Genomic DNA, 72,089 nt, shown 5'->3' on the forward strand with positions numbered 1-72,089 from the left:
AACATATAAGCCTACTCCGAAGCGAACTCAGGGCAAAACATTGCCCTCTCAGTGAACATTCTGGTGATCTCAGTCAGCGACTCCGAACCCTGCTTCAGCTCAAGGAACTCCTGAGCCAATCTCTCTCTCTGAACTCGCGGAACATAACGAGTGTTGAACATCTCTCTGAACTGATCCCATGAAACCGCAGCCCTCTACGCATCCAAAAATGACCCCGTGGTCAATCTCCACCAATCCTTCGCCCCGAGCCTCAATAGGTTCAGAGCACACCTCACCCTCTGATCAGCAGGGCATGAACACGTGAAGAAACACCCCTCCACGTACGATAACCATCTCATAGCAATAATCGGGTCCTGAACTCCATCAAAGGTGGGAGGCTTCGTATTATCGAAGTCCCGATACTGAAAACCCCGACTAGCTCCTCCCCTTGTCGCTGCTACAGCCGTTGTAGCCGTCGTGGCAGCCGTCTCTTTGAGAGCTGCATAGCGCTCATCAAAATACTCAACCATGGCGGTCTTGATCGACCCAAACAGTTCCGGCAACTCAGCCCGGAACAACGCAGCAACCTCATCATGCAGGATCTCACGAATCCTCGCATCCAACTCGCACGTGCTCATCTGACCAAAAGCCTCGGGCGGTACTGACTCGCCCGGAACTCCCTCTCCTGCTCCCGATCCTGACCCAGATCCACTCCCAGCATGCCTCGGAATCTCCATACTGAAAAACACCACAAAATCTTGAACACTTCCCACTAACCCGGGGACCAACTCTCAACCCAACCCTAGAGGTCATGGTTTCCCTGATACGCGTATGGGTCCTGTGCTTTCAGTAGTACGCGCCCATACTACCTTCCACACCTACCCATATTTGTATGAAGTACTACCACAACACCCTAGTGAAAACATGCATAACAAACGCTCAACCCTCACTACTAGAGGAACACTGGAAATCTCCCACAAGGAAACCCTAGGCTAACAGGCATCAAAAATCAGGCAACATTATCATGAAATCCTGAAGATCCCTAGCCTAGCACTAGCATGTTGTTCTATCAAAGCTCAAAAACAAATATCATGTATGGTATTTTGGGGTTACTTACTGGCTCCGGCTGATCGTACCTCCGCGTCCTCCTTTACTCATTTTGAAAACCATTTTAAATTCTCTTTTGAAAACTCTCCTCGATTTGAGACTTGAGTCACACGAGTGTTCCTCCAATTCACTCAAACCAAGGCTCTGATACCAACTTGTAACGACCGAAAAATTCCAACCAATTTAAACTTTTCAAAACAACCCGATTTCATTAAATTATTACAAAAAGGTTTTCAATACAATTCATTTAGAGTATTCCCAGAATCACATCACAACATAAACATGAGGAGCGGTACGATCACGCCTTTGCCTTGCCACGGTCTCCTGAAGAACCTGAAAAACATAAAACCACAACTATAAGCCCGGAAGCTTAGTGAGATATCCCCAAAATACCAACCACACATACGCCCTTCCAGGCTACGACCTTCCGGTCGAAATCATAATGCCTTCCGGCCCATATCATACATAACATAACAGAACACAGAACATCCATGCACTTCGGGTCTACTGTGAAACTGGTCCGCCGCACCGGCCAACAGTCCACCTGGTCCACTCTCCGAGCCTCGGCACGTCTGGTCCGCCCTTTTGGGGCCTACAGCCTATCCAGACTGCTCGCTGGGCCTTCGGGACAACCGGTCTGCCCTGGGTATCTTGGCCTACTCCGAAGCGAACTCAGGGCAAACCCCGACCAGCTCCTCCCCTTGTCGCTGCTACAGCCATTGTAGCCGCCGCGACAGCCGTCTCTGTGAGAGCTGCATAGCGCTCATCAAAAGACTCAACCATGGCGGTCTTGATCGACCCAACCAGTTCCGGCAACTCAGCCTGGAACAACGCAGCAACCTCATCATGCAGGATCTCACGAATCCTCGCACGTGCTCATCCGACCAAAAGCCTCGGGCGGTACTGACTCGCCCGGAACTCCCTCTCCTGCTCCCGATCCTGACCCGGATCCACTCCCAGCATGCCTCGGAATCTCCATACTAAAAAACACCACAAAATCTCGGACACTTCCCACTAACCCGGGAACCAACTCTCAACCCAACCCTAGAGGTCATGGTTTCCCTGATACGCGTATGGGTCCTGTGGTTTCAGTAGTACGTGCCCATACTACCTTCCACACCTACCCATATTTGTATGAAGTACTACCACAACACCCTAGTGAAAACATGCATAACAAACGCTCAACACTCACTACTAGAGGAACACTGGAAATCTCCCACAAGGAAACCCTAGGCTAACAGGCATCAAAAATCAGGCAACATTATCACGAAATCCTGAAGATCCCTAGCCTAGCACTAGCATGCTGTTCTATCAAAGCTCAAAAACAAATATCATGTATGGTATTTTGGGGTTACTTACTGGCTCCGGCTGATCGTACCTCCGCGTCCTCCTTTACTCATTTTGAAAACCATTTTAAATTCTCTTTTGAAAACTCTCCTCGATTTGAGACTGGAGTCACACGAGTGTTCCTCCAATTCACTCAAACCAAGGCTCTGATACCAACTTGTAACGACCGAAAAATTCCAACCAATTTAAACTTTTCAAAACAACCCGATTTCATTAAATTATTACAAAAAGGTTTTCAATACAATTCATTTAGAGTATTCCCAGAATCACATCACAACATAAACATGAGGAGCGGTACGATCACGCCTTTGCCTTGCCACGGTCTCCTGAAGAACCTGAAAAACATAAAACCACAACTATAAGCCCGAAAGCTTAGTGAGATATCCCCAAAATACCAACCACACATACGCCCTTCCAGGCTACGACCTTCCGGTCCAAATCATAATGCCTTCCGGATAATAACATAGTGCCTTCCGGCCCATATCATACATAACATAACAGAACACAGAACAGCCATGCACTTCGCCTCTACTATGAAACTGGTCCGCCTCACCGGCCAACAGTCCACCTGATCCACTCTCCGAGCCTCGGCACGTCTGGTCCGCCCTCTTGGGGCCTACAGCCTATCCAGACCGCTCGCTGGGCCTTCGGGACAACCGGTCTGCCCTGGGTATCTTGGCCTACAGCACAAAGTAGGACCAGCCTCAACCCAACTCCAGTCCAAACAACCATGTGCACATAAACATACAATCATATAAGAATTCACAGGCAACAAGCCGATCAAACAGATCACATAACATATCATCATCCTAACCAGGATACCGACCTAACCGGTCAATAGCATAGCATCACCCTACATATCAGGGAACCGACCTTAACCAGGTCTCTAACATATACCATCCTAGCTACCAGGATGCAAACATATCAACGCAATAACATAACAACAAATACCCGGATCTCAATCCGATAAAGGGTCGGCCTTGGTGCCTTAGACCCTGTCGATATAGTGAGCATAACTCACCTCGCACTGCCGAAACTCTGAACTGAAGAGCAGATTCTCGAATCACCAACTCACCGCAAATCTTGAACTAGCCATCGTAACAAAATAAACATTAGGCCAAGCATACATCCACTTATCGGGCCAAGGCCAAAGTCCAAATCTTATACAAAGTCCAATATTGGCCCAATTTACCAAATTGGGCCCACTCACCAAATGGACCTAGATCCAAGGTCCATAACAATAATTGGGCCCAAAACACTCTAACCATAATATCCAGCAGCCCAAATAACAGCCCAATCCCTAAGGCCCAAAATGAAAAGCCCAACAGAGGGAGTACGCTGGGCGTACCCTCCTTGGTACGCAGGGCGTACACAATAAAACGCAGCTGAGGATCAGGTCCCTGACCCTCTACGCGGGGCGTAACTTCGCTACTCATAAAGTCCTTATAACCTCTTAATGGCTTAAGCTCTTAAGCCCAAACTTCAGATCCTTAGGCTAAATACGCCTAAGATTCATAAAGTCTCAAACTTTATCACTTGGAACGTCCAAAAGCTCTTAATCTAAGGTCTTAATCCATTAAGACCTATATATCTCACACATGGAACAACTACAGCCTTTGGGACCTCATTTTTCTTACTCAAGACCTCTCCAAAGGTCTAAAAGGACAGATAATCTCAGCCAACACCAAGCATGAATCAAGATGAGAACTTTGGGACAAGAAAGATGCTAAAACTTCACAACACTTAGATCTATGCAAAATAAATGGCAAGCAAGAAGCTTTATACCTCAAATAAGCTCCAAAGGATGATATCTCTTCAGATCTACAAGCTCCAATCGCTCCTTTCCTTCCTTGACAACTTCTCCTTTCTTCTTCTAGTTTTTCTTTTGCCAAAAAGAGCTTTCCAAGGCCAAACATACCCAACAATGGAGGGAATACAAGTTTCTAGGGTTTCTGAGGTTAAGGGAGAGCTTATGGGGGCTAGGGTACGCACCAACATGATCCTTATATAGTGGTTGACCTTAAATTTAGGGTTTTTAGAACTCTGAGAGTACGTTGGGCGTACCTCTAGTACGTTGGGCGTACTCAGCCTTGCACCCGCATCCATATACGCCTTACGTTGGGCGTACTCGGCAAGTGCCCAAGTTTCATACTTGCCCCTCATTTTCCACTTTTCCCACAAGATGACCAAAATATCATTTCTCTTGAATCCCGGGGACTCACAATTAGGTACTCTTAGGAACGGGGCATTACAATTCTCCTCCACTTAAATTAGGCTTCGCCCTCGACGCCTTCGGCATCTCTACTCAAGAACTTCTCCCGCCACGCACCACCTGGCATTAATCCAACCAGGTTCCTCAAGACGCAACCATCGAAACCCGAAACTTACTTTCTCCTTTCTAGCGGTGTCCTGACTCCCGCCTCAAGCCGGCCACCGGCTTCACCCTCTGATAACCACACCTATCAAACTCCACACTTATCAACCGAGTGCTACTCCATGGCACTTCCTCGATCCTGATCACAACAATCACTTTGCTCTTACGAGCTAGATATAACCCTAAACCACCGGGTTCCCGATCCGGGTCCAACTCTAATCATCCCATGCTGACAAAACAACACATTCTTCAGCCTCAGAGCAACTCCCATGAGTTCTCTTCTTGCAATCGCATGCACATGCTGCACTAGCTCTAACACCCTCGGGTTAGGAAAACCCGTCACACTGACGACACCTCCAAACATCCCCCAGGATGAATCGCCACTACATACACAATTCTTTGATCAGAATCAAACTGGGAATCTAATACCCCATCCCTGCACCCCTTCCGAGCCTCTTGGCCCTACCCTCGCGGAAATCCTTCCACAACCTCAGCAGACATCCCATCCGGATGTGATTCCATACCCCTGCCGCAATCATGCGGCTCAAAGACCCTAATTGGATCACTCCAATCACAACTCTACGCTGTCGCTTTCACTTCCGTGAATTTAGACTCCCTCTCGGAACCATATTCCTCTCTCTTTCCTTACCATGGAAATCCACTTGGCTGCCTCGTCACTACGACAAGTGCCACGGTGCTCGCCCGATGCTACACCACTCCCTTATAGCATAACCGCTATCCATGCAACACACATGCTATGAATCTGCTCGCAAGGACTCTCGAGTCCATGCACCATCTCCACTAATCGAGATTAATACCCGGGGCCAAACCTTCCAATGCTAACATATCCCGACATACTCAATCCATTTCCTCGAACCGATCTATCAATACCTGCAGAATCTTCAGCATTACTGGACCGCCTTACTTGGCCTTCAGCCAATCTAGACAACTCTCAGAACCTTCAGCCAATCTGGGCCACCCTCCAGGGCCTTCAGCCTGGCTGGACCGTGTTGGATAAGGTGTCTAAGTCCATAACTTATTTGGTATATACTTGACCCGACCCGGCATGGTCCATTTGGGTTGCACTTCACCCGAACTATTTGTGGATAATTTTATGAGAGTTATACACATATGTTTATTAATATATTATAAGTTATAATATATTAATATGAAGTCATGTTATTTAATTAGCCTTAGTCTTAAATTAATTATGAATTAATTTAGAGATTAAAAGGAAGACTAATTAGATTGTGGGCTATTGGTTTTATATAGTGTGGGCTAACACTCATTTGTTAATGGGCTAGGCTTATATGGAAGTCCATGGATGACCCATGGAGCTTTTAACCCATGGATCCTTGGAAAGGAAAAGACATGGGTTATTAGGGTTTCACCCTAATCATGTACACTATATAAGCATGCTTATGTTGCATGAAATGGCCACTAGTGTGACTAATGTTACTAGAGTATGTGTGTTAGTGTGTGGCCGACTTTATAAGTGTGTGTATACACTCTCTCTAAAGTTTTCCAAGTGTTGGTGATTTGTGATTCCATTTGAGGCATTCACACTATTGGTGCTTGGCTCTCAAACTCCAAACAATCAACCATCATCAAAAGGTATGTATTTCTACTAGTACTTCTATGATTCATAATCCTTATGCTATGCTAGTTAGGAAGAAACCTTGGAAGTTATTATTTGCATGTATTTTATTAGGGTTGCATGCACACTTAGGAAGTGTTAGATTGCTCAAAACCCAACAGTGGTATCAGAGCCTAGGCTTGCTTGTTTGAATACTTGATGCAAGTTGCTGAAAATCGAAGATTTTATGCTGTCTGCACAGCTGACTCGCCGAGTCCATGAAGGGACTCGACGAGTCCAAGGCAAAACTCATGCAACTCGGCGAGTTGGTTCATGCACTCGACGAGTTGGACCCCCAGACAGCATATCTTCGAGTTTTGGTGCTGGAATTGGTCTAGAAGCATTACCTTAAACTATTTTGGATTCATAAAACCTGTTTTGATGTGGTAATGATGATGGTGGACAAATTTCAAAGTTATAATCAAAATTCCATGATTTTATGTGTTCATATAATTCTTGAAATTTTGATGATCATGTTCATGTTCTTATGAATTTAGAAGATGATAGGAATTATTTGCTGAATTGTTTAGAATTAATTCTTGATCATTTATGTGTTTTAGTGGAGTCCATAATTTGTCCTCAAGTTATGGATATCCAAAGGTCACTTTTCTTTAACACACACTTAAAACACATAAGTTACATGAAAATGAAGAGTCTTCATTTTTATGAACCTTTAATTCATAAGTTATGAAATGAAAAGTCTTGGATGGTTACAAAAGATGAAGAGTCTTGTCCTTAAGTTATGGAGGTTCAAGAGTCACTTCATTAATAAATATATAAATAAAGTGTAACCTTGATTGATTCCATAAGTTATAAAATACAGAAAACTAATTCTTTTATTAGTTTAAAGTCTTCCATAACTTGTCCTCACTTGAAGAGTTTTTGGATTAAAACTACTTTAAACACATAAATCATGGAATTAATTAGTTTTGAATAGTTTCAAAACTTGCCCTCAAGTTTTGGAATTTGGAAAAGTTTCACACACTTTAATAAACTTTAATTCCAACACTTAAAATTTTAAAAGTTAAAATTCAACACTTATACTATTTATAACATTAATGGTTAATTATATATATATATATATATATATATATATATATATATATATGTATGTATAAGAACAAGTCGTTTTACTATTAGTAGGCCTCATTCACGAAGCCGGTCTATAAGGTGGGTATAGGGTTGTTGCCTATAAAATGGCGACTTAATGGGTGTCCACTCTTACCCACCGCTTGCTTGATCGGTGGAGGGTCGTTAGCCGAACGGGTAGGACAATGACTTTAAATTCTCATTAAAAGGATGATGAATATTATAAAGTAACTAAATGTTTTATTTAATTCCCAATCTTAGTTACTTTAGGAAAAATGTGAATTTGGTGCTAGCCCATGGAGTTCACACTTTGTACCTTACCAAGTCGTTGGTTGAGCGTGTGTGGTTAACCGGCACACTAACTTGGACTAGTAAGGATCACGAAGGGTGACTTAATGTTTTTCATAGATCAATGGAGCGTGTGTGGTCAACCGGCTCATTGATTAGGTGATAATATTAAGGGTACCAAGTGAATTGGTATGGTTATTCACACCTTGTTTTGTGATCCTCGGCATCCCAGTCACAAAATTTGAGAGGGCACACTCGAGATTGAAACATGCCATTGAAAAGTTCAATGAATCTCAAAAGATCTAGGAATTTCAAATCCAATTAAAACCTAATAAATTATTTCGTTTTTCATGGTGGAAATTGGTGAATCGTCATTCGCCTACCTTCAAATATTTTATAGCTTGGATTACGGCATCCCTCTTCCAAATTATAAAATATTATGTTGGGTCCTAGCCTTAATATTTCATATTGGGTGTTATATTAAGGATTTTGAATCAACTAACTTGATTTTCTCCCATTATAGATGTCTGGTTCAGACAACTATGATCTTCCCAAATCTCTTGAAGATGGTGTCCCTCAACATCATGCTTCACTTCCTCCACCTCCTCCAATTATTCTCCCTCACCCACAAGTTCTTGAAAAGTTTAAAGTCACTCAATCCCTATTGGCAAGCATAGTCTATGTGTGCTCACATCTTTGAGATAAAGTCACATATTGACAAGCTGGGAGAGTTGGGTGTCAAAGTCCCGTGAAAGTTGGATGTTCAATCACTTTCTTAGTAACATAGTGAGTCTCTTTGGGACTACTATGAGACGGAATATGACATGACCCTTAATGATGTTATCTATTTGCTTGGTGTTGTCGAATCAGCAATGATTTGGAACACCAGTAAAGCAAATTTGATTAAAACAACAACTTCCCAAGTCTTAAATGGACATTGAAAATGGTAGCATTGGATATCTAGAAAAAGATTTCTCTTCCCAATGGAAAGGGATCGGCCATAGTCAACTCGGTTGACCAAATGGTAAAGAGAAAGGCTAAGTCTGAGATAGTCTCATGTGCCATTACCAAAGGGTCCATGTGTTTTGTTTCCAAAGGAAGGGGCATTGGTTGCGAAGCTGCCCTATTCACCTGAAAGGTCATAAGGTTGATCAAGTCAAGAGGTTTGACTCTACTTCAGGTAAAAGTCCACTGTCTAACTCTATTAAGTTCCTATTTGGAGATTCTTATTACATAATGTGAATGGGTTACATGCTGATGGTTTTAAGAATCAAAGAAAAGATAGGAAGCTTAAAGTAAGTATATGTTGATTCTGATTGCGAAGGTGGGTTTCAATCGCATGGTTCGGTAATCAGAATTTTGAGCTGTTGCTTAAATATATTGCTTATGAATAGATAACAACAAGGTTTTCATGTGGATTGTAAGGATAAGTTTTTTTGCAAAGTTTTAAAATAAAAGAAAAAAAGGGTTTTAATTTTATTTATTTTTAAAATATCCTTACAATGGCATCTGTGGAAAATTGTTGCTTATATGTTTCCAGTAATTGCAATATTGGAAAGTGGATTTGATTCTTTCATTTGTAGTAGTGTCTGAATTTACCAAATGAAGAAAGTTTTTCATCACCCAAGTTTCAATTGGATATAAACTTGGAATCATACAAGTTGTCTTGTATGATGAATGAGAATTTTCATCTTTGAAAATTAAGACTAATTCTTTGATCACATGTATATGTGAGTCAATTGAAGGACTAAGGAATTAGGTACACTGGGTGTGCGCTGGTCAAGGTCCACCACAGATATTGATTTGTCATGATTTACTAAATATTAGTAAATATGATTATACTTATAAGGTTAAGTATAATTCTGTAACATTGGAAAGGTTACAATGTATGATAAAAAAATGAGAAGAATCAAATTAGGCAGAAAGATAAAAGTTTCTCAAATCTGAAAGGACGGGAGAGTACTTTAGTATCGTATTTCATGATCATCTTAATGATAATGAAACCATATCACAAATTCATACTCTAAGGACGTCTTAGTGCATTGTTATGGCTAAGAAGAGAGGTCATGAATTGTTGGATTGGTTAAAATCAAGAAGATGAGTCATACTTCGTTCCAAAACAATTCTTAGAGTCATACTCCAAGATTGTAACTTTGAGTGACATAAAGGAAGATTTATTAACACTAGTCAAATGTATGAGTAAAATGTTTTCTGCCCTTGTACATTTGAGATTGGTAAGTTGTGATGTCTTGGATGAGACAAAGACCAACTAAGACCAATTGTGTGAAGTGTTAGTCTTGATAAGAATCCGCACTGTCCCTTGAATATTTGTTTTGTCAAGGAATGGTTCTTGACTGGGGAAACTTATATGTCAAGGGGACAGTGGGAGCCTTAAAGATCCTGAAAGAGTTTCAAGATTTAATCAAGAGTAAAACCTGTAATTATCACTAGCACACGACTTAAGGTTTGCAACCTATCGTGTTGACATAATTCTTATTTCTATACCTACTTCAAATAAGTTGAATTTGCATGTGAGTTATCAGAGTTCAACTTGGAAGCATTGGTGGGCCTTGTGCTACCAAAGTGACAAGAAACTAAGACTGAACAAGTTTAATCCATGTAAGGCTGAATTTGTCACTAACCTTATCTTGTGATTATGGTTTTGACAAATTCACATGGATAGGAACTCATACACTATAAAATCTAAGTGTCATAAGGTTTCTCTCCGATTCATGAAAATGATGGTGAGGAAACGCTTTCACTAAGTAGATTTTACGTAGATATCAATTGTGTTATTTGCATTTTCAAAAGTCGTTAGTGGAGCGCATGTGGTTAACCGGCACACTAACATGGACTTGTGAGAAATGGCAAATGCCTAAGCAATTGAGACTATGATTACAGCATCCCTTTTCATAGTCCTAAAAATTGTTTAGACACACATGTGAGCTATCTAAGAAAGGGTGTATGAATCTAAATTTCAGAAATCCAGCAGATTTCTGGAAATATGTCAGAGCTAGTGGGAGCATAAGTGTTATGCTGATAATCATCATGTTAGTGGGAGCATGACTATTACGTTTAGTGTTGCAAGTTAGCAATGTTAATTATAGAAAACAAAGTTTCAATTCGTGAAGTTGCAGGGGTTGAAAAGTTGTTTTGCTATAATTAAGGGAGAGGAAATTATACTTCATTTCAATTCTAAAGCTTAGATTGAGATTTTAATCATCTTTAGTCAAGAATATATATATATATATATATATATATATATATATATATATATATATATATATATATACTTATATATATGAATTTTATGTTGGAATGGTTCAACTTGAAAAAATTCTATATATATTGCGTTTTCAAAATTCGATTATGATTACGGCATCCTTCTTCATAGTTAAATTTTGAAAACATGGCAAATAAAAAATATTGTAGCAAAAGACTTGTCTAGTATCATGTCTTTATGTCAAACATCATGAATCGTGTCCCATATGCTTCGGATATAGGATCGATTGCATGTGCTATAATATTCATCTTTTCTAAATTTTCATAATGCTTAAGGCATTGAGAAGGGAAAAGTCTAGAACTGGATATGACTAAAGTGATTAAGCAATTGTCGAGGACAAATCTGAGGTTCGCCAAAGATTGGTTGCTCAGGGACAGTTGGAAGTATGATGTCGGAAAGGACCATATTGACATATTCTGAATAGAAGTAACTCTTGTTCGAAAGTGATAGTCAAAATGGGACTATGGAAATGTCTCTATAGGTGGAAGTTATTCAATCTATGTAAGATTAGAAAACCTTAATGCAAGAAGGATGTTCAAAGCAATGTACTTTGGATATGAGACTTCCGTTCCATAGAAGTTTACCTTCTTTGAAATACTCTGTAATGACTGGTGACAAGGTTTTGGTGACTTTGTGCATAATCATTACAAGAGGAACATTGCATAAAAGTTTAAAATCTAACAGATTTTTTTTTGGTAAATGATAGGAATCGGGGATTCTCACATTTACAATAAGGATTTGGGATTGTGAAATGAGTATCATTGGAATCATGTTCAATTGACCTACATCACAATGTAAGGATCATAGACAAACATAGTGTGCATACTTGGAGTATGGCATAACTATTGTTTAGAAAAACAAAGTGTACATGCTAGGAGCATGGGACGACTGTTGTTTTATTCAAGTCTTGAGTTGATTGTTTGAAACATTATACAATGAATAATGTGTAATAAATATGGTGATAAATAAAAGGTGGTTCTATTTATATTCAAAAGGGTTCCGAGACCATATTGGATTCGATTATTATTGTGTTTCACTTTGCATGTTTTGACTTCCAAAATAGCTAGGTTATTCTTTCCGAATGACTAAGTTATTTAAACACTCCACAGTCGTTCATATGTTGGAAGTAGGTATGAATCAAGACTGTCATGAATCGAGTTTGTAGATGGCTAAATGGGTTTAGTCATAGCAATGGTTGCTACAACATTCATGAGTGCTCATAAGTTATGAGTATTGGATTAAACCTATGCTCACTTGTATCACTTCATGGAATTTATCTCGAGTGATCATGAGATGGTAATATCATATAAATCTTCAAACCTAGAGATATGAGTTGTTACCTATGAGTTGGTTGTGCATTGATTGCACGTAAACACATCAGTAACTTGATGTTATAAAACGTGCCTTTGTGTACAATTCAACAAGTAGTAGAACAAGCATATGAGTCGAAGTTTATCTGTTCCTTCTAGAAATAGAAGCGATATCTGGGCCCCTCGATGATTTTGTCGTGACCTATGTATCGGCCGGTCAGAACTAAAATTGATGTGTTCGATTAAGTTCTTTTTCAAACAAATCGAAAATCGGGAAACAAACTATTGGACAATGAGTACGACGTTGTTCCATGTATTTGTCCGGCTGATATCATGAGAACAGAGGATTATATGATCACTTATCTAAAATGGCGCTTCATAGTTCAACAGAGTTTTCGAGAGCTACGATTGCTGGTTGGTTCCTGAAGTTATTTACACAAATATAGTTACTAGACTTATCCAAGCGGGAGACTGTTGGATATGGTGTCTAAGTCCATAACTTATTTGGTATATACTTGACCCGACCCGGCATGGTCCATTTGGGTTGCACTTCACCCGAACTATTTATGGATAATTTTATGAGAGTTATACACATATGTTTATTAATATATTATAAGTTATAATATATTAATATGAAGTCATGTTATTTAATTAATCTTAGTCTTAAATTAATTATGAATTAATTTAGAGATTAAAAGGAAGACTACTTAGATTGTGGGCTATTGGTTTTATATAGTGTGGGCTAACACTCATTTGTTAATGGGCTAGGCTTATATGGAAGTCCATGGATGACCCATGGAGCTTTTAACCCATGGATCCTTGGAAAGGAAAAGACATGGGTTATTAGGGTTTCACCCTAATCATGTACACTATATAAGCATGCTTATGTTGCATGAAATGGCCACTAGTGTGACTAGTGTTACTAGAGTATGTGTGTTAGTGTGTGGCTGACTTTATAAGTGTGTGTATACACTCTCTCTAAATTTTCCAAGTGTTTACGGTGATTTGTGATTCCATTTGAGGCATTCACACTATTGGTGCTTGGCTCTCAAACTCCAAACAATCAACCATCATCAAAAGGTATGTATTTCTACTAGTACTTTTATGATTCATAATCCATATGCTATGCTAGTTAGGAAGAAACCTTGGAAGTTATTACTTGCATGTATTTTAGAAGAAAACATAGATCCAAGGTTTATTAGGGTTGCATGCACACTTAGGAAGTGTTAGATTGCTCAAAACCCAACAGACCGTTCTTCGAGCCTTCGAACTGACTCGTACGCCTACCGGCCTTCAGTCTATCTAGACCGCTCCAGTAGCATCCATCATTCTGAGCTATCTCTCCGGGAAACCCTCCCATGCATACTGTTCTAGCCCTCTAGGGGCTCCGAACTCTATCTCTATCATACATACTCAATCCTGTCCTGATCTCAGGCCCTCCACAATCAAATGCCCTAGGTTTGTATCCCGCCACGCATGCCTGTCACTTACTCATACCAGCCTACCCTCTTGGCTGACAGAACACTGCTAAATCCCAAGCAGCTAAAAAACCTCCAATGTTCATCGATCTTTCGGAGAATTTCCAATTCTCCCCCACTTATGGTGCTGACTAACAACCACCGGTCGCTATCACCGACCTCCCTCAACACCCTACACAACACAAACACTTACACGCGAACTGCGTCCCGCTAGCACTAGCAACCTTCCCCAAATCACTTTTCAACATTGACCATCCCGAGCTCGAAAGAAACACAATCTTCAGCTAACCATTCCTCAGACTGCAGATGCGACCCGGTATTCAGACCAACGCCAGATTTCCACTAATAACCCCCATGAAGGATAACCAACGAAATTCCCAACACTCACCCATAACCAAACCATAACCCTCCAAGAACAACGAATACCGCACCGAAAACCACACAATGAGACTAGCAGATAAACAATACTCCACAATAAACATAAGATAAACAAGACATCGAGAATGAAACATTCCCGCAGTTGCATCCGGCACTGCTCTGATATCCTCTGCTGCAAGCTGAAAAGCACGACCCTGAGCTCTTGGGGGCTCCGCTCCACCCTGACCTCCACCCGTGATCCTCAAAGTGGACGGTGCTGGAGCCTGCACCGGTCTTGCAGCAAGCTGTGGACAGTTGACCCTCAAGTGCCCAACCTGATGACAATGATAACAAATCCTCAAATCCCGAACCGGCGCTGACTGCCGACAATCCCTCGCATAGTGCCCCTCCGTTCCGCCATGCGGCATGCACCACCGGACCTACAAACTCCGGTGTGACCCTTCCCACACTTCCCAAAAGCGTGGCTGCTCTGATCTCCCACCCTAGAATCAACGGTCTTGGACCGTTTCGGCGCTGGCTACGACTGCACTGGGGCCTTCCTCAGCTCACGCAACTGCAACTCAATCTCCAACTGACGCCGCCTGGCGGCTTCCTGCAACTCCAAGAAAGTTATCGCACCTCTGCGTAGACACAAACTGTCTGATATCTCTCTTGAGCATACTCAGATATCGGGACATCTGAATCTGCTCTTAAGCGAACTCAGGGCAAAACATTGCCCTCTCAGTGAACATTTTGGTGATCTCAGTCACCAACTCCGAACCCTGCTTCAGCTCAAGGAACTCCTGAGCCAATCTCTCTCTCTCAACTCGCGGAACATAACGAGTGTTGAACATCTCTTTGAACTGATCCCATGAAACCGCAGCCCTCTGCGCATCCGAAAATCACCTCGTGGTCAATCTCCACCAATCCTTCTCACCGAGCCTCAATAGGTTCAGAGCACACCTCACCCTCTGATCAGCAGGGCATGAACACGTGAAGAAACACCCCTCCACGTCCGATAACCATCTCATAGCAACAATCGGGTCATGAACTCCATCAAAGGTGGGAGGCTTCGTATTATCGAAGTCCCGATACTGAAAACCCCGACCAGCTCCTCCCCTTGCCACTGCAACAGCCGTTGTAGCCGCCGCGACAGCCGTCTCTGTGAGAGCTGCATAGCGCTCATCAAAATACTCAACCATGGCGGTCTTGATCGACCCAAACAGTTCCGGCAACTCAGCCCAGAACAACGCAGCAACCTCATCATGCAGGATCTCACGAATCCTCGTAGCTAACTCGCACGTGCTCATCTGACCAAAAGCCTCGGGCGGTACTGACTTGCCTGGAACTCCCTCTCCTGCTCCCGATCCTGACCCGGATCCACTCCCAGCATGCCTCGGAATCTCCATACTGAAAAACACCACAAAATCTCGGACACTTCCCACTAACCCGGGAACCAACTCTCAACCCAACCCTAGAGGTCATGGTTTCCCTGATACGCGTATGGGTCCTGTGCTTTCATTAGTACGGGCCCATACTACCTTCCACACCTACCCATATTTGTACGAAGTACTACCACAACACCCTAGTGAAAACATGCATAACAAACGCTCAACACTCACTACTAGAGGAACACTGGAAATCTCCCACAAGGAAACCCTAGGCTAACAGGCATCAAAAATCAGGCAACATTATCACGAAATCCTGAAGATCCCTAGCCTAGCACTAGCATGCTGTTCTATCAAAGCTCAAAAACAAATATCATGTATGGTATTTTGGGGTTACTTACTGGCGCCGGCTGATCGTACCTCCGCGTCCTCCTTTACTCATTTTGAAAACCATTTTAAATTCTCTTTTGAAAACTCTCCTCGATTTGAGACTGGAGTCACACGAGTGTTCCTCCAATTCACTCAAACCAAGACTCTGATACCAACTTGTAAGGACCGAAAAATTCCAACCAATTTAAACTTTTCAAAACAACCCGATTTCATTAAATTATTACAAAAATGTTTTCAATACAATTCATTTAGAGTATTAACATAAACATGAGTAGCGGTACGATCACGCCTTTGCCTTGCGACCGTCTCCTGAAGAACCTGAAAAACATAAAACCACAACTGTAAGCCCGAAAGCTTAGTGAGATATCCCCAAAATACCAACCACACATACGCCCTTCCAGGCTACGACCTTCCAGTCCAAATCATAATGCCTTCCGGCCCATATCATACATAACATAACAGAACACAGAACAACCATTGTCACACCCCCAAACCAAGGATGGCGGAAACGTCCAGGGGTGGAGGACTTCATGTACAGTATCACAACAACGTGCATAATAGTGCTCAAAGTAAATACAACCATCATAAATATAATTGAAAAAGTTACACCAAAGTATATGTTTACATGTTTCAAAATCAATTACATTATGATGATAAAAATAAATTGTTGACGGTTTAACGTCCCATCCTCAAAGCGCTGAAGTTTTCCTGTTTCACTGATTTCCTGAGAATACAAGTAGTTTTGAAAGAGTGTCAACAATTAAGTTGGTGAGTTCATAAGAGTTTTGTTTGGAGTAGAAACCGTTTTCCTTTTAAAATCGATAGAGTTTGATCTACAGAAAATCCAATATTTTCTTAGTTAAGTGTAAACAGAATATTCCTATATGATGTGTTGTTGAACCCTAGATTGACCCGTAGATTTCCCCTATAATCGTCCAGCGTATATAAGTTATATAAGATTTAAGTTAGATAAAACGTTGAATATAGTGGGTTTGCCCTAGGTCCACAACCCAACGAGGAACAGGAGATGAGGCGGGCACCACCAATTCTAAGCCAATCCAGACTAAATTCTTGTATGACACAAGCATATACGCTCAACGATTATAGTTGAAGTCTAACAATGCGAAAATTTAATGTGGACTTAAACTATGCATGCTATAGTTTACCAAAAGTGGTAGTGATGGTGAATCTAACCTATACATATCATAGTTCATCAGATAGTAATAGTGATTAGTGAACATGAACTGTGCATATTATAACTTATCAAAAGTGGTGGTGATGGTGAATCTAACCTATACATATCATAGTTCATCAGATAGTAATAGTGATTAGTGAACATGAACTATGCATATTATAACTTATCAAAAGTGGTGGTGATGGTGAATCTAACCTATACATATCATAGTTCATCAGATAGTAATAGTGATTAGTGAACATGAACTATGCATATTCTAACTTATCAAAAGTAGTGGTGATGGTGAATCTAACCTATACATATCATAGTTCATCAGATAGTAATAGTGATTAGTGAACATGAACTATGCATATTATAACTTATCAAAAGTGGTGGTGATGGTGAATCTAACCTATACATATCATAGTTCATCAGATAGTAATAGTGATTAGTGAACATGAACTATGCATATTCTAACTTATCAAAAGTGGTGGTGATGGTGAATCTAACCTATACATATCATAGTTCATCAGATAGTAATAGTGATTAGTGAACATGAACTATGCATATTATAACTTATCAAAAGTGGTGGTGATGGTGAATCTAACGTATACATATCATAGTTCATCAGATAGTAATAGTGATTAGTGAACATGAACTATACATATTCTAACTTATCAAAAGTGGTGGTGATGGTGAATCTAACCTATACATATCATAGTTCATCAGATAGTAATAGTGATTAGTGAACATGAACTATGCATATTATAACTTATCAAAAGTGGTGGTGATGGTGAATCTAACCTATACATATCATAGTTCATCAGATAGTAATAGTGATTAGTGAACATGAACTATGCATATTCTAACTTATCAAAAGTGGTGGTGATGGTGAATCTAACCTATACATATCATAGTTCATCAGATAGTAATAGTGATTAGTGAACATGAACTATGCATATTATAACTTATCAAAAGTGGTGGTGAATTCCTTTCTTGTAATTAAGTTCATTAGTGTAGATGAAACATAAACTATACCTATTATAGTTTATCACTTTGTTTGTAATATATATATATATATATATATATATATATATATATATATATATATGTCATAACTATACCGAATATAACTAACGTGTTCGTTTGTGGGGGTATAATGGCTTTACTATACTTATTATAGTTTATCATAATTATCCATAGTGGTAATAACCCTCTTGTATGTGTAAAGCTTTAATAATGTGTTTGTTATGTAATATAACTCTAAACTATACCTATTATAGTTTATTAAATATTTGTGTGGGTAGTGAGCATAAGCCCTTCTTGTCTTAATTTACCAATGTTTATATTTTAATGGGTATAGCCTTGTAATATCATTTATATATTTTCCATTACTTGTGGAGGTAAAAATCCATTTGTTTTCTGATGTATGTCTATATAAGAATACAAAATTGTCATATATTGCAACTACACATAATCACATAATGATGTATACCTTGCTCAACATGTTACAAGGTGAAATGAAATTTATAGTATTTTTCTGTTAATAACGTTTTCTGTAACTGTTATTGGAAAAATTGTAGAAAAATCATAAAACGTCCAAATCAAGTTCTGTAACTTCTGAGAGTTTGGAAAATGAGTCTAGTTTGTTCATAATTTTTATTATAATTTTTAATGACCTCTTACTTGTGTGAAAAAGTCCATAATCACAGACTGGTCCGGATTGATATTTGAAATGTTAGGTAGTTTTGTAAAAATCACCATAAATTATAGAAAAATCGTATGGAGATGTGCAAGTAGTCATTTTAAAGCTAAGAAGTGGAACTACATGCACCTAAAACAGTTTTGAAAACCAAAATGTTTAAGATGTCCAAAACAGTCCGTGAATGGAGTTGAACTTTTCTGATGAAGGCTGTTAGAAAAGTGTAGTTATGTTCTTAGTGTTTTAGCTTGTATTCCCCCCCTAAAAACTTGAGAAAACATGAAAATGCAGGGGTATGAACTCACCTTAAGTGATTTCAGTAGGTAAGTGTTGAAGAAGAGAAGTGTTCAACTCAAGAACACTTGAAGAATCACTTGAAGATTCGAAGATCTAACACAATTATGAGAGAGTTTGTGTAAGATATCCATGATTCGAGTGGAAATAATTGAGATAATTATAAAGAGAATGGATTATTCTTACCAAATGTGGAGGAAAATCCCAAGATCAGCCCTCAAATCTCGAGTTCTAGAGAGGGAAAATGAGAGAGAAAAGAGTTTGCTCTTTTTGGTGAAAAGAGAGAAAATGAGAGAAATGAGGAGACAGGATGAATATTCAGCTCTCAAAAACATGGGAATGAGTGATGATTGAGTGGAAAGGACATTGATGTGACCTAGGTAAGGTGGGGAGGTGTGGTTGGTCATAGAGTGGGTGTGGGAGTGGTTGCTTGTGTCATAAAGTAAAGCAAAGTCAACACTCCACCTCTTTGTACTTTACCCACTTGCTTTTATTATTTAAATAAAGATTTTTATGAAAATATGATTAAATTGTGAATATTTAGGGTTTGTTATGTTAAAATATGATTTTGGGTAAAAACCCCGCATTAAAATAATTAAAAACGGGCCATAAACACGAATTTAATCGAAAACCGGGAGAGAAAAGCTTCCCAGCGAGGCCTCTCGGTCCTAGGCCGAGGTTCGGTCCCTAGGCCGAGGCTTGGTCAGGATGGTGCTGATTCGGAAGCGAGAGGTTGAGCCAGAAGAAGGAACGAGGGCGATGGGCTTGGTCCGAAGTCAGCAGCGAAGGCGAGGGTTCGGTCCGAAGTCAGAAGCGAAGGCGAGGGTTCGGTCCGAGGAGAAGTCAGAACCGAAGGAACTGTAGTGAACAGTAGTGAACAGTACCTTCGGGTTCGGTTCTTCCTTATAAGCAAGGTTCGGTTAGTAGTGAACAGTACCCTCGGTTCGGTTCCTCTTCATCAGAATGTTCGGTTCCTAAGAGGGGTTTCGGTTCCTAAGAGGGGTTTCGGTTCCTAAGGTCCGTTTTTCGCGTAGACTTCCGTTTTTGGGCTGTTTTCGCCAAATTCGAGGGTCGGGATGCCCCGAGTGATTATAGAAAGTTGGGAGAGATTTCGAGAGAGATTTGAGAGAGATTCCACATACTCAGAGAGATTTGGGAGAGATTTGACATTCTTGGAGAGATTTCACATACAAAGAGATATTTGGGAGAGATTTCATATTCTTAGAGAGATTTGGGAGAGATTTGACATACTTGGAGAGATTCCCCATACAGAGAGATATTTGGGAGAGATTTCACATACTTAGAGAGATTTGGGAGAGATTTGACATACTTGGAGAGATTTCTCATACAAAGAGATATGTGGGAGAGATTTCACATACTTCGAGAGATTTGGGAGAGATTTGACATACTTGGAGAGATATCTCATACAAAGAGATATGTGGGAGAGATTTCACATACTTAGAGAGATTTGGGAGAGATTTTCGATAAGAAGAGATAGAGTGAAAACGATTGAGAGAGGTTTCATTGGTGACCTTTTTGAGTGTTCGGTTTTGCAATGCAGGGTCCGTAAGCCCCGTTAAGCCTTGTTTAAGGATCTTGCATACTCCCGATGAGTATGCAACATTGTTTTATCGGTTTGGCTCGCCACGTACCACAGTTTTAGGTTAAGGAGATCTAGATGTACGCACTTTTCGATTTATGATCTCTCATTAGAATAGAGAGTTGTTTAGGAGTTACTTAACGTAAACTCTAGTACTCATGGCAAAATGAGTGGACCGGTTTGACTTGTTGACTTTAGTTGACTTTGACTTGACTGAAAATTGACGGTTGTCACATCATCCCCCCGTTAGAGGGAATTTCGTCGCGAAATTTGAAATCAAGCAAGGAGTTTGTGAATGACTAAGGTCGGCTCTACATTATTTTGATTCTGACTAAGAGATGAGTTATTATACATGAAAACTTAGCTTATACACATTATGATATAACCAATACTGGGCGGATAGTAAAATGTGTGATTCTACTTCAGTTTCACATCCCAACGAGGAAAAGAAACTAAGTCAGAATTCCCACATTCTATTATCTACCAGGTATTCGTTATATATAACTGGGGAATGTATAAGTGAGGAAATCATAACAAATAACTTAGTAATCCTTCTTAATGAATTAGAGTTCCTAGTCAGGGCTAACATTGAACCTAGATGTATTTCGACCGTTCACCTATAGAGTAGAAGCATGTTCTCGAAAGTTTGACCTACATCCCTATGATGCAGTCCCATTACGGGGTCGAAGTAAATTCATAGAATGGTCTCATGACGGCCTTGGAATTTCTTATTGTTTATGCTCTCCGTTTAATCCTTGGCATTACTATTATGCATGCTTTAATTGATGCTAGACTTAATCAAATAAAGAATTTTGGAATTTAGTCGTCGATGTCAGAAACACATACTGATGTTTGCAGGCAGTTTCGGGGTGGTCTCTCCTTCGATGATCGCAAGCACCCTTCCACCACCACTGGCATCTCTTGCTCTTGGGCAGTTCCTTTTAAAGTGGCATGTTTCTCCACATTTGTAACAGGCTGGGCTTACTCCAGATCCAGGGAACTGGTTGATGGGTCGTGTCGGTGCCCTATAGAAACGGGTAGTGTGCCCTTTCCTATTGCAGTTCATGCAATGCAATTCTCTACAAGCCCCAGTGTGATGGAAGCTACACTTGTTACATTTCGGAAGGGTTCCAGCGTATTGTTTCATGGGAGTTGGCGTGGTGAGGGTTGTGGCAGCATGAACAGCAAAAATTGGCGTGGTTGTCGTAGTGTCATGGCTGGCACGATGGTCGATGAGTTGTTGTGCCAACTCCTTGGCGCTGTCGAAGGTGGTTGGTCTGGAGGCCAATACACTATCATGAATCTGGGATGATAGCCCCCAAAGGTATCGTTCTACCTTTTTCTCCTCTGGGGTGACCATTGCAGGATAGAGGAGTGCTAGGTCATTGAATCGGGCGGTATAAGCTTCGAGATCCGTCCCCGACATTTTGAGGTTCTAGAGTTCCTCTTCCAGTTTTTGCACTTCGCCTCTTGGGCAATATTCTTTCAGCATTAAAGCTTTTAGATCCTCCCAGCTTATAGAGTTAGCCACTGCAGGAGTAAGCGACTTAACTCTGCCGTTCCACCAAGTAAGAGCTTTTCTTGTGAAGGTGAATGCCGCATACTTGACCTTGCTTGCTTCGGGACAAGCACAAATTTCGAAGACTGCTTCGGTCCTTTCGAACCATTGCATCAGTGCGATGACGCCCCCGCTTCCGTCGAAAGGATTGGGTTTGCCATTCATGAAGTCTTTGTAAGAACACTCCTTAGTATGCCCTGTGCTGTCCCCCTGATTCGAGTTAGTATTCCCGGATTCGAAGCCGCCGGAACCATTTGTACCCATTTGCGACATTGCTGCCGCCACGGCTGCTGTTACGGCAGCTTGAAACATTATGGGATCCAACTGCGGAGGGGGCGGTGCTGTGCTTCCGGAGGGTCTGGACTTTTTCTTTGGCGGCATAGTCCTGTCATAAGTTGGTAGAGACGAACAACGATAAGTTTTTAATAGTAGTGACAAGTCAGATGTTATCAAGCCAGACTTGTCTGTATTATGTTCTGACTTAAAAGTATTTTGTATGAAATTCATAACAAAGCCCCTATGAATGAATTTTAGTGGTAGTGACTCAAATGCAACTTGCGATTTGTTTCGCCTGATCCCTTCCTAAAATCACTTGGTATATATTAAGAATTTCTTGGAGTTACCATATGTAAATTGTTTGTAATATAGGGTTCGAGGTAAATAGGTCTACATCTCATTAACGTAAGGAAAATTTTGGGCAATGCTACGGTTCCCTTGAATAGTGTAGTCTCCGGATTCTGAAGGATTCGAATATCTCCATTTAACAATCTAGGTTGGTCGTGTTCTTCGCTCCATTCTACCCAAGGAGGCGTCGGGCCTTGACAACCCGGACGAGGGATAGGATTCGGAACAAGAGCCATCAGGGTAGGTTCTCCACTTCAGGGTCAGAGTCAGAACCATCAGCAAAGGCTTCAACTTAGTTACCATCCAAAGGGATTCGGTAATCATTCTCTGGCTCCTCTCCGAGCCATTCAGTATTGTCGTGGTTAGGGTAGTACGGGTCGTCGTGGGGATGGAATTCAGCCATAATATCTTCGCGAGAAATGGGGATCTAAGAAATAACTAAGTAGACGTACTAATTAGATAATTATAAGGTGATCTTTATCAGGTACTTCAATATATTGTTTAGTGCATACTAGTCATATGTATTTGGGACAGGATAGACCTTCGAATAAGCAATCCTAACTTTAAATCCCCAATCCAACGAGAACAGGAAGTAAAGCAAAGATTCACAGATTCTAAGTCTATGACGTCCTGGATACATATAATTTTAATGTATCCACTAGGCAATTATTGACCTATTGATAAAAATCTATTTAGTTCTCAAATAAGTAATTATAATAACACCAAATACCCCTATGGTATTTCATTGTGGTAGTGTTGGTAAGTTTTTAGACTTGTTGCAACACCTACGACCATTCCTGGGCATATGCTAATCACTTATGGGTGAGACATAGTTGATCAGGCTATGTCATTCCCAGACCTGACTATACATCCCCAAGCCTACTCGTATTGTTCAACAATCACTACTTTTGTCCCATCCCACCGTGATACTGACCCTAGTCTGTGTGCACATGCTCCTACTTTTACCGAGAAATTATTTGTTTCTAAAAGTTTAGTTGCTTTGAAAACTTTAAATCAGAGACTTTCAGTCCCAATGTATTTATAGTTTGTATATCTTATGTGGTTCGATATACTGAGTTCACTATAAACAATGCTCTGATACCAATCTGTCACACCCCCAAACCAAGGATGGCGGAAACGTCCAGGGGTGGAGGACTTCATTTACAGTATCACAACAACGTGTATAATAGTGCTCAAAGTAAATACAACCATCATAAATATAATTGAAAAAGTTACACCAAATTATATGTTTACATGTTTCAAAATCAATTACATTATGATGACAAAAATAAATTGTTGACGGTTTAACGTCCCATCCTCAACGCGCTGAAGTTTTCCTATTTCACTGATTTCCTGAGAATACAAGTAGTTTTGAAAGAGTGTCAACAATTAAGTTGGTGAGTTCATAAGAGTTTTGTTTGGAGTAGAAACCGTTTTCCTTTTAAAATCGATAGAGTTTGATCTCCAGAAAATCCAATATTTTCTTAGTTAAGTGTAAACAGAATATTCCTATATGATGTGTTGATGAACCCTAGATTGACCCGTAGATTTCCCCTATAATCGTCCAGCGTATATAAGTTATATAAGATTTAAGTTAGATAAAACGTTGAATATAGTGGGTCTGCCCTAGGTCCACAACCCAACGAGGAACAGGAGATGAGGCGGGCACCACCAATTCTAAGCCAATCCAGACTAAATTCTTGTATGACTCAAGCATATACGCTCAACGATTATAGTTGAAGTCTAACAATGTGAAAATTTAATGTGGACTTAAACTATGCATGCTATAGTTTACCAAAAGTGGTAGTGATGGTGAATCTAACCTATACATATCATAGTTCATCAGATAGTAATAGTGATTAGTGAACATGAACTATGCATATTATAACTTATCAAAAGTGGTGGTGATGGTGAATCTAACCTATACATATCATAGTTCATCAGATAGTAATAGTGATTAGTGAACATGAACTATGCATATTCTAACTTATCAAAAGTGGTGGTGGTGGTGAATCTAACCTATACATATCATAGTTCATCAGATAGTAATAGTGATTAGTGAACATGAACTATGCATATTATAACTTATCAAAAGTGGTGGTGATGGTGAATCTAACCTATACATATCATAGTTCATCAGATAGTAATAGTGATTAGTGAACATGAACTATGCATATTCTAACTTATCAAAAGTGGTGGTGATGGTGAATCTAACCTATACATATCATAGTTCATCAGATAGTAATAGTGATTAGTGAACATGAACTATGCATATTATAACTTATCAAAAGTGGTGGTGATGGTGAATCTAACCTATACATATCATAGTTCATCAGATAGTAATAGTGATTAGTGAACATGAACTATTCATATTCTAACTTATCAAAACTGGTGGTGATGGTGAATCTAACCTATACATATCATAGTTCATCAGATAGTAATAGTGATTAGTGAACATGAACTATACATATTCTAACTTATCAAAAGTGGTGGTGATGGTGAATCTAACCTATACATATCATAGTTCATCAGATAGTAATAGTGATTAGTGAACATGAACTATGCATATTATAACTTATCAAAAGTGGTGGTGATGGTGAATCTAACCTATACATATCATAGTTCATCAGATAGTAATAGTGATTAGTGAACATGAACTATGCATATTCTAACTTATCAAAAGTGGTGGTGATGGTGAATCTAACCTATACATATCATAGTTCATCAGATAGTAATAGTGATTAGTGAACATGAACTATGCATATTCTAACTTATCAAAAGTGGTGGTGATGGTGAATCTAACCTATACATATCATAGTTCATCAGATAGTAATAGTGATTAGTGAACATGAACTATGCATATTATAACTTATCAAAAGTGGTGGTGAATTCCTTTCTTGTAATTAAGTTCATTAGTGTAGATGAAACATAAACTATACCTATTATAGTTTATCACTTTGTTTGTAATATATATATGTCATAACTATACTGAATATAACTAACGTGTTCATTTGTGGGGGTATAATGGCTTTACTATACTTATTATAGTTTATCATAATTATCCATAGTGGTAATAACCCTCTTGTATGTGTAAAGCTTTAATAATGTGTTTGTTATGTAATATAACTCTAAACTATACCTATTATAGTTTATTAAATATTTGTGTGGGTAGTGAGCATAAGCCCTTCTTGTCTTAATTTACCAATGTTTATATTTTAATGGGTATAGCCTTGTAATATCATTTATATATTTTCCATTACTTGTGGAGGTAAAAATCCATTTGTTTTCTGATGTATGTCTATATAAGAATACAAAATTGTCATATATTGCAACTACACATAATCACATAATGATGTATACCTTGCTCAACATGTTACAAGGTGAAATGAAATTTATAGTATTTTTCTGTTAATAACGTTTTCTGTAACTGTTATTGGAAAAATTGTAGAAAAATCATAAAATGTCCAAATCAAGTTCTGTAACTTCTGAGAGTTTGAAAAATGAGTCTAGTTTGTTCATAATTTTTATTATAATTCTTAATGACCTCTTACTTGTGTGAAAAAGTCCATAATCACAGACTGGTCCGGATTGATATTTGAAATGTTAGGCAGTTTTGTAAAAATCACCATAAATTGTAGAAAAATCATATGGAGATGTGCAAGCAGTCATTTTAAAGCTAAGAAGTGGAACTACATGCACCTAAAATAGTTTTGAAAACTAAAATGTTTAAGATGTCCAAAACAGTCCGTGAATGGAGTTGAACTTTTCTGATGAAGGCTGTTAGAAAAGTGTAGTTATGTTCTTAGTGTTTTAGCTTGTATTCCCCCCCTAAAAACTTGAGAAAACATGAAAATGCAGGGGTATGAACTCACCTTAAGTGATTTCAGTAGGTAAGTGTTGAAGAAGAGAAGTGTTCAACTCAAGAACACTTGAAGAATCACTTGAAGATTCGAAGATCTAACACAATTATGAGAGAGTTTGTGTAAGATATCCATGATTCGAGTGGAAATAATTGAGATAATTATAAAGAGAATGGATTATTCTTACCAAATGTGGAGGAAAATCCCAAGATCAGCCCTCAAATCTCGAGTTCTAGAGAGGGAAAATGAGAGAGAAAAGAGTTTGCTCTTTTTGGTGAAAAGAGAGAAAATGAGAGAAATGAGGAGACAGGATGAATATTCAGCTCTCAAAAACATGGGAATGAGTGATGATTGAGTGGAAAGGACATTGATGTGACCTAGGTAAGGTGGGGAGGTGTGGTTGGTCATAGAGTGGGTGTGGGAGTGGTTGCTTGTGTCATAAAGTAAAGCAAAGTCAACACTCCACCTCTTTGTACTTTACCCACTTGCTTTTATTATTTAAATAAAGATTTTTATGAAAATATGATTAAATTGTGAATATTTAGGGTTTATTATGTTAAAATATGATTTTGAGTAAAAACCCCGCATTAAAATAATTAAAAACGGGCCTTAAACGCGAATTTAATCGAAAACCGGGAGAGAAAAGCTTCTCAGCGAGGCCTCTCGGTCCTAGGCCGAGGTTCGGTCCCTAGGCCGAGGCTCGGTCAGGATGGTGCTGATTCGGAAGCGAGAGGCTGAGCCAGAAGAAGGAACAAGGGCGATGGGCTTGGTCCGAAGTCAGCAGCGAAGGCGAGGGTTCGGTCCGAGGAGAAGTCAGAACCGAAGGAACTGTAGTGAACAGTAGTGAACAGTACCTTCGGGTTCGGTTCTTCCTTATAAGCAAGGTTCGGTTAGTAGTGAACAGTACCCTCGGTTCGGTTCCTCTTCATCAGAAGGTTCGGTTCCTAAGAGGGGTTTCGGTTCCTAAGAGGAGTTTCGGTTCCTAAGGTCCGTTTTTCGCGTAGACTTCCGTTTTTGGGCTGTTTTCGCAAAATTCGAGGGTCGGGATGTCCCGAGTGATTATAGAAAGTTGGAAGAGATTTCGAGAGAGATTTGAGAGAGATTCCACATACTCAGAGAGATTTGGGAGAGATTTGACATTCTTGGAGAGATTTCACATACAAAGAGATATTTGGGAGAGATTTCATATTCTTAGAGAGATTTGGGAGAGATTTGACATACTTGGAGAGATTCCCCATATAGAGAGATATTTGGGAGAGATTTCACATACTTAGAGAGATTTGGGAGAGATTTGACATACTTGGAGAGATTTCTCATACAAAGAGATATGTGGGAGAGATTTCACATACTTAGAGAGATTTGGGAGAGATTTGACATACTTGGAGATATTTCTCATACAAAGAGATATGTGGGAGAGATTTCACATACTTAGAGAGATTTGGGAGAGATTTTCGATAAGAAGAGATAGAGTGAAAACGATTGAGAGAGGTTTCATTGGTGACCTTTTTGAGTGTTCGGCTTTGCAATGCAGGGTCCGTAAGCCCCGTTAAGCCTTGTTTAAGGATCTTGCATACTCCCGATGAGTATGCAACATTGTTTTATCGGTTTGGCTCGCCACGTACCACAGTTTTAGGTTAAGGAGATCTAGATGTACGCACTTTTTGATTTATGATCTCTTATTAGAATAGAGAGTTGTTTAGGAGTTACTTAACGTAAACTCTAGTACTCGTGGCAAAATGAGTGGACCGGTTTGACTTGTTGACTTTAGTTGACTTTGACTTGACTGAAAATTGACGGTTGTCACAGCCATGCACTTCGGGTCTACTGTGAAACTGGTCCGCCGTACTGGCCAACAGTCCACCTGGTCCACCCTCCGAGTCTAGCCATATACATCGAGTCTACAGTGTGATTGGTCCCCCCGCATCGGGCCTACAACCCACATGGTCCACTCTCTGAGTCTACAGTATGACTGGTCCGCCCACACCGGGCCTTCAGTCGGCCTGGTCCACTCTCCGAGCCTCGGCACGTCTGGTCCGCCCTCTTGGGGCCTACAGCCTATCCGGACCGCTTGCTGGGTCTTCGGGACAATCGGTCTGCCCTGGGTATCTTGGCCTACAGCACAAAGCAGGACCCGCCTCAACCCAACTCCAGTCCAAAAAATGTACACATAAACATACAATCATATAAGAATTCACAGTCAACAAGCCGATCAAACAGACCACATAACATATCATCATCCTAACCAGGATACCGACCTAACCAGTCACTAGCATAGCATCACCGTACATATCAGGGAACCGACCTTAACCAGGTCTCTAACATATACCATCCTAGCTACCAGGATGCAAATATATCAAAGCAATAACATAACAACAAATACCCGGATCTCAATCCAATAAAGGGCCGGCCTTGGTGCCTTAGACCATGTCGATATAGTGAGGATAACTCACCTTGCACTGTCGAAACTCTAAACTGAAGAGCAGATTCTCGAATCACCAACTCACCGCAAATCCCAAACTAGCCATCATAACAAAATAAACATTAGGCCAAGCATACATCCACTTATCGGGCCAAGGCCAAAGTCCAAATCTTATACAAAGTCCAATATTGGCCCAATTTACGAAATTGGGCCCACTCACCAAATGGGCCTAGATCCAAGGTCCATAACAATAATTGGGCCCAAAACACTCGAACCATAATATCCAGCAGCCCAAATAACATCCCAATCCCTAAGGCCCAAAATGAAAAGCCCAACAGAGGGAGTACGCTGGGCGTACCCTCCTTGGTACGCGGGGCGTACACACTAAAACGCAGCTGAGGATCGGGGCCCTGACCCTCTATGCAGGGCGTACAACCATTTTACGCGGGGCGTAACTTCGCTACTCATAAAGTCCTTATAACCTCTTAATGGCTTAAGCTCTTTAGCCCAAACTTCAGATCCCTAGGCTAAATACGCCTAAGATTCATAAAGTCTTAAACTTTATCACTTGGGACGTCCAAAAGCTCTTAATCTAAGGTCTTCATCCATTAAGACCTATATATCTCACACATGGAACAACTACAGCCTTTTGGGACCTCATTTTTCTCACTCAAGACCTCTCCAAAGGTCTGAAAGGACAGATAATCTCGGCCAACACCAAGCATGAATCAAGATGAGAACTTTGGGACAAGAAAGATGCTAAAACTTCACAACACTTAGATCTATGCAAAATAAATGGCAAGCAAGAAGCTTTATACCTCAAATAAGCTCCAAAGGATGATATCTCTTCAGATCTACAAGCTCCAATCGTTCCTTTCCTTCCTTGACAACTTCTCCTTTCATCTTTTAGCTTTTCTTTTGCCAAAAAGAGCTTTCCAAGGCCAAACATACCCAACAATGGAGGGAATACGGGTTTCTAGGGTTTCTGAGGTTAAGGGAGAGCTTATGGAGGCTAGGGTACGCACCAACATGATCCTTATATAGTGGCTAACCCTAAATTTAGGGTTTTTAGAACTCTGAGAGTACGCTGGGCGTGCCTCTAGTACGCCGGGCGTACTCAGCCTTGCACCCGCGTCCATATACGCCTTACGCTGGGTGTAATCCCAGCTTACGTTGGGCGTACTCGGCGAGTCGCCAAGTTTCATACTTGCCCCTCATTTTCCACTTTTCCCACAAGATGACCAAAATATCATTTCTCTTAAATCCCAGGGACTCACAATTAGGTACTCTTAGGAACGGGGCGTTACACCTAACATTTGTAAGAACGCATTTAGTTTTGTAGAGTCAAGTGCTTTTGTAAAGACATCAGCAGTATCTTCATGAGTAGGGACAAAGATGATTTCGATGTTACCTTTCAGAATGTGGTCTTTGATGAAATGGTACCGTAGTTCAATATATTTCATCTTGGAGTGCTGAATAGGATTATGAGAAATCGCTATGGCACTTTCAGAATCACGGTAGATTGGTATCCGCAACATTTTGTATCCGTAGTTTAACAGTTGTGTCTTCATCCATAGAACTTGAGAAGAACAACTGGCTGCAGCCACATATTCTGCTTCTGCGGTAGATAAAGAAACACAACTTTGTTTTCTTGAGGACCATCTGACAAGTCTACCTCCCAAAAATTGACATCCACCATATGTATTTTTTCGATCAAGTTTGCATCCAGCATGATCCGCATCGGTAAACGCTTGCAGACTGAAATCATTGCCTACGGGGTACCATAGACCAAGAGATTTGCTTCCTTTTAGGTACCGTAGAATTTGTTTGGCTGCGGTCATGTGTGACACTTTAGGGTCAGCCTGATACCTTGCACATACACCAGTAGCAAAGACAATGTCTGGTCGGCTTGCGATGAGGTACATAAGAGAGCCAATGATACCTCTATAAGTCTTGTGATCCACAGATTCACCAGAGGGATCAGCAGAGATCTTATATCTGAAGGCCATAGGGACCTTAGCCGAGGAGCAGTTGTCCATAGAGTATTTCTTCAAAAGTTCAGTGGTGTACTTCTCTTGATAAATGAATATTCCTTGCTGAATTTTCTTGACTTGAAGACCTAGAAAGAAGTTAATCTCTCTATTCACGCTCGTTTGAATTTGTTTGTCATGAGCTTAGCAAAATCAGTCACCATTTCTTGATCAGTCGATCCAAAGATGATATCATCCACGTATATTTGTACAAGCATAAGGTGGTCACCGTTTGCTTTTCTAAACAACGTGGGATCAATCACTCCTCTTTTGTAGCCTGAAGAGACTAGAAATTCAGAAAGAGTCTCGTACCAAGATCTTGGAGTTTGCTTCAGACTGTAGACTGCCTTTTGAAGCTTGTAGCAGTGGTCAGGGAATTCAATATTTTCAAAACCGGGAGGTTGTTGCAAATAAACCTCTTCTTTCAATTCCCCATTGAGAAAGGCACTTTTAACATCCATTTGGTGTACCTTGTTGTTTTTGTGGGCAGCATATGCTAAAAAGATTCGAATTGCTTCCATTCTAGCCACCGGAGCATATGTTTCGTCGTAGTTAACACCTTCCAGTTGACTATACCCTTTTGCAACTAGCCTTGCCTTATTTTTGATAACCGCACCAGATTCATCTAACTTGTTCTTGAACACCAATCTTGTTCCAACAATAGTATGGTCTTGCGGTGTGGGAACAAGTTTCCACACTTTGTTTCTTTCGTATTCATCCAATTCTTCTTGCATTGCAGAAATCCAATCAGGTTCTAATAATGCTTCTTTGATCGATCGGGGCTCGACTACGGACATGAATGTTGTGTAGTGACAATGGTCAGATAAGTCTTTGGCAGATCGAGTCTGGATACCTGCGGATGGATTGCCAATTATTTGACCTGGTGGGTGGTCCTTCGTCCATACGTGTAGACGAGGCATCAAATGGTCAACAGCTGTGGTAGAAGGAATGTTTTCAATATCAGAGGTTTCTTCGGATGGGGAGGGCAGTTCCCCCTGGATTCGAGAACATCCTGCAGAGTTATCTTGGCTTGTTGGGGCGAGAATGAAATTTTCTTGAGTAGCTTGGAGAGGTTCCCCCTGGATTGCTGATGGGATTTCCTTTGGAACCTGAGAAGCTTGAGCATCATCAAATACTGGAACCTCGATGGTTGTTGTTTGATCCGGAATAGAGCTTTCCCCTCAACTGGAGAGGTGAAAGTATTGAGAGATGCTACTTCGGATAGAGATGGACCAGAAACATCAGTGTGTTGTTGTTGAGCAGTTGGTAACACAAGAACTTCGGATAGTTTTGCAGTTTCAATAGGGGTGAAAAGATCATCATAATTGACTTTAACCAGGTTTAGAGGACCTGAAGAAGCGGGAATATCACTTTCCATGATGGCAGTGGTTTCAATAGATGGAGGGGTGTTACGGATGTAGGAGTCATCGAACTTTACATTGAAATTTTCAATGATAATCCTCGTACATCTGGTAAGAACCTGGTAAGCAACCTTGTTTGTTGAGTAGCCAAGAAAAATGCCTTCATCGAACTCGGTGCAAATTTGTTAAGCTGATCCTTTTCTTGATCACAAAACATCTACACCCAAAGATGTGAAAGAAACGAACATTTGGCTTCCGGTTGTTGAGACCCTTATATGGTGTTTTATTAAGACGTTTGCACACGATGCTTCGGTTTTGAACAAAGCATGCAGTTTCTACAGCTTCAGCCCAGAAGTAAAGAGGAAGATATGTGAAGTTGAGCATGGATCTGGCAGCTTCAACTAGAGTACGGTTCGTTCTCTCTACTACACCATTTTGTTGAGGTGTATAGGGAGCTGAAAAGTTATGAGAGATACCTTTTGACACCAAGAAGTTGTTGAGAGGGTGATTAGTGAATTCAGTGCCATTATCACTGCGGATGCGTCTTACAGGCAGTTTAATCTTGAGTTCTACCTATTTGATGAAGTTGATGAGAATCTGCGGTGCTTCAGATTTGAGTCTGAGGAAGAATACCCAAGTGAAGTGAGTGAAGTCATCAACTATAACCAGTATGTACTTTTTATGATGAAGACTGGCTACGGTTGATGGACCACAGAGATCAATGTGTAGAAGTTCAAGTGGTTCAGATATTGAAGAGTCAATCACCATGGGGTGACTTGCTTTGGACTGCTTACCACAATCACAAATAGGACATAGAGTGTCATTGCTGAGCTTGAGAATGGGTAATCCTCTGACCAGCTCTCCAGTAACCAAGGTGTTGATATACTTAAAGTTGAGATGAGCGAGCTTGCGGTGCCATAACCAGCTAACTTCGGATACAGCTTTGGAGAGAAAACACAACTGTGGTTTTCCGATGATGAGAGAGACATCCAAAGGATACATGGTACCCTCGGATCATGACTTGATCAAGCAGATACTTCTATCACTCGTCATAACGTAACAGAATTGATCATCAAACTCAACTCGATGGCCTGCCTTACATAGTTGGCCAACATTGATAAGATTGTGTTTAAGGCTTTCTACATAAGCAACCTTCTAAATTGAAAAGTTCCCCGTAGTGAGTACACCGTAACCTTAGATGATTCCATTTGCATTGTTGCCGAATGTAACATTTCCACCATTGCATATAGGCCTGAAATCCCAAAGGTATTCTAACCTTCCGGTCATGTGCAAGGAGCAGGCACTGTCGATCAACCATTCTTCTTCTTGATCCTCCTTGCACAAAGCCTACAGAAGTTAAGTGGTTAATTTGGGCACCCAAGCGAGTTTGGAGCCCGGAGTAACATGTGATGTTTTAAACGATGTATGATGTGAGGTTGTAAGGATAGGTTTCAAGTCAACTTTCAAGCCTAGTCCTGGGTGTTTAAGATTTTTTGGAGCTTTGTGAGATTGAGGATAGTTACGAGTCTTTTGAAAACGATTAGATTTGTCATGAGAGAAGATCTTTTGACACTGACATTGACACGTGAACCTTTTATCATCTACCCTAACATTTGGCTTGGTCTGTGGTTCTGACGAAGAAATATGCTTTTGTCCAGTCCGAGGATTGTAAGATTTGACCTTTTTGTTTTTGTTTTTTGAAAAGGTGTTTTTTGCAGGTCTTGCAGGTGTATAAGCATGTGCAGGCCTTTTGTGAAGTGATTTCTTAGGCTCTTGAAGTGACATTTTCTGTGCCGGAGTTGGCAAAATTCCTTTCCATTTTTGAGTTTTTGAAAAAGACTTTGGAAGGGTTGGAGTAGGTATAATACCTTTCCATTTTGGATTATCAAATGAATAGACATGAAAACCATTTGATTGAAAAGACTTATCCTTTGTGTCAGATGATTTTTGAATAGTGTTCGAAATAGTGAACTCCTTCCTTTTTGTTTTCTTGGAAACAGTTGATTTGAAGTGATAATTTGAGAAAACAAGTTTTTCTGGACTCTTTGACTTGGGACATTTAACAAATTTCTTTTGTTTTGAATAAATATCTTGTTGCTTGCCACGGGAACGAAATTCTTCTTTTAAAACTCTTTTTGCTTCGGTTTTTGGAGAACCGCAGTTAGTGACATTCAATTTTGGTTTCCTTAAATCCTTTAGAAATTTCGAAAAACAGGGACTAGATTCATCCGAACTGGAGAAATCGGGGCTTTGAGAACATTGACCAACTTCAAAATTTTCGATTGATAATTCATCATCAATTGGTTCAATATTCATAGAACTTTTGAGTATGGTCTGCGGTGTATTGCTTTGAACAACCTTAGAGTAAGTCTTGGTGGAGACGTTTGTGGGACATTTGATACTAGTTAGTGGGACAGATTGAGGTTCATGACTGCGGTTAGGAGTACTGCGGTCAGACTGAAGGGATGGAAAGTCCAATGTGACTTTAGGACTTCCTACAACAGTTTCCTCATCAACTACGGATGATGTTTGAGAATTTGAGTGAATTATGTTATCATCATGATTAGAAAATTCAGGGAGAATTTCCTCGATAACACAGTTATTACTCAGATCATGAAGTTTACCATAATGAGCTTGGATATCTTCAGGAAATGTTTTATCATTGACCGGAAACAAAAAGTGGCGGTCTGGAGGGACGTAGGGACGTTCCGGGGTGAACCGGGGTGAGGAGTCCGTTACGGTTGGGTACCCATTGGACCAACCCTAACTAAAAGTGTTATCAACATTCCCATTATTAACTAGATTCTCAATGGCCTCAGTTTCATTAAAAAACTTTTCAATTAAAATATTTAAGCGTACGATTTCACTATGTGCTAAATCTCTCTGATTTAAAGCTATCTCTAGTTGTGTTTCACTTAACATTCTAGCATCCTTTTCTAGCATCGAGTCTTTCTCTATCATTTCCATTTTGAGTCTTTTATTATCCAAACATCCTCTAATGTGGAACATCTCCTGCGAAGCGATGTTCTTCTCACCTAAGGCTTTATTGTAGTTATCAAGGACGGCAGCACATGTGTCATTGAGTGTGTCTAAGTAAGTTTGACAGTCATGCATGATATAATTTAAAGTTTGAATCATAAGTTTTACCTGTTCCTCAATGCTAAGAGTTCCATCTTTTGCCATATATCAATGGTTCTTCTTTATCTTGGTTGAGCCGTCTTCATCAGCAGTTGCCATCATACAGATCTTCCCTTCTTCTTTACTGCGGTCGTCTTCATCTTTGTCTTGACCACACTTGATGATTTCTTTTCACTTGAGCAACATAAGCTTTTCCCTTTTCTTTGTCTTCCAGTTCTTGAGCCATTCTGAGATAAAAGGCTCTGTCATTCACTACGTTTTCCTTGTAATCCTTGGCAAAATGATTTTCCTTGTTACACTTATGACAAATAACAATATCACTTTTGTCTTCTAAAGAAGTACCAGAGTCAGTTGATAGATACTGTGGTGGTACGTCTTTAGACTGTGTTTGCTAAGGCTGCGGAGGGATTGGATTCCTGGTGGAACGAAAGTGATTGTTTTGAATGTTGCGGTTGAAAGGTGGTTGGTTATACTGTTGATTTTTACGAAATGAAGGTGGTAAGCGATTGAATTTTTGACTGACAAGGGAAATGGTATTTTGAAAATCTTCATCATCGTCATATTCTGAGTCTGCTTCATATGACTGCGGTGGTGAGTCATATGAGGTGGGATATCTTTGAGTGTGAGGTGATTGTGCTACAAGAGCAAGAGGACCTCCGAAGTCTGAACAGTCCTTGAGAACAGTGGACTCTTGAGCTTGCAATTCTCCATAGATCTTATAGAGAGACAATGAGTGAATCTTACTATCTCCCTGAACAATCATTTTGGCTGTCATCCAATGTCTTCCTAAACCATTAAGGAACTGTAGATTTGTTTCATGATTGCTGCGGACAGTGCCAGCATTGGACAGTTTTGTGACAATCAAGTTGAATCTTTTAAAGGAGTCTTCCAAACTATCACCGGTGTGAGCTTTGAAGTTGTTGAACTCATTGAGTGCAGTTGTAAGCTTCTTGTCTTGAGCTTGCTCTGAGCCTTCATACTGATTTTTTAGAACATCCTAGATCTCTTTTGCTGATTTTCAATTTATGATAATGTCGAAGTTGTCAGGATCAACTCCACATGAGATTTCATAAAAGGCAATAGCATCATTTTCCATCTTGTCGAGATCATCCTTGGTGGGACGGTTCAAGGCAGGTTGACCTCCTTCAAGCCTTGTTGTGGCTCCGTCAGTTTGGACTGGTGTAAGGACTAGGACATGTGGTCCTTCTTCTATAGATCGTCATACATCTCTACCAAGTCTTCTGAGATATCTTTCCATCCTTTGTGACCATTGATGATATTCATTTGCAACTAGTATTGGGGCTTGATTTGAACCACCAACACTATTGGAAACATTCAGTGATAACGATTATGCCATGTTTTGAAGTTTTTTTTAGAAATGAGCTTCAGTGGTATAGAAGGCTCTTAGAAAAATCAGAGTTCCGATATTCAAAAAGCAACCACTATGGAACTGATACCAATTGCTGAGAGAAAAACTTTGAGACACACTTGAACAAACGTTAGAACAAGTATATAGCGGAATGGTTGATCTCGAAGGATCAAAAGCTCAACAATAATATTAAGAGTTAGAAGTTAGAGAGTTAGTTGCGGAAAAGTAAGAAATGTAAATGACAACAATTGTTATATCAAGTATACACGTAAGCAGATTCATAACGAGGAATGCATTCAAACCAAGTTAATAAGTGAGATCTAACTTAGTGATTAAGTCACAATAGACTTGCTCCGAAGAGATATGATGATTGATTATGTGAGTAAGAAGATTGGATAAGTAAGATAGAAAGAGAACTTTGAGAAGTATATTAGAAATGGATAAGATGTTCACTGTATTCCACCGTATTTGTAATACATGAGAATGAGCTCTATTTATAGAGGCTCAAAAGATAACAGATTTACAAATCTAAGAGTAGCCATGCAAGGCATACTGGACAATAGAGTGTTTTACAATAAAGAAAAAATAATCTAAGTAAAGATAGAGACTGCGGTGCTTGAAGACTTCGGATGATGATTGACGAAGAGACTCCTTGACTGCGGTGGCTTGGAGGTTGCGGTAGCTGAAGTTCATGAGGGTCACTTAATTTTGCTTCAACACTTTTAGACTTTGTCGGCTAGTTCTCAATTTATCTTTAAATTTAAATTTTTAAAGGGCTTAGACTGTTAAAACCCGTATAAAAACCATAACTCCTTCATATGACATTCGTTCTCGACTATTTTTATATCGACGAAATTGTATCTACAAGATCTTCAAATCTCATTTAAATTGTTTCAGCTAATAATCAATCGATTTCTATTTCGATTTCTGCATCGCGTACTGTTGCGCTAAAACTTTATAAATCATAACTTCCTCATGTGAAGTTAGATTTAGGCATTCTTTATATGAACAAGTTCACCTTTTCAATTACTTTGACTTTCATCAAGACTTGTTATCCTAAATATTCGTCTAACAAAAACGTCTATTTATGTAACTGATCATTTATACTGTAAGATGAAAATGGTGTGTTACAACTCTCCCCCACTTATAGAGACTTCGTCCCTAAAATCCTACTCATAACGCACCTTAGGATAATGCCTATACACTATCCTACTAGGGTTTCACTAGGTCAACCTAAGTTCTAGCTAGCATTACCGCATCGAATTCGTCCGTCGGTACTTATTTTTTCCTAGAACTTCTTTTTCTATTATAGAAGTACTCCTAAACTCCTCGAGAAGTCTTCTAAACCCGTGAACTCATCGGTCTAGACTTTTAGAATCTATACTCTACGACGAACAATCTTCTTCAAACATGAATGTCGATTTGTTCCTTTGGTTAGGAACACATTCGAGTCAATATAAGGTGATTATTTAAGGAAATTTATCTTCAACATCCAAACGGAATCCATTTTCTAGAACATGCTTCTAAAAAGTCTTATGTAAATATCCTTAAAACACACACAAATCTAAATTGCAAGTGGTTTCTCTACCTAGTTCAGGTGTTTCAACATCCTGAAATTTAACCAAAACTACTATAATGGGTTTACTGACTTGAAAACACTAAACCAGTACTCTAATATTGGTGACAGACTCATTATAAGGCTTGTTTATCTTCCAACATATTAGACTATAAGGAACACTAGGGCGCCAATAGCCTTTTTGCAAGGCTCTAACTATATTACATATATCGAGGTACAATTATTGTTCGAGCAGTTCATTCCAATATATGCTCACGATATGTTGTGACACTATCCAGCTACCGGTATTTTGATGTTAGGTCGCTCTTTTCATCACCCCCCCCCCTCAGGTATGAAGACTCACGACCAACCCTTTTATGCTCCTAAAGACTCATACCTAATAGCTGACTGTCCTAGTCATCATCCTTCCTTGATATCTACTTATCACTATAGATCTTTGTTTTTTAAACTTTTGAGGCTAGAACTGATTAGATTTCCTTAATCTATATTGTACTAATGCTAAAGTCTAACTGTCGGCATATGTCAACCTATGAACGTTGAAATCCAATCCTAGTTTTTAATTCTTACACTTATTGACTAAAGAAATAACTAAACTAAATATGCAGTCTACCTTGAAGTCTAAAATAACACTAAAGCATTACCATATGCTTAACGAGCGTAGTCCTAAGTGGTATTTTCCTATGTTTCTCTAATCTTACCCATACACACCTTAGGTGATAACTTGAACTGGTCATGCGACGAAAACACTCCCTCCCTTGACGTTCATCTGTTCGTTGTAATTATTTGGTACGGGATAATCAAACCCTATTATGGTTTAAACCAAACTCTATGGTGTGTGTGTGGTTGTCTATATATTATATATACATATATATATATATATATATATATGTGTGTGTGTGTGTGTGTGTGTGTGTGTATGTCTTGAATACTCGACGCTCTATATGGCGAACTACGCATCCTACTAAATTTCTTATTTATTTGATCCTCTGCTGCAAGGATGAACCCTACATTCTCGAAGGCACAAACCCATATGGTTCTCTTGGCTATCTGAACAACACCTGAGAATTCGGCCACTTCCTAAATCCTATTATTCGTTTGGGAGGAAAGACCAACCTTTCCTTGAGAAGTTTCCCAAGAAACTCGTATCATATGGGTATTCTTTAGAAAAATTCTTTCTTCTGCTTCTCGCATAATGAAATTGAGACTAACAACCTCATCCTACTCGTGAGACAACTCTCCTGGATCTTGATGTCGAAATCGAAAGTTGAAATACCCTTCGCACTTCCGTCTGAAGGCTTGGTTCTCCCCCAGTTGGGTTCGACCCATCATCTTCTGTTGATCGTAACTAACTGAAGTCCAAGATGGACTTGCCTACGTGATTTGTATCTCCCTTTGACTTTGAAGAAACTCATGTTTTTCATATCCAATAACTTTCAACATTCTTATTGTAGCATTACTGCTTGTGACTACCATAACTAGTTTCCTTACATAGCACGACCTAAATAGAGTAAGTTTATGACAAGCAAAACTTTTTCTAGAAACGTTCTAATGTATACGCATGCTTAAATGGTATAAGTTGGTATTACTAACGTAACAAGGCTTTATTACCATAAAGAACGAACTAAATAGAATGGGCAAATAAGGAATAGGAAATAAAGTCTAGATGAAGAGTTCATCCAACATCTAGAGCCACAACCAAACAAAGAATAGGAAATAAATCCTAGATCAATAGTTCTCAGGCTATCCCAACAACCCGACCAAGGTCTCCCCGACCTTGCATTTCTCATCAATATCCGAAGTAGGAACTTCATCCCACATCATAGTTGCCATCCTCACATACTAACGCATCAGTGAGAAATCATAACAAAACCCAAAAGAGAAAGATAAACCATCCTTTCTATCAATAATGCTGACCGAAATCCGTACATTAGATCGGGCATGCATCTACTCGGCTAACTGCCGCTATAACCCTACATAAAAATGCACCAACATAAGGAATCTCAACAATCACATATACAACTAGACAACGCTCCTACTTGGTTCCAACAGCCCTTCTTACATAGCACGGCCTAAATAGAATAAGTTGGAATGAAGTTCCAACTTCAGATATTGATGAGAAATGCAAGGTCAGGGAGACCTTGGTCGAGTTATGTAGGATAGTCTGAGAACTCTTGATCTAGGCTTTATTGCCTATTCCTTGTTTGGTTGTGGCTCTAGAGTAGGATTATCTGTTTAAGTGGCTATCTCACTTCTGGTTACTTATGGTTACGTAATTCATGGAGGTGAGCTGGTAGAGGGACAGTGTGTGGTGCGAGGACTAGTTGGTAGTAGTTAGTTGTATGATTATTTTTTCCTGTATTATGTGTCTGCTAGATCATTGATTGTTTATAGGTTGCCATATGGTAGTAGTGGGTTGAAGTGGTCCTGCTTTGTGTTGTATACCAGGATACCCGGTGGGGGTCGGCTGTAAGCTGAAGGCACGGAGGCTCGGGAGGAGCGGTTGGATTTAGGAGGTAGGCCAACAATCCCTGGGTATTCTAGCCTGATGGTTGATTGGACCTGATGAGATTTAAAACCTTTAATCTATGAAAGATCGATTAGATCTCAAACAGGTAAGTAAATATAAAATTGTAAGAACACGAAAATAAGAACGAGACAAGAGTGAATCAAACGAGTCGAATGATTAAACAAAATCCTCAGAAGAGCTCGATTAAGAACATCAATTGTAGAGGATTGGTAGGTTACAAGAACGATCAAAGAAATCTGTAAATCTATCGTTACGCTCTAGAATTATCGTATCAATCGTTAACCTAATATGCATGCAAGCATATACTTATATATTAAACATAATGGGCTCTCGGTTGGACAGGCCCAAACCTGAATACAAATAAAATAAATAAACATTCGAGCCCAACGACGCAACACTTAACCAAAACTTCAACCCAACAATCTCCCCCTTTGCGTCAATTGGAGCGAGATCTTCACTTGTTACTTGGGCCAGCAGCGGAGCCAGGTACCTTCTTCTTCACAGTGTTGAACAGACGAGAGATTAGAGCAAGAATCGTCTGCCTGAACCTGATGTACCATTGGATCATGTCGTTGAAGTACTTAACATCATCCGCTGCATTCTCTTTACACCTACGAATGATCGATAACACATGCTCCAGACAAGCTGTGGTGTAAAGATGTTTGTCGGCTAAAGCGAAGAGACATTTTTGTCCTTCAGCTCTAGTGAACATAACCGAGTTGCGTCTCGGGTCGATCTTGCCCATCATCATTTGGTTGAGATCACTAGCCGATCCCACAGGAGCTATCTTCGGTTTCTTCTTGAAGACAGTAGCAACCTCCTGATCCATCAGGGCAACCTCCATGATATAACAGACAATCATCCTTTTGATATGGTCTATAATCGGACCATATTCAGCTTCGTTTGTCAAGAGGATGTTGTGCAGAACAATCCAATCATGAGGATTTAAGTTCGGTAGATCCGCCAGGGAGATGTGATGTGCAGTTCTTGCAGATCCCCGAATCACCTTGAACCGAACGTTTGTGAACCTTCCTTCGGCGTAAGGCTTCAGTACCCGAACGTTCACTATCTTCTGGGCACTCCAAGTCAGATACTGAGGACGAGCAGCCTTTCAGATAGAAGTCGATGAGCTCCCTGTCAAGCTCAGTGTTCGGATGAGGGACTTCAAAGATATTTGAGAAGGCATGGAAGATGAATGCCTTTCGAGTCAACGGCATATCGAACTGCGAATCGACAGAATTAACGCAGTCGAACGAAATCACCGGCTCGAGCCATAATATGCTGGGAGTATCTATGGCCTCTTTAATCAAGCGCTCCCGAGTCCAGGCAGGGAAGAGAGTCTTCCTGCTCTCAAGGAGATCGTGGGCTTCCTTCTGCTTGCGTTCGGCTTCTTCAGCCTCTCACGCCACACGATTTACATCTTCATCAACATTGCGACTGTTCTTTCGTTTCAACATGTCCACAATGGTTTCATCATCTTCATCTTCATCTTCTTCCTCAGCTATGTTTTTCCCTTTGTCCTTCACACCCGAACCCGAAGCTTGACCAGTCGGAGGTGGTTCGGTTGTGTGAGTAGCTTTGGAGGAAGGAGGTGGTTTCGATCTGGTCTTCTTCTCTTCTCCCCCTTGTTTCGGAATGGACACAAAACTCAGAAGGCCTTCTATTTTGCTGAGAAGGTCCAAGGCAGGAGCAAGTTTTTCAGCAAGGGTTCTCCTCACCGAAAAGTTTAGTATCGGATCGTGTGCTTCGAGGATGTTGGATAAGATAGCGTGTACATCCGAAACACATGTCCTGATGACCTCCCTTTCGGATCGAAGGGCATCCAGCTGTTGTTGAGAGTTTGATAGCTGAGTGCTCTTGACCTTTAGGGCGGTGGTTTTGCTTGCGAGAACGTCCATCAAAGAGTTTTCAGCCGCAAGATCCTCTTGTAGCTTAGCAAGGCGGTCATTGATGGAGGCACGAAGGGCCGAGTTGTCGTCACTTATGGTTTGGCGAAGGGCAACGAACGAAGTCAACTCCGTGGAGACGAACTTGGCCAATTGCTGAACAATCGGTTCCAAAGTTGTCTTTGTGGCGTCGGCGCTTTCCTGTAAGGACTTCAACAGGATAGAAGCGTCGGAGAATAGTTTATCGACTTTTTCGGTCGCAGCCTCACAGGCTTTGGTAGAGGCTTCAATGGCGGCAGTTGCTGAGGCTAGCGAATCATGTTGAGCCCTGGAGAAGGCATCAACAAGCTTCTGAAGTGCAGCTTCAGAGAAAGAGGACTGTTGGTTGGAAGAGGAGGCGAGAAGTAAGTCAACCTTCTCGTTGAGCTCCTTAAGATGCTTCTTTGTCACTGGAGCATCATCCTCTTCATCACTCTGAACTTGAAACGGACTGAAATAGACCGAATCAAAGGTCATGTGATCACCGCCAAGGAAGGGGTTTTCTCCATCAGAGGCATTTTCTGGAGATGGTGGAGGTGGTGAAACTGGAGGTGTTGTAGTATGGGTATGTTCAGCTTGAGTATGGGATGTGGTAGTTTCGGGTGGTGGTTGAGTGTGGGTTTCGGTTTGAGGTGGTTCGGTTATGGGTGGGGTTTCGGTTGCACTGGTATGAACCCCCGTATCAGATACGTTGGTTGTAACCTTTGCAGTGGTTGTTGTTGTATCAGTGAAAATGGGTGGTGGTATAGGGAAAGAGGTTGGTGGAATAGTGGTAGTGGGGATTATAGTCGGAATGGAAGTAGGAATGGTTTGAGGAGGTGAAGGGATTGGTGAATTATGAAGTTCCATCTCTGGGGTAGGTGAGCGAGGTGGTGTGTGGCCTCTTTGAGGGGTTTCGCCTCCTTGAGAGCCATCCGAACCCGAATGGTCATCTTCTGAGTTACTTGAAGAAGAGGGAATAACAAGCTTGCGCTTCGGTTGTGTCTTCCTTCTCTTCAGCTGTGGTGACTGTGCAGCCTTTGTCTGTTTCCTCTTCTTGGGAGAAGGACCCTTAGGAGCTTTGGTCGCTTGCTTCCCTTTGTCCGCCTTTTTGCCCCTGGGCACCGGTTTGTCTGCATCGTGGATGGACCTGAGCATATCCGGTGTAAGTTCCCTAGGACCAGTTGCCCTGAATTCCTTGATCGTCCGTATCAGCCTGCTGTCAGAGGGCACGTCGGCATACATTGTCTCCGGAATGGAGCCAATGAACGAAAATTTAGATGCATCTGAGACGATGATCTTCTTGGTATGAAACGTACCGATTGAAGACATCGATGCATCAGCAGCAGTGGGAATGTCGAACTTGTCCATTGCCCACTTTGTGATCAAAATCCAGAACCGGGCAAGCGACACCTCATAGTGTCGTGATGATGAAGAAAGGCTCTGGATGAGCTGTTGCCAGAGGACCAACCTAAAGTCCAAGTTAATCTCGTTGTAGATTGCGTACATGATCGACAAGAAAAGTCGACTGGCACCGTCGGATCCTGAGCTCCTTTCCGACAAGCCCTTGAAGAGGACTGTAAACAAGTCGTTCCACTGTGGCGGCAAGCAGGACTTTTTGAACTTAGCGACGGAGGTGAGGACCTCCGTGTACCCCATATTGTAAAACATGTTATACAGATGCCCAACCGGAATCGTCTTCGGATTTATTCTCGATAGGTCAACAGCCAACCTTAGCATTGTACAGAATCCCTGCCTTGAAATCGAGGTCTTGTGATCAGCAACTTCAAAGAATACCCGCTCAACTGCTTTGTCGTAATACGCAGTCGCATACACCTGTGAGAGAGTCACCATTGGCACAGACTCAATCCTTGAGAGAGCTGGAGCTATTTGGGAGTACTTCAAGCACTCAATGATCGGCGACATGTAGGAGTCGTACGCCAGAGGGTTGAGGTCAATCACCAGACATTGTTGCGGACGAATGGGAAGGATTTGTGAAGTAGCATGGACGGAAGAGGATTCTGCCATTGTTGAAGGTATGAAGAAGATGATGAACAGGAAAATTTTGAAAAACCGAACCCGAGCGTTCAGTTGGTTTCGGTTCAACAAAATTTTGAAAAACCGAACCCGAACCTTCAGTAGGTTTCGGTTTTGGAAAATTTTAAGAAACCAAGGATTTTAGACATGCAATTGGAAAATATTTTCAATATTAAGAAAAAAAAAATTTGTACAAGAAATATACAACCAAGAAAAACTACCTTTGAAGTAATGAGCGAGTCAGAAGGTTTAACCGAACCCGAACGTTCGGTTGGTTTCGCTTCTTACGTTTGAGATTGAGAGGTAGTGTGAGGTATTGACTCTGATTCCATCATACCTAGCCCTTGCAAGATTTTATTGAATGATGCTTCAGGAAGAGCTTTGGTAAAGACGTCAGCCAGTTGATCAGTGGTTCTTACGAAGTGAACTTCGACGTTTCCATCTTCCACGTGATCTTTGATGAAGTGATACCTCAGTGCAATGTGTTTGGTTTTAGAGTGTTGCACTGGGTTATGACAGATCCTAATTGCACTTTCAGAGTCACAATATAGTGGGATCTTCTTCATATTGAGTCCATAGTCTCGAAGTTGACTCTGGATCCAAATCACTTGGGATGTACAGGATGCAGCGGCAATGTATTCCGCTTCGGCAATAGACAACGACACACACGTTTGTTTCTTGGATTGCCAGCTGACCAACTTCCCGTCAAGGAATTGACAGCCACCAGTTGTGCTTTTTCTGTCGAGTCCACATCCTCCAAGGTCAGCATCAGAATAGGCTTGAACGAAGAAGCCTGAGTTGGAAGGATACCATAGACCTAAGGAGGCAGTTCGCTTCAGATAGCGTAGAATGTTCTTCACTGCAAGCATGTGAGGTTCGCGTGGGTTTGCCTGAAATCGAGCACAATAACATACAGAAAACATGATGTCAGGCCTGCTAGCAGTTAGATACATTAGTGAGCCTATCATTTGACGATAGAGCGTGATATCGACAGCTAGTTTGTCTAGGGATGGAGTTAGCTTGGTGCCGAATGCCATTGGGACTTTGACTTTTGAGTCTCCCATCATACCAAACTTTGTTAGGAGAGTCTTCGTGTAAGCTTCTTGATTGATAAAGATGCCTTCGGGTCCCTGTCTAATATTTAAACCAAGGAAAAAGTTAATAGGACCCATTGAGCTCATTTCAAATTTAGTCTCCATCAACTTTCTGAATTCAGCTGTTAAGCTAGGATTCGTAGAGCCAAAGATGATGTCATCGACATAAATTTGAACTATCATAAGGTGGTTACCTTCCTTTTTGCGAAAGAAGGTTGGGTCAACCGAACCTTGTTTGAATTTAGACATCTTTAAAAATTTTGTTAGCGTTTCATACCATGCTCTCGGAGCTTGTTTAAGGCCATACACAGCTTTATCGAGAATGTAGCAATGATTTGGATATTTTTCATTCACGAACCCAGGAGGTTGCTCCACATACACCGTTTCTTCGAGTTCTCCATTAAGAAATGCACACTTGACGTCCATTTGGAAAACTTCAAAGTTTTTATGGGCAGCATAAGCAAGAAATATTCTTACAGATTCAAGTCTAGCCACAGGAGCGAAAGTCTCTTCATAATCAATCCCTTCCTCCTGACAGTATCCCTTTACAACCAGACGAGCTTTGTTCCTTATAACATTCCCTTCTTTGTCCATTTTGTTCCTAAAAACCCATTTGAGACCAACAACCGAAGCATCTGAGGGAGTTGGAATGAGGCGCCAGACTTTGTTCCTTTCGAATTCATTCAGTTCGTCTTGCATTGCTTGAACCCAGTCAGAGTGATCGAGGGCAGTGTTAACTGTCTTCGGTTCAACTTTTGATACGAATGAGTTAAACATACAAAACTCAACCTTTGAAAATAAGGAAGTCTGTTTTGCCTTCAGATGTGATCGGGCCAGAACCTTTTCAGATACATCACCAACCACTTGAGAGATAGGATGATCTCTGGTCCATTTGGTAAGAGGAGGGTAATTTGGATCAAAGGTTGGGTCTAGTTCAGCATTGATCATTTCTTCTGGCTCGGATTGGCTATCGTAGTCAAGTGTCATATCATCATGCTCCCCCTCGATTGATGAACTTTGAGAAGTTTGAGGTTCAGAGGTTTCTTGTGATATTGGACTTGCAGGCGTTGATGCACCTTCGGTTGGAGAAGCACTTTCGGTTGGAGAAGTACTTTCGGTTGCAGTTGTAGAGCTTGACTCCCCCTCGACATTTGAGCTTGGCTCCCCCTTGACTGAAGCATCATTGGATGGAGGTTTATCAGAAGTCGATCCTCCTTCGTTCATCCTCCTGGCAGCTTCATCGACAATTTGCTTCATGTGGTCGACCTTGTTGTCTGCTGCACCTGCTTCTGAGAGAGAAGCTTTCTCTTGTTCGTCAAAAAGCTCCAGAAATTTATCGTATAGATTAGCGATCGAGACTGTGACTTGGCCAGTTTGAGGGAAGATTTCCCCTGCAGTGTCTTCTTTGGCTTGTAGCTTTTTGACATAACCATCATCAAAGGTCACATAGTATGTCTCTTCAATTTTCCTCGAACGCTTGTTTAGGATCCTGTATGCCTTGGATGTGAGAGAGTAGCCCAGAAAGATTCCTTCGTCGGCTTTGACATCGAACTTGTTGCGTTGTTCTTTAGAGTTAAAGACGAAAAACCATGAGTCGAACACGTGGAAAAATTTCACATTGGGCTTTCTGTTGTTTAGAATCTCATAAGGTGTGAGCGTGAATCGTTTGTTAAGAAAAGACCTGTTCTGTGTAAAACAAGCAGCAGAAATAGCATCAGCCCAAAAATAAAGAGGTAAGGAAGCGAAACTTAGCATAGTTCGGGCAGCTTCGCACAAAGATCGATTTCGTCTTTCGACAATTCCGTTCTGTTGTGGTGTGTAGGGTGCTGAGAAGTTGTGACTTATTCCCTTTTCTGCAAGAAATTCTTCAAACTCCCTGTTCTTGAATTCCAGACCATTGTCGCTTCTAATGTTGCGAACGACCTTCTTGAGCTGTACTTCAATCTGCCTGATGAACACTTTCAGCTTATGAGTCGCTTCAGATTTGAGCTTTAGAAAGAACACCCATGTAAATCGTGAAAAGTCATCAACAATAACAAGAATATACTTGCCACCACCGATGCTTTCGATAGATGAAGGACCACACAAATCAATATGAAGTAATTCGAGTGGTTCAACAACTTTTGTGTTAATTATAGATGGGTGACATTGACGACTCTGCTTCCCCATTTCGCATGCAGCACACAAGTGATCTCTATCAAACTTGAGTAATGGAAGACCCCTAACATGACCTCCAGTGACAAGTCTGTTGATATCTTTAAAGTTGAGATGAGAGAGTCTTCGGTGCCACAACCAGCTTTCGTCAGATTGAGCTTTTGACAGCAAACAAATAGTTGGGTTCCCTTGGATGGGTTTAAGGTTTAAAGGGAACATTTCACCCTTTCGCTCCGACTTGAGAATTACTTTCTTTGTCTTTTTCTCAATAATTTCAGAACCTTCATCATCGAATGATACTTTGAGACTTGTACCTCCAACAAGCTGAGATACACTGATGAGGTTGTGTTGGAGTCCTTCCACATAAGCCACCTTTCTTATAGTAAAGTCACCATTTGTTATCATCCCGTATCCCTTTATGGTGCCGAAAGAATTATTTCCAAACTTGACATTGCCACCATTTGCAAGAGACCTGTATTCCATGAGCTCCTCTTTCCTCCCTGTCATGTGACGTGAGCAGCCACTATCGATGTACCATTCTTCGTCGAACTGCTCGTCACTCATAACCTGCAAAAATTAAGCAGATTTAGGAACCCAAAGTTTCTTGGGTCCACGTGAGCTTTTCATGGGAACAGGAACAGTAAGAGAGATGTCAACAAGATATGTTCGTTTTATGAGTGTTGTTTCATCTTTCCTTTTAATGGTAAAAACTTTTATCTTATTAGGATTGGGTGCGTTCGGTTTGGACTCTGGTTTGGATTCATTGACCTTCTGTTTGCTCTTTTGTTCAGCTGACGAATGAGACTTTTGAGAACGAACAGAATTAGCCTTAGAGCAAGATGAAGATGAATTGGTGGAAGTAGAAGAATTAGAAGAACTAGAGGGAGTGGGTTTAGATTGAGAGGACTTCTTGGCTGGAGACTCTAAATGACCCTTTTGCTTTTGATCATTGGAGGGAATGACTTTAGTGTTTTGTTCTCTTTTGACTTCAGAACTGAACCTTTGCATTCGGTTGGAATCGTTCTTTGAACTGAACCTTTGCTTTCGGTTGAAGTCATTCGCAGAATCGAACCTTTGCTTTCGGTTGGTATTCTCTTGTGAACCGGACCTTGGCTTTCGGTTATTGTGGCTCTTAGGCTTTCCGACAGGATTGTTTTCATACTTCAGATTCTTGTCTTGATGTGAGAAGTATGCATTCTGGGATTGCCAGAATTGCCTCCTTTCAGAGAGATTCTTCCTGTATCTTTGGTTCCTCTCACGTTTCTTATTCCTCATCTGCTTTGGTTGATGATGAACATTAGCTTTCGTTTTTGGTTTCTCCTTGGCTGGTTCGTTTTGAACTGTAGGAGTTTCACTTTGAGCTGAGGGAGTAGAGGGAACGTCTTCTTTTTCCGAACTTTCATCCTCCTGAGGAATGTCTTTTGTACCACTGGTGCTAGGCTCATCGAAATTATCTGGCTTATTCAAGGCTTCAGGTATGTATCTACCTTTACTCATCCAGGAAGTTCTTTCTGACAGGCCTACTGTTTCATCAGCATTATCGATTGGAGCCGTCCAGAAGAACTCATCACAGCCATCAGCATTGTCTTCGTTCACAATAGCCGTGAGTTCAGCCGTCTGATGTTCGGTTACTCCAGTGACCTTGTATACTTGATTCGGAGTGGTCCTGGCCTTTTGATACACAACTGCTTTTTCTACTAAGATCGGGGACTTTTGTTGGGACAATCGAGCGAACTCCACTGAATTTTCAGAAATTAGATTCTTGTGGTTTTCAGGTTCGCATTTTACAAATTCTGAGCAGTCAACCGTGTCCTCTACAGAAATTTCACTCATGTTGTCGTCTTCGTTAAGCTCAGATGCATTTTCAACATCAATTTTGTTTTCTGAGCTTACGTTGGCGTTTAAAGAGTCAAATTTTTGTATGGTTTCGGTTCTCAGTTTAAGTCTATCATTTTCATCCAAAAGGTTTTTAAGCATATCCTTGTGGTCCTTGGATTTAATGAAAGATTCAATTTTGTCCAGTCCATACATGTAGGTCGGATTGACATCATCAGACGATATCACACTCTCACAATTATAGGCTTCGGCATCAATTTCATCCTCCTTAAACTCCAGGAAGGGCAAAATCATACGATGGATCTTTTGGCCTATTTCACAGTCTAAGTGAAGTTGAGTAATATTAGAATAAAGGCGTTTTGCAATTAAACAAAAAACATTCCGCTGTTTTAACAACTTTAAATTGTCTCGTAGTAAATAAATGTTTTCGTCTTTAATTTTAACTAATTCAGACTCCTTCAACTCGATCCACATGCGCCGCTCCTCACTCTTCGACGACACCCTGCTTAATTGATCAGTTAGGTTAGAATTGGTGACTCGAGTTTGAGTTAAGCTACTATCTAGATGAGAAATTCTTGTATTAACATTTTTTAGTTCTTTCTCATATGAGGATTGTGGTACTTTAAATGAAATGAAAGCCGATTGTACCTTCTTTATCAGTTCATCAAGCTCATTGAACTGCTGGCTGAGTGGTTTGGTCGTAAAGCACATGTCCTCCTGCACCTTCGGTTCCTTGCTTCCACTATCGGTGTTGTATCCCGTCATCTGAGATACATCAGACACCATGAAGCATCTTCCTCCACTGCTCTCCTCCTTTGCCACATATGCCTTTCCATGAGTAGGCTTCCTCACTTCATCGTCTTCTGAGTCGGTAGACCAAACTTCCGTGCTACCGAACTCGTCATCAGCAACCGAACCCTGCACAATAAGAGCATTCATAGAGGGGTTAGCGGTAGACTTCTTCTTTCTCATCTCATCCAACCTTTTCTGCAACATAGCTTCCTCATCCTTTTCATCATCCTTTTCAGCCATCTTCTTAAGGACACAATCTTTAGCATAGTGGTTTTTCCCACCGCAGTAGTAACAGCTTACTCCAAAATCACCATCAGCCTTTGGTTCCTTCTTGGGCTCTTCAACCTTCGGTTCATTGTTAACTTTTTCTGAACTGTAACTCCCCTGCCAGTTACGGTTTTTATTGCTGGGGAATCTCTTCTTTATAAATCTCTTGGGGTTAGACACCATCATAGCATAATCCTCAGACGTGAGGTCATACTCCTCCAGGTTAAGGTCTTCATCCTCCATCGCAGCTTTACTTTTTGACAGGAGGGCCAACGAACCAAGACGTGAAACAACGTTCTTCTCCTGCAGCACAATCTTCTCCTGGGACTTGAGAATCCCCACCAGTTTCGCCAAAGAGTATGATTTAAACTGCTCATGGGCTTTGACTGTAGACACCACTCCTCTCCATTCAGACCTCAGACCATTTAAAAATGTAACCTTCTGCTCGATAAGCTTCCTTTCGATGTCATGTTTGATCATCTTGCTGAGAAGATGATTGAAGCGATCAAACGTCTGGGTCACTGTTTCTTCGGCTCCTTGCCTGAATTCTCCAAACTCAGATAAGAGCAAGGTTTGGATAGAATGTTCAAGATCCTCGTCTGTAGAGTACAGTTCGCGAAGTCTATCCCAAACTTCCTTTGTCGTCGTGCATGAGCTGACCAACCTAAAGGTATCGGACTGAAGGGCGAATCTGATTAACCTTAACGCCTTGATATTGCACTGGAATTTGTCCTTTTCGTCTTGTGCAATATCTTTAACATCCTTCAGCAGATCATTGTACTCCTTTTGAGTTTTAATAATCCTGGACGTTGCTAAATGAGAAAACGGTCCATTAATGATAGCTTCCCATATGAGGTATCCATTATCCTCAGATCCTATCACGTAGTCTTCGAAGTGATGCGCCCAGACTTCATAGTCATGGGTATATAGGATTGGAATCTTTGTCGTTGAACCGATGTTGTTGGAGATATTGATAGGATTTGATTGCGACTCGTCCATTATGATCGAAAAAACCTGTTAAAAGATCAGACTTGTAATAACTCAGATTAGGGCAAAACAATAAATATCAAGATACGTCAATAATGAGATGACGGCTCAATAAATATTATTAATTGCGGAAAAACCCTAATGTAAACCTTTTCACAGAAAAGATGTGTATCGATTACACAGTCTCCTGCTCTGATACCAATTGATGAGATTTAAAACCTTTAATCTATGAAGATCGATTAGATCTCAAACAGGTAAGTAAATATAAAACTGTAAGAACACGAAAATAAGAACGAGACAAGAGTGAATCAAACGAGTCGAATGATTAAACAAAATCCTCAGAAGAGCTCGATTAAGAACATCAACTGTAGAGGATTGGTAGGTTACAAGAACGATCAAAGAAATCTGTAAAACTATCGTTACGCTCTAGAATTATCGTATCAATCGTTAACCTAATATGCATGCAAGCATATACTTATATATTAAACATAATGGGCTCTCGGTTGGACAGGCCCAAACCGGAATACAAATAAAATAAATAAACATTCGAGCCCAACGACGCAACACTTAACCAAAACTTCAACCCAACAGGACCTGTTGCATGTTGGCATTCCAGTCTGAGGATTGAATGGGCTTGGCCATTTTAACCAAGAGGTTGTGGGCCGTTATGCATGCTTGTATGTTTATTTTAAGGGGATATTTTTTTAAGGGGGGGGGGGGATCACTAAGCTTTGTGCTTACCTAGTTGTTTATTGTTTCAGGTATCCTCGATCATCATGGGAAGGCAAAGTCGTGACTATACACATTCATCAGCAACAATAAAGATTTCGTGTTTTAATATTACTCTGATTGCCAATAAATGTGTTTGCAATAAACGATTTTCTTCATAATAGATTTATAATTGGGAAGCTTTACTTAAATAAAAATAAAAAATTTTGGTTGTAAAAAATGGGACGTTACAATTTGGTATCAGATCCCTGGTTTGAGCGAATTGGAGGAACATTTGTGTGAATCCAATATCAAACTAGGATCTAAGAGTTTTTACAAAATAAGTTTTAAAAAAGAGGTCGGGTTAGGGACATGGGCTCGGTCTCTTGTCATGTTCTTGTTTGATTGTTGGCTCAGGATCGGGAACGTGGACGTAACTTAACTTTGGTTTTTCAGGAAGATGTGGTGTGTACATTCAGCTAGAGCCCAAACAGGAGAGTTGTCCCCAAAATACCCATACTTGTTATGTTGCTGAGTTTTAATCTTGTTGATATATAGATTGTTAGAAGACCATTCTATTGGATAAAATTCTTTTAGAAACTGTTGAATAGAAGTGCTTGAGTTCAATATTGCCTTATGATATAGGAAGTTGCTTGTTATATGTTACTTGATTGTGTGACTGCTACATCTATGTTGACTATTTGTTTATGGCTAGGATTGAATATCCTTAGAATGATCGACTTGGCCTTACTTCATATTCCTTGTTTGGTTGTGGATTTAGGGTAGGGTTGATTATACCACAATCTACCTGACCCCGTATTGTATACAACAAGCATTGCGCAAAAACAACATGCGGTGCGGGAGCGAGGGTAATATTAGGAAAAGTGCCTAGGAAGTTAATTGTAGCTCATGGGAGAGGTAGGTGTTAGCACACCTAGGGTTAGTTTAGTGCAGTGACTTAAGACCTTGGGATGAATTTTGAATCGACTACGGATAGGTGTGGAAGGTAGTATGGGCCCGTACTACTGAGAGCATAGGATCTGTATGAGATTTAGGAGGAATTTCGAGGATACTAAGGAACTAATATGTGTGGGGCTTGGTGTGTTGAGCACTTTGTTGTGGTGTCTAATCTTTTCTTGGTATATTTTTAGTATGACGGCTATTGAAGGTTCAAGATTAGGAGTTGGTAGCACTGGGAGAGCAGGTCTGAGTGAGAAGGAAATTTATGGGATCATTGTTTCAGGAGTGGATGAGGCGATTAGGGAGGCTAATCTGGAGTTGTTTGGGTTGTTCAATACCGCCATGATTGAGCTATTCGACGATCATTATGTTGCACTTTCTAAGGTTGTTGTTGTTGCAGCTACCATGGTAGTTGCTTCCTTAGGGGTTCGAGGAGAAAGAACTTTCCTATATTGGGACTTCGACAATACGAAGCCCCGGGAGTTTGATGGGATCAAGGACCCGATTGCGGCGATGAGTTGGTTGTGTGATGTGGAAGGTTTTTTCTTCCCATGTTCTTGTCTGGGTGACCAAAAGGTCAAGTGTGCCATGAACCTTCTCAGGTTGGGGGCGAAGGATTGGTGGAGATATTTGACTAGTTCTTACACTCCTGATCAAAGGGTTGCAGTGACTTGGGAGCAGTTCTCGAAGATGTTTTGTACAAGATATGTTCCCCTGGTGGGGAGGGAGAGACTGGCCTAGGAGTACCCAGATCTATGACAGACGACCAAGTGAGTGACGGAGATCACCAAGATGTTCACTGAGAGGGCTTTGTTCTGTCCTGAGCTTGCTGCTTCGGAGCATGCTTATATGACTCGGTATTTGAGCATGCTCAAGACAGATATTCAGCAGTTTGTTTCTATCCAGCGATACAGTACCCTTGCTGAGCTTCAGGATGCCGTGAGAAGGCGAGAGATTGAGATAGAGACGCAGACGGGGGGATCAACATCAGGTTCGGTCCAATCCCATCCTGCAGCGGAACGCTTCAATTCCGTCAGCCGAAGTTCGGGAGCAGCTGAGGGGAGGTGCAGATCTTTTGTATATCACAAGTGTGGTGAGGATGGCCATTTTGGTAAAGATTGCAGGCAGAGTGCGCGAGTTTGTTTCCATTGCGGCCAGGAAGTACACATTAGAGCTTATTGTCATTTTCTCATTTTCGGTGAGGTGTTGGATCCTACACCCTTGGCTTGGCAGTTACCCGACGATCATCATGGGACGAGCGGAGTCCTGAGGACCAAGAGTTTTGAGTTGGCAGTTCTTCTATTTAGCAATGGTTATAGTAGTGATAATTATCTATAGTTTTTGTTTGTATTTCAAAGTTCAGTTGTAATCTTGGATGATTGGTTGAATGGAATTATCTTATCTATCTCTACTTAAATTGATTCTTGTTATGAATGGATTATTCATCTTTGTCCTCGGTTATATGCACATTGAAATTTATGAATGTTATGAGGATTCTGATTCTCGTATGTGTCAGGGTATCAGTGGTTGGGGTCAAGTGGTAGAGTTCAAGTTAGTCTGAGCATCGAAGGATTGTGAAGTTTTCAGACTCTATCATATCTCAAATAGGAGAGAGTGGAACCTCGTAAAAGGAAGACCTTGTGCCAAGGTTCGGTTCTCAGTTGAATTTCTCCACGTTCAACACTTCCGCGCAATTGTTGAATCGTTCAGTTCTGTGTAAAGATCATCGTCAGTTGTTGGATTTCCCTTCAATTCGTATTAGTTTCAATTGTGGCATCATATGTAGGGTGTGCTTGTGCTTTAGACTCGAGGGTGTTAAGAGCCCAGGTTGAGGGATGTAAGGAGTGATTCCTTGTCTGTTCTTGTTTGATTGGGGCTTGGAGGTCTAAGTCACAGCCCAAAGACCTGGTAGGATCAATTAAGTCTTGTTGAGCCGAGTGTTTTTGTTGGTTAGTGGATCGGTGGTAAGCCCGAGTGTTGTTGTTGGTTAGTGAATCGGGGGTAAGCCTGAGTGCTATTGTCAATTAATGGATTAAGAGTGAACCTGAGTATTGTCAGTAGATAGCTAAGAAGGATTGTTGGAACCAAGTAGGAGCGTGGTCTAGTTATATATGTGATCATTGAGATTCCTTATATTGGTGCATTTTTATGTGGGGTTATAGCGGCAGTTAGCCAACTAGATATACGCCCGATCAAATGTACGGATTTCGGTCAGCATAATTGATAGAAAGGATGGTTTATCTTTATTTTTTGGGTTTTGTTAGGATTTCTCATTGATTCGTTAATATGTGAGGATGGAAACTATGATTTGGGATGAAGTTCATACTTCCGATATTGATGATAAATGCAAGGTCGGGGAGACCTTGGTCGGGTTAGTTTGGAAGTATTGGGTAGTATGAGTGTCAGTGATGAGGTTCAATTGCCTGAAGGTTGTCCATGATTTTGGGACCTGAAGGTCCTGGAAGGAAAAGTGAATTCTTCTCTTGTGGATTATCGATGTTGTGGGGAAATGTTTATCGTCGGGTTGCTTCTTTCCGTTAAGATCTACAGAGGTGTCGGGAGGTAATCGATCATGATGAGGTATTGCACTAGTTGTGCCTCAGACCACTGGAGTCTCTGCAAAACTTAGCTTATGAGCCTGTTTTTGAATCTTGAATGTTATCGGTGTGGGTATTGGCATTCAAGCGATCTCAGACTATGTTAGGCGAGTCGGATTTGAAGGACCCTCAAAGGGTAATTTCTAGAATGGGAGTGAGATGTGATTTCAAGGACAAAATAGAATTTAAGTGGGGAGAATTGTAACACCCTGTTTCCAGATCGTATCGATTTAGGGCTTCAAGGAGTCAAAGGCATGGTTTTTGGGTAAAACCAAGGCTCACGACGTGAGCCATATAAGGGTCACAACCTGAGCAGAGATTAAATAAAAATGTTGAATTATGTTGAGCTCACCACGTGAGCAGTAAGAGCTCACGACATGAGGTGCGCTGCAGCCTAAGCCCATGTTCTTTTAGGGTTTCCTTCATATTTAAACCCCATAAACTTCATTTTAGGGTTCTAAAACAACATCCTTCATCCTTAAACTCATTAAAACCCTAACCCTAACCTCTTATTGTGATTTTGAGATTTTTGTGGCTTGGAGAAGAAGAGAGCACCATTAAAGCATAGTTTCAGCTTAGAAGTTCCATTTGCAACCTCTAGCTACACTTCTAGACCATTGTGAGTAACCAAGATCCAAACTTTATATTTCCTTGTTGTTAGATCTAAGGTTTTATGCATGTTTAACCATAATTTAAGAGTTAGAGTGTTGGGACTCCATAAAGTTGGCAACTTTATGGGCCCAAGGGGTCCCTTGGTGCTTATATCTTAGGGATCAGAAGTTTGGAGGATGTTTGAGTCCATGCTTAAGAACTTAACTCCTTTTTCTTCATAAATGACCTAGTTTGAGCTCAATTATTGTATTGGACATACAAGACCTTAAAGCATCGATTTTTATGATCCTAGGAGTGTTAGGAAGCCCCGTGGAAAATATGGATTGGTATCTTAACGGATTAAGAGGTTTTTAGATCAAAATGGATTACATACGAATCTCATGATGTGAGGAAGATGAATGTCACATTGTGAGGGTTGCAATACCTGAATATTTTGTCCTATAGTGACTCACGATGTGAAGCCATAGATGGTCACGTCGTGAGGGCCTTCTGAATGTTGAATTTTGTTGACCGTTAACTTTTGACCAAGTTTGACTTTAGGTCAAACTTGAGAATTTCGTCTATGGATTAAGATTCTATCTAGTTCTGGTGTTAGTGGATTCATGGGGGCAAGCAGTACTGAAAAAAGGATTGCATCGCAGTGTTTAGAGTTCTTTGATTCAGGTGCGTTTCACCTCATTGTACCGTAGTTCGAAGGAACCAATGTCGGCCCACTAGTTTTGGTTATCTTTAGTAGAGGAATACCATATGGATTGTTTATAGTCATATAGGATAGACTAAGGACTCTTGATCTAGGATTTCTTTTTTGTTCCGTGTTTGGTTATGGCTCTAGAGTAAGATCACCTGTCTGGGTGTCTATCTCACATCTGAGTATATATGGGTATGCATTCCTTGCGTTGTTGATATATATGTCGTTATGTTGTAGTGATATATATCTTGGTATATAGGATGTTGCTATGTGGTAGTGATTTGTAGATATGTATGTCTACCTATATTTGTTGGTTATCATCTAATAGAGTGCCCTAGGGACTGTATGTAGTCATGTAGGATAGCCTTAGACATACTGATCTAGGCTTTCTTGCATGTTCCTGGTTTGGTTGTGGCTCCAGAGTAGGATAATCTGTTTTGTGACCAATAAGTTTAAACATTTGTTAAAACAACAACCCCAGAAGCTCAATGAAACCTTTACGATGGAAATGGCCAATAAGAAAACAGAATCCACTAGGGAAACCTATATCGGATGTACCGTAGCCCTAAATCAACACGTCTTTCAAATAAACTTAATGTCTGTTTCCATTAGGAGTTTTGATGTGATTATTGGCATGGACTGGGTAAGCCCCCACCATGCTGAAATTATGTGTTACGAGAAGGCCGTTCGCCTTCACCTTCCAAATCATGAAACCCTAGTTATTTGCAGAGACAAACCTAGCACGAACCTTCGTCTCATCTCGTGCGTCCAGGCATAGAAGCATCTGCGAAAGAACGATTTGACGTTCCTGGCGCACATAGTGGATAAAACCAAGGAAGAGGTTAACGTTCAAGACATTCCTGTAGCACGTGAATTCCCAGACATATTTCCTAAAGATCTTCCTGGAGTACCCCCAGAAAGACAAGTTGAATTCTGAATTGATCTTGTTCCAGGAGCTACTCCCTTCGCTAAATCGCCTTACCGATTGGCTCCTGCTGAGATGCAGGAATTGTCCAGCCAACTCAGTGAACTCCTGGACTAGGGATTCATCCGACCCAACTTCTCGCCATGGGGAGCTCTAGTCCTCTTTGTCAAGAAGAAAGACGGATCTTTTAGGATGTGCATTGATTACAAAGAGCTGAATAAGCTCACTGTCAAAAATCGCTATCCACTCCCATGAATTGACGATCTATTTGACCAGCTCCAAGGAGCTAGTTACTTCTCTAAGATAGATCTACGATCCGGGTACCATCAACTCAAGGTCCGGGAAGAGGATAGTCCCAAAACCGATTTCCGAACTCGTTACGGACATTATGAATTTGTCGTAATGCCCTTCGGTCTAACGAATGCCCCTGCCGCATTCATGGACCTAATGAATCGAATCTGCCGACCATTCCTTGACAACTTTGTTATTGTATTCATTGAAGACATTATAGTTTATTCTCGAAGCGAAGAAGAGCATGGCCAACATCTCCGACAAATCCTGGAAACCCTGCGAACTGAGAAGCTATACGTAAAACTCTCCAAGTGTGAGTTCTGGCTCCGTAGCGTGAACTTTTTGGGTCATGTTGTTAATCAGGAAGGAATACATGTGGATCCTTCTTAGGTCAAAGCCATCGAAGGATGGACAGTCCCAACAACACCCACAGAAATTCGCCAATTCTTAGGGCCAGCAGGTTACTACAGGAGGTTCATTCAATATTTCTCTAAGATCGTCAAGCCACTTACATCGCTTACACAAAAGGGCGTACCATTCAAATGGACGGACAAACAAGAAGTTGCATTCCGAACTCTGAAGCAGGCACTCTGCAGTGCCCCGGTACTATCACTACCAGAGGGAGCGGAAGATTTCGTAGTCTAATGTGACGCGTCAAATCAGGGTTTAGGTTGCATTCTCATGCAGCGTGGAAAAGTGATAGCTTACGCGTCCCGGTAACTAAAGACACACGAAGTGAATTATACAACCTACGATCTGGAATTGGGAGCAGTGGTCTTCGCCTTGAAGATTTGGAGGCATTACCTTTATGGTACGAAGTACACCATCTTCACGGACCACAAGAGTCTCCAGCACATCTTGAATCAAAAAGAGCTGAATATGAGGCAACGAAGATGGGTTAAAGAATTAAACGATTATGAGTGTGAAATCAAGTACAACCCAGGAAAGTCTAATGTGGTAGCTGATGCCTTGAGCCGGAAAGAGTACTCTAATCGTCGTGTGAAAACTTTCTCAATAACCATCCAATCTCACCTAACCACTTAGATCGGGGCAGCCCAGTCAGATGCCATGAAGGCGGAAGCGTTACGCGGAATGGAGAAGATGTAACGACCCAAAAATCATGACTAAAAATTTCTTTTAAACATTACTAAAAATAGATTTATAACATCGTATCATAAGTCAAACATCACTTTTGAGTATTAAATTCAAAACATAATATCATTATCAGAGTCAAACATTCCCAGGCTAACTGACTATGGTGTGTGCTCTACAATCTTCCCGAGCTCCTATTTTGAAAACCGAGTACCTGAAACCAAAAACTGAAAACCGTAAGCACAAAGCTTAGTGAGCTCCCCCAATCTACCACATACCATACAATACATATAAAGCACATACTGGGCCTTGCCCACTGCATCAGACCGAGGTCTGGAACTAGCTGCATCGGACCAAAGTCCGGAACTGACTGGGACCTTGTCCCCTGCATCGGACCAGAGTCTGGGACTAACTGCATCGGACCGAAGTCCGGAACTAACTGCATCGGACCGAAATCCGGAACTGACTGCATCGGACCGAAGTCCGGAACTAACTGCATCGGACCGAAGTCCGGAACTGACTGATCATGACATAGCATAACACATAACAACTATTATAATCACACATACTGCATACTGCATCGGACCGAAGTCCGGAACACATAACACGAATATGCTTGAATCACAAAGACATCAAGCACTCTAGCTACTGCATCAGACTAAAGACCAGAACTACTGATAATTACACGGGCCGGCATTGTGGCCGTAGACCCGTTCCTACTGAAGGGAAACTCACCTGAACTGCTGAGCCCTGCTGATAAACCTCTGGCTGCTACTCGACAATCTCCTGAACCGCTGCTCCTCTAGCTCTCCGAGCTATCAATATACATATAACACTTAGTCTGACAGTCAACTAAGTCAACTCTGGTCAAAGTCAACCTTCCAGGTCAACCCTACTCGCCGAGTCTTCCTAAAGACTCGCCGACTTCATAAGCTCAAGGTCTTTCTTATTCGCGACCCGACTCGCCGAGTCAGTCCATGACTCGCCGAGTCCAACTAGCTCCAAGTCTTGTCCTGTCCAACTCACTGAGTCACCACCCGACTCACTGATTCGAGTCTCAACTCGAAGGGTTTGAGGTTTCACGATCTGACTCGCCGAGTCCACTAATAGACTCGCCGAGTCCAAGGCAATCTTCAACCAACTCGTCGAGTTGTTCATCCAACTCGCCGAGTCCATGCCTAACTTCAACCGACTCGACGAGCTGTTCATCCTACTCGTCGAGTTCCTCCTCATCTTCAAGCTACTCGCCGAGTCCACTCGAAGGACTCGCCGAGTCTATCCAGTCCTCAATCCATGCAGTGGCTTTTCGACCCAAACAGAACTTCCAACTCATAGATCCATACTTCTAGGGTCTATTCCCCACGTAAAGTGGCAAACTTTACGTGTAGATTGAGAGATCTATGCTCAAAACACACTAAACTAGGGTTTATGGAAAACATGTTTCTTCAACATACCAAGGGCTGATACTTTAGGGGATTCAAGACCAAAACCAACATGGATCTGAGGTAGCAACCTCAGATCTGAACCTCCAACTCGAATTGGTTACAAATCATACCCATAATGACCAAAACTCACACATAAGAATAGATCTAGATGCAAAGGGAGTCCAATCAACAGCTTATTACCTCCAATTGATCTGAAATGTCTTCTCAATCTCGGATCTACAGTCCCTTCTTGCACTTCCAAGGTTTTTCTTCCTTCTCCAAGCTTATAGTGCTCTCTTAAATGCAAGATCTAGCTCAAAAACGGATATGGCAGCTAGGGTTGATGTTCTGGGGGTAAAGAGGCACTAAAGGAACCCTAGGAAAGAGAATGAGACGCTTAAATATGCTCCAAGTCCCGGATTTAGGGTTTTCCTCGTTCAGACCCAACTCGTCGAGTCTCCTTGGCCGACTCGCCGAGTCGGTCGCTAACACCTCAACCCGGATCCCGCTCGGACTCGCCGAGTCCCTCCTTGGACTCGACGAGTCTCTCCTTAAAATTGAGGTCTTCTTTCTTTTCTTGACTTTCCAAACTTTGGGGTGTTACAGAAGAATCTCGAGGTGAAAGAAGGCGAAGTATATTACTTCATGAACCGTATTTGGGTCCCTAAACTTGGAGGATTTAGGGAAGTAGTCATGAATGAAGCTCACAAGACGCGATACTCCATCCATCCGGGTGCGGACAAAATGTACTTGCATATTAAACCACATTATTGGTGGCCTAACATGAAGGCATAGATTGCCACCTATGTTAGCAAATGTGTAACATCCCCAAAATACGAGCCAAAAATTTCATTTTTAAAACATGTATTTAGCGAAACATTAGGAATAAAACGCTCAATGTTCATATCGTTTCACAAAGATATTGCATGTCTGGAAAACATTGTTATAAAACGTAAAAGTTTCAGAGTACAAATCCCCAGGAAGATCTCATAATGCTGAAACAAAACACGTGTGTGATGTACTGCTACCGCGCCGGCTCCTTCCCCTTCGAAGAAGAGGTACCTGAAACCAAAACTGAAAATTGTAAGCACGAAGCTTAGTGAGTTCCCCCAACATACCACATACCATACAATCACATATCGTGTATACTGTCGGGCAATTCTGGGCTGCCCGACCTACCCGGTACGGCCATTCTGGGGTGCCGACCTACCCGTGTCAAGCTTTTCTGGGGTGCTGACTACCCATGTCAAGCCATTCTGGGGTGCTGACTACCCATCGGTCCTAAAAACCGATCCTCGGGGACTATTTCACCCCCTACTGCTACTATCACATATATATTATAACATAACATATTATCAGACATATATGGGGTGTCCGATCTACCCTTCAGTCCTAACGACCGAAACTTGGGGACTATTCCCTCCTACTACCACTATCACATATAACATATCATGCCAGCATATAAACGTATCATCACATACTGTCAGACATATCTGGGGTGTCTGACCTACCCGTCGGTCCTGACAACCGAACTCTACTACTATCACATATACATATCATGTCATCATATAACATATCAGGTAGTAGCAAACCTAGATAATATCACAAAGACAATCATCTAACATACAACTCCTACTGGTGGGCCGGCATTGTGGCTGTAGACCCACCGCTACTGGAAGGTAACTCACCTCAAAGTAGCTGCTAATCTGTGTGGGAACTAACCGTCTTCTGCTGCTGCTGCTCCGGAAATCCTCCAGATAATAATTCCCACAAAACACTTAGTCAAATACTGCTAGCCGACCTCAGGGTTAAATGACCATTTACCCTTAACCAACCAAGAGTCAAAGTCAAAGTCAACTGCCGGTTCCTGACTCGCCGAGTTGGCTTGCCAACTCGCCGAGCCCCTGTCCCTTTGTCTGACCATAAACCCGTCTCTACTCGTCGAGTTAGGCGTTGACTCGACAAGTTTTCCTTCTAAACCCAAGGCGAATAGTCATTTATACCACTCGCCGAGTTATATGAACAACTCGTCGAGTTCATCTTCATTCGAAGAACACTCTATGTTGTGACTCGCCGAGTTGTATGAACAACTCGCCGAGTTGTTCTTAAGGCATGAAGATTGCCTTGAACTCGCCGAGTCATAGCATTGACTCGCCGAGTTACTTCATGAGTGAGTCTGGATTCTGACCCACAGAGTCATATCCCACGACTCACTACTCCACCCGCATGCACGAAAAGGGGGGAAAACTCGGGGACTCGCGACTCGACTCGCCGAGTCAGATGAATGAATCGCCGAGTCTGCCACATGCAAATACTATACACGCGATTCTTCTTGAATCCAGCTCATGCCATTCATAGATCTGGGTTTCTAGGGCCTGATTAACACGTAAAGTTTCCAACTTTACGTGTAAATAAACACCCATGAGGGTTTTAGGGCTCAAAATGCACCAAAAGAGTAGATCTAGGGCTTTCATGCAATATGGCTCCATAAAGGCAATAGATCCAAGCTCCTGGAGCTCAATCATGCCTAGATCTAGAGGCTAAACAACTTATTACAAACCCTAAAACACAAACAAGCTTGGGAAAAGGCTCAAGAAGGACTTTCATGGAGCTACAAAGGACAATAAGCATGAAAACAGAGGGAAACTAAGTTATACCTCCAGGAAATCACTGTGATAACACAAATATGCCTGGCCTCCTTCTTCTCTTCTTGGTCTACTTTACTTCCCTCTCCAAATCTTCAAGAAAACACACCAAAATGCTTCAAACTCACAAGGAACAAGGCTTGAACGAAGTATAGAGCTCTGGGGGTGAAGGGGGCGAGCTTGTGGGCGGATAAGAGGGTTTAAATAGGGTGCAAACCCTTGAAATTTAGGGTTTCATTAGACAGCGGGGACTCGCCGAGTCCAGAATATGGACTCGCCGAGTCGCCAACGTAAACGTGTTCCGGATCCCGTCTCTACTCGGCGAGTCGGACCTACAACTCGCCGAGTCCAAGGCTAAAAATGAAAAACACTAAGATAAATTTTACGTACCAGGAACCAGGTGCTACAAATCTCCCCCACTTATTTTAGACTTCGTCCTCGAAGTCTGCTGCTCGATCCTGAAACAGCTCGGGGTAATGCTCCATCATTTCTTCCACCGGCTCCCAAGTCCATTCGGACCCCTTTTAGTGTTGCCACTGCACCTTCACTAATTCCACCCTCTTGTTCCCTAGATCCTTCGACCTCCGGTCGAGAATTGCGACTGGGCGCTCAATGTAATTCAGGCTGCCATCAACCTGTATATCCTCTAGCGGCACCACCGCTGAATCATCCACTAGGCACTTCCGCAGCTGGGAGACATGGAAGGTGTTGTGGATCTGACCGATTTCGTCTCGCAGATCCAGCCTGTATGCCACCTTACCCACCCGAGCTACAACCCTGAACGGACCAATATATCTAGGGCCCAACTTGCCCCGCTTCTTGAATCGAATGACGCCTTTCCAAGGCGACACCTTCAGGAGAACCATATCCCCGACCTGGAATTCTAGGTCTGATCGACGCTTGTCGGTGTAACTTTTATGCCGACTCTGTGCAGTCTGAAGCCTACTTCGAACCTGCTGGATCCTCTCGGTCGTCTTGAGCATCACCTCGGTGCTCCCCATGACCCTCTGGCCAGCTTCACCCCAACATAGCGGGGTCCTGCACCTCCGACCGTACAACATCTCGAATGGAGGACGGTCAATACTCGCGTGGTAGTTGTTGTTGTACGAGAACTCAGCCAAGGGAAGATGTGTATCCCAGCTACCACCGAAGTCTAGCAAGCATGCCCGCAACATATCCTCCAAAGTCTGGATGGTCCGCTCACTCTGACCATCCGTCTTCGGGTGAAAGGCGATGCTAAAATGCAGACGAGTGCCCAACTCATCATGAAACCTCTTCCAAAACCTGGAAGTGAACCGCACATCTCGATTTGATATCACTGACACTGGCACCCCGTGCCGCGCCACTATCTCCCTGATATAGATATCGGCCAACTTTTCGGCCGAGATACTCTCCTGAATCGGAATAAAATGGGCGCTCTTGGTCAACCGATCCACGGTGACCGAAATCGAATCTACTCCTCGCGTCGTCCGTGGAAGCTTTGTGATAAAATCCATTGTAATATCCTCCCATTTCCACAATGGGATATCCAACGGCTGCATCTTGCCGTGCGGTCTCTGATGCTCGGCCTTGACCTTCCTGCAGGTCACACACCGCTCGACGTACCACGCCACATCCCGCTTCATGCAGGTCCACCAATAGTCTAGGCGAAGATCCCGATACATCTTTGTCGCCCCTGGATGAATAGAGAATCAGGATTTGTGCGCCTCCTCCATCAAGATCTGGCGCACGCCTCCGTGATACGGCACCCACACCCTACGGTGTAGTGTTAATAACCCTTGGCTATCATATTCGAAAGAGGTGACTTGACCCACTATTCGCTCACTCTTCTGATGTTCCTCCTTCATAGCCTCCTGTTGAGCTTCCCGCATCTGCTCCAACATGGGAGTCACCACAGTCATCCTCATGCAAATATTCCTAATCGGCGCCGCCTTGCGGCTAAGCGCATCGGCCACAACATTGGCCTTCCCCGGGTGATAAAGGATCTCGCAATCATAATCCTTCACCACGTCCAAACACCGACGTTGCCTCATGTTCAGATTCCGCTGATCCATAAGGTACCTCAAACTCTTGTGGTCCGTGTAAATGGTACAACGAACCCCGTAGAGGTAATGCCGCCAAATCTTGAGGGCGAAAACCACCACCCCCAACTCTAAATCATGCATCGGGTAGTTCGCTTCGTGAGGCTTCAGCTTCCTCAAGGAATAAGCAATGACATGCCCCCTCTGCATCAATACTGCGCCTAAGCCTGAGATCGATGCATCACAGTATACCACAAAATCCTCTACGCCCTCGGGTAGGGCTAAGATCGGCGCCTCACATAGACTCTACCTCAGAATCTCGAACGCTGCCTGCTGCTCAGGCCCCCATCGAAAGACCACAGCTTTCCTAGTCAACCGTGTCAGGGGTACGGCTATCTTGGAGAAATCCCGAATGAATCTCCGATAATATCCTGCTAATCCTAGGAAACTCCGAATCTCGGATGGAGACTTCGGAACCTCCCATCTCATCACGGCCTCCACCTTGGCCGGGTCTACTGAAATCCCATTCTGGTTGACGAGGTGCCCCAGAAACTGCACCTCGCGCAACCAAAACTCACATTTGGAGAACTTGGCGTACAAGCTCTCCCTCCTCAAGGTCTCCAAAACCTCTCTCAGATGCTCCTCATGCTCCTCCTGCGTCTTGGAATAAACCAAGATGTCATCAATGAAAACTATCACTGACCGATCCAGCATCGGTCTACACACGCAGTTCATGAGGTCCATGAACGCGACAGGAGCATTGGTGAGCCCAAACGGCATCACCAGGAACTCATAATGGCCATAGCGCGTCCGAAACGCGGTCTTCTGTACATCCTCCTCTCTGACCCTCATCTGATGATAACTTGAATGCAAATCGATCTTGGAGAACCAAGATGCTCCCTGTAACTGATCAAAGAGGTCATCAATCCTCGGGAGTGGGTAACGGTTCTTCACCGTTACCTTATTCAGCTTCCGGTAATCTATACACATCCGATGCGACCCGTCCTTCTTCTTCACAAACAGGATCGGGGCTCCCTAGGGTGAACTACTTGGTCGAATAAATCCCTTGTCTAGCAGCTCCTGCAGCTGCGTAGACAACTCCTGCATCTCGGGAGGAGCCAACCGATAGGGTGTCTTGGCTATCGGAGCCGCACCAGGAACTAGGTCGATCTTGAACTCTACCTGACGCTCCTGAGGTATTCCAGGAAGCTCCTCTGGGAAAACATTAGTGTAGTCTCGCACCACTGGAACCTCGCTCACTGTCATTTTACCCGTCTCCCGGGTATCCAGAACATACGCGACATATCCCGCGCAACCCTGCTGAAGGTAGCGCCTAGCTCTCGCTGCTGAACATACTGCAGGTCCATGTTGCGGCCTCTCGCTGTGGATCACCAACTCTCCCCCACTCGGGGTCCTGATCCACACTAGCTACTATGCGCAATCTATCACCACCCCATTAGGGCTCAACCAATCCATGCCTATGATCACCTTGTTCCCCCGCAACGGGATGGGAACCAAATCCACCAAATAGCGCTCCTCAAATAACCTTAGGACACAATCCCTGAATACTGCTGAAGCTCGGACCGATCGATCGTCGGCAATCTCTACCTCTAAAGGTCAATCCAACATGCCCGAAGACTCAGTAAACCTCTTGCTAAGCATAAGGGAAACAAATGATCGGGTGGCACCCGAGTCAAACAACACCTGGACAGGAATACCGTTCACATGGAACGATCCTAATGCATATACACAGAGCACATATCAATATAATAACATCATAAAAATAAAGTAGAGGGAAAGAATCATACCCTTCACCACATCGGGTGCGGCGCGTGCCTCCTCTGCAGTCATCTGAAACGCTCGGCTCCTCACCACTGGAGCCTCTGCCTTGACCTGCCAGCCATTTGTAATCCGCAGGGTAGCTGGAGCTGGCACCTTAACCGGCGTTGATGCTGTCAACTGGGGGCAATTGGCCTTCTTGTGGCCACTCTAGTTGCAGTGGAAACACAGCAACTCCGATGTCTGGATCACAGGTGCAGGGGCGGTACAATCCCTGCTGAAATGCCCTGTCTTTCCGCACTTATAGCAGCCCGACGATCCCAACCTACACGCCCCCTCATGAGGCCAGCCGCATTTCTTGCAGCGGCTCGGTCCTGACTGGACTTTCGGCCTACCATCTGATCCCATGGACTTCTTCCCCGAAGCCCCTCCTGCCTATCCCTCCTCTGACTTCCTCTTCCGGATGTGCTCCAGATCTATCTCCCTCTCCCTCGCCCTGGCAATCATAGAGTCCAAGGTGGGGCAAGCTGAAAAACTGACATGCTCCCGAATATCAGCTCGGAGCATATCATGGTAGCGGGTCCTCCTCATGTCCTCATCACCCGCATACTGGGGCACCAACAATGCCCTCTCCCGGAACTTGGCGGTGATCTCCGCCACAGTCTCCGTCGTCTGCCTCATATCCAAGAACTCCTTGGCCAGTTGTTGAAGCTTGAGAGCCGGCGCAAACTCTGCCCTGAACCTGGTCGCGAAGTCCGACCAAGTCATAGCCTCGACAGCTGAGGCTCCCAACGAGACCCCCACGGACTCCCACCAATCCCTAGCTCGATCTGGTAAACACCCTGCTGCGAACCTCACCTTCGACCACTCAGGGCAGAAGCTAATCATCTGTGCAGACTCAATGTCTGCAATCCATCGTCTGGCAGCTATGGGGTCCTTCGCCCCGTGAAAATCCGGCGCACCACTGCCCCGGAAGTCCTTGAAGGACAGTGTGCGAGATCCCGACTGGCCAGATGCCATGTCACTCCTGAATGCCCGGAGGCGATCCTCCATCAACTCCAATATCCCTTCCTTGATCGACCCGAAGATAATGGGGGTCGACTCAAGGATGTCTCTGGTGATCTCTGACGCGATGAACTCGTGTAGCCCCTCATCTACTGGCTCGGAACCTGATCCCGAACCCAATCCCACTCCTGCACTACCAACTGTTGGCCTCGAGCGTAGTACCACCATTCTGAAATACATAAATAATAACCGCTAGTGATATTGATACCTCTAGAGGAATCACACCTACTACAAGTTTCCTGGTCTTATCTTGGCCTTCCTCGGTTCGGGTACGGATCCTCTGCTTTCAGTAGTACGGGCCCATGCTACCTTCCACATCTATCCGTACCTTCTCCAAGGATTGCCTTGACTCCACCAAGTCCCTGTCACTACCACTGATCACCGTTATACTCATCCTAGGCTTGGCCTAGGAATATCTCTAACTCCACTCGACCCGGTCCTCAGCTGCTAAAAGGCCTCCTTGTGATGCCAGTTAGCCATTACCTGAACACCGTCACATGTGATGAGGCTCAGATAATCCTTCGAGTAACAGATTCGTCCCTATAATGGTTAGAATCAAACAAGAGTTGCGCAATAGGGCCAAATCCAGCACTCTAAGATTATTCAACCCTAGTCACATGTGACGTGACGTATTCACCTAATGGCTAACTCCCACCACTCAGAATCCCATAAAGCATAATGCAAGCAGCACTAAGACAAAAGGGAACAATCTCAAGCAAATCCGTTCTCATAGAGAAAAACTGAACTAGCATAGAGTGCTAAACTCGTGCTATCAGGCATAACCTAAACAGGCTATCCTACTGTTGTCTACTCAATTCTAGCATGCAATTTTCATACACGGAAGCACATAAGGCATCACTCCTAGATCCCTAGTCCTATTCTAGCATGTTGTTCTACTAAAACTGAATAACATACATAAGCTTGTATGGGTACTTTGCGGAATACTTACTTGAGCTCGGCCAGTCGCGCACATCACACACTTCGTTCCTTCTTAAAAATCTTTACTTAGCTTTTCAGAAAATATTTTCTTCTTTAAAATCTTTCAATCCCTCGATTTGAGTTCAGTCACCCCTAAAGGTGTGTCTGAATCCCTCAAACCAGGGCTCTAATACCAACTTGTAACATCCCCAAAATACGAGCCAAAAATTTCATTTTTAAAACATGTATTTAGCGAAACATTAGGAATAAAACGCTCAATGTTCATATCATTTCACAAAGATATTGCATGTCTGGAAAACATTGTTATAAAACGTAAAAGTGTCAGAGTACAAATCCCCAGGAAGATCTCATAATGCGGAAACAAAACACGTGTGTGATGTACTGCTACCGCGCCGGCTCCTTCCCCTTCGAAGAAGAGGTACCTGAAACCAAAACTGAAAACTGTAAGCACGAAGCTTAGTGAGTTCCCCCAACATACCACATACCATACAATCATATATCATGTATACTGCCAGGCAATTCTGGGCTGCCCGACCTACCCGGTACGGCCATTCTGGGGTGCCGACCTACCCGTGTCAAGTTGTTCTGGGGTACTGACTACCCATGTCAAGCCATTCTAGGGTGCTGACTACCCATCGGTCCTAACAACCGATCCTCGGGCACTATTTCACCCCCTATTGCTACTATCACATATATCATAACATAACATATTATCAGACATATCTGGGGTGTCCGATCTACCCTTCGGTCCTAACGACCGAAACTTGGGGACTATTCAATCCTACTACCACTATCACATATAACATATCATGCTAGCATATAAACGTATCATCACATACTGTCAGACATATCTGGGGTGTCTGACCTACCCTTCGGTCCTGACAACCGAACTCTACTACTATCACATATACATATCATGCCAGCATATAACATATCAAGTAGTAGCAAACCTAGATGATATCACAAAGACAATCATCTAACATACAACTCCTACTGGTGGGCCGGCATTGTGGTCGTAGACCCACCGCTACTGGAAGGTAACTCACCTCAAAGTAGCTGTTGATCTGTGTGGGAACTAACCGTCTTCTGCTGCTGCTGCTCCGGAAATCCTCCAGCTAATAATTCCCACAAAACACTTAGTCAAATACTGCTAGCCGACCTCAGGGTAAAATGACCATTTACCCTTAACCAACCAAGAGTCAAATTCAAAGTCAACTGCCAGTTGACCTGACTCGCCGAGTTGGCTTGCCAACTCGCCGAGTCCCTGTCCCTTTGTCTGACCATAAACCCGTCTCTACTCGTCGAGTTAGGCGTTGACTCGACGGGTTTTCCTTCTAAACCCAAGGCCAATAGTCCTTCATCCTACTCGCCGACTTGTATGAACAACTCGCCGAGTTCATCTTCATCCGAAGAACACTCTATGCTGTCACTCACCGAGTTGTATGAACAACTCGCCGAGTTGTTCTTAAGGCATGAAGATTGCCTTGAACTCGCCGAGTCATGGCATTGACTCACCGAGTTACTTCATGAGTGAGTCTGGCTTCCGACCCACTGAGTCATATCCCACGACTCACTACTCAACCCCGCATGCACGAAAAGGGGGAAAACTCGGGGACTCGCGACTCGACTCTCCGAGTCAGATGAACGATTCGCCGAGTTTGCCACATGCAAATACTATACACGCGATTCTGCTTGAATCCAGCTCATGCCATTCATAGATCTGGGTTTCTAGGGCCTGATTAACACGTCAAGTTTCCAACTTTACGTGTAAATAAACACCCATGAGGGTTTTAGGGCTCAAAATGCACCAAAAGAGTAGATCTAGGGCTTTCATGCAATATGGCTCCATAAAGGCAGTAGATCCAAGCTCCTGGAGCTCAATCATGCCTAGATCTAGAGGCTAAACAACTTATTACGAACCCTAAAACACAAACAAGCTTGGGAAAAGGCTCAAGAAGGGCTTTCATGGAGCTACAAAGGACAATAAGCATGAAAGCAGAGGGAAACTAAGTTA

This window comes from Lactuca sativa, chromosome 3, assembly GCF_002870075.4.
Source record: "Lactuca sativa cultivar Salinas chromosome 3, Lsat_Salinas_v11, whole genome shotgun sequence".
Classification (NCBI taxonomy): Eukaryota; Viridiplantae; Streptophyta; class Magnoliopsida; order Asterales; family Asteraceae; genus Lactuca; species Lactuca sativa.